General features: G+C 39.8%; 1 protein-coding gene across 3 annotated transcripts; it reads left to right on the forward strand.

The window, feature by feature from the left end:
* Positions 1-17,853: 17,853 nt before the first annotated feature.
* Positions 17,854-53,817, forward strand: BOD1L1 (biorientation of chromosomes in cell division 1 like 1). Of its 3 annotated transcripts, none has more exons than XM_069014423.1 (25): positions 17,854-18,048; positions 18,467-18,591; positions 19,859-20,049; positions 21,206-21,817; positions 22,287-22,436; positions 23,753-23,922; positions 24,828-24,951; positions 25,303-25,447; positions 26,105-26,180; positions 27,073-33,187; positions 35,278-35,339; positions 36,740-36,809; positions 39,346-39,389; positions 40,266-40,353; positions 41,425-41,504; positions 42,135-42,219; positions 43,229-43,302; positions 44,592-44,667; positions 44,748-44,782; positions 46,697-46,742; positions 49,613-49,647; positions 49,753-49,837; positions 50,277-50,430; positions 52,091-52,234; positions 53,400-53,817. In XM_069014423.1, exons 1-25 carry the CDS (start codon positions 17,854-17,856, stop codon positions 53,506-53,508), a joined length of 9,090 nt encoding a protein of 3,029 aa, XP_068870524.1. In that variant the 3' UTR covers positions 53,509-53,817. The 3 variants fall into 3 exon arrangements, with proteins under 3 accessions (XP_068870524.1, XP_068870525.1, XP_068870526.1); XM_069014424.1 differs by having other exon boundaries at positions 22,287-22,433; XM_069014425.1 differs by lacking the exons at positions 44,748-44,782; positions 50,277-50,430; positions 52,091-52,234; positions 53,400-53,817 and having other exon boundaries at positions 22,287-22,433.
* Positions 53,818-67,425: the final 13,608 nt, after the last annotated feature.

Consider the following 67,425-nt stretch of genomic DNA (forward strand, 5'->3'; position numbering starts at 1 on the left):
ATGATAATTCTGGGGTATATAGAGAGAAAGATCCATTCCCCAAGGACCTGTGTATTTCTTCACCAAGTGTTAGAGTTCTGTTAGGCCTCTGAACTCTAAAACTTGAAACACACCAAGTCTTCATGTGTACTTATGATGCCTTTAATGGAATTTCACTGGTGGAGGATAGCTCTTCAAAACTTCTTATTATAGGACCAGAAGATGACAAATGTATTTTTTTGCTTGAACTCCTGAGAAGCTGTATACAAAAATGTTCATGAGTCAGTCTGGAATTTCTCAGCCTTTCCAGACCCACCACAAACAAAAACATGGGCTGGAGGTCTCACTTCTTCAATTTGTAATAACCTTTCTAGTTGAAAATAGTTGCATTTAAAAAAATACAATTTGCAGCAGATTTGGTGTATTTTAAGGACTTCTGGTTTGTTTATGCTCATTTTCTGATCATACAAACCAAGAGACATTCCTTTGGATTTTTAAGTTTTTGACAAAACTAATCCTTGGGGTGTATTGATAGATACATATAACTGGTAAGCCCTACCAGAAAATGAAACCTGGGCACCTTTTCCCAAGGAGGACATAATCAGATGTGCCATAGCAGAGAATGCTCTGTTCCTATGGTCCTGTAATCCCTGTGACTCAATATGCGACCTCCTATTTACAAGCAAGTGCTCCCACTAAAAGAAAATATATATATACATCCACAGTTACCCTACCCTTCTGCAGGCACCTGACTTTTTTTTTCTACTTGCAGTTACAGGCATTATCTGGAGGGAGAAGAAAGGGTTAAAAGAAAAATAGCCTAATCTCCACTCACACATTTGTCAACTTCCCCAAAATAGCTGCAGAATTTAAGCATAGTATGCCATTTTCCTCCCTGACAGGTTAATCCATTTATTATTCATCCATTTAATGAAAATACCATGTCTCCATGCTAAGAACAAAATAAAACCTCCAACAACACTGGTTCTCTTTAAATCATATTCATAATCTTGCACAATTTGATTTGTCTTTGAATTCAGCTTCATTTTTAACTCCAAGTTAGAAGCAGGAAACCTATTTCTTCAGATTTCATATTGATGCCTCTAGCCACATTTATGGAATGTTTTCTGCAAAATTATCAGCATTTCATTACCTGCTTCTGCAACAGCCATGTATCTACTGTGAAAAGGTCACCCAAAAGTTAATGAACCTCATGCTTAGCCAAGCTGCTCTTCTCCAGTGGGACAGAAATTTTCATGAAACTCTGCAGGGCTCATTTTGCAAAGTTTCCTGAATATACTCTAAAAAAGAATAGTTAGTAAGCCATGGAGCAAATCTGTCTCCTTTTCACAGGCAACTGTCTCCATTAAGCTTTCTGCAAAAACTTGGGTCTTGAGTTCTCAATGGCATTACTTTTAAAGGGAAACTACAGGAGTGTTTTGAACCAGTCATAGAACTATTATGACCATGTAGCTATACAGAACAGTCATACTCCTTTTCAGGATTTAACTTTTCTGGAGGATTCCCTGTCTTCCCTGGAAGCACCTCTTTTAATACACAACATGTGGTTTCTTTACAGATTAATCATCTTAGAAAACTGGATTCATGATCTATTTAGGTAGTATGCCTAGACCTTTCTCTCCCTCAAGCATTTCCTCATGACAACTACTTCAGGTACAGTAGAATTGAATAGTATTTTATTTTGAACTCATCAATGTCATCTCTTTTACTCCAGTCCTCATTTCCATCCTATATCCGAGCCTTTTCCTGTGTGAACCTGTGTTACCCAACCAGTATGGTTCCCTATTTTTCAAAGAAAGTATTAATGAAGGAAAGAAATAGGAATGGCCCCATGAACAATATTTAATATGATCTCTCTAGTACTTCTTTCTCCAGCACTGATGACTGTTACCATGATGTCTGCCTTCTAGTTCCTTCAGGTAGTCTCTACTCCAGCAGCTTTCACTTCAAGACCATACCAGAAGTTTGCTTTTATCAAGGGGTGACATGCAAGAAGTCCAGCACAATCTATTCTTTGTGAGCCTCTTTTATTACACCTCACTGGTCTTTCTTAGGTCCCAATACCAGAGAAAAACCTTTGGCCATTTATTGCACATTTAGTTGGAGCTCACAACATTCTGAAACATCTCTGTGGAGCCTGACACTCTCAAAAGGGAAACACTGCTGTGACTTAGATTTTGAATCTGATCTACTGCTTAGACAGAATTTGTGCCTGAACATGATGATAAGGATATGATGATGATGACTATTATTATTATTTTATTTAATTTTTTGAAGAAAATTTCTTGTACCAAAATGACATTTGAAAGGAAAATACAAAATTAAGGAAAAAAAAAAAAAGTGTAAAATTCAAGAGCAGTTGTTTTAGGGTAGTTCTGCTTTGCATTACAGGCAAATTGTTCCAATAAGAGGGATGTTTTGTCTTTTTACCCTCAGAGGAAATGATTACAGCATAAAATGTCTGTAAGCAACTACAAAGAGAACAAGACTGAGTTTAACGATTGTTAATTCAACTGAATGCAAATTCTGCTAGACTCCGTGGAGTCTGGATTTCATTCACTGTTCCTAGCTCAAGTGAACTGTGATTTCTACCTGCATCAGCCACTCAGTTCAAACAATGTCATTTGCAAAAGAGACTATGTTGTCTAATGCTTTCAGCTCATGATTAGGAGCTGGTGTTTCCCAACTAGATGAGGTTATGGAATTGAACAAAAGGTATGTTCTGATAAAAAGCCAGGTCAGCAACAACAGAAAAATGTAATAGGACTACATAGATAGATAATTTTTTTTTAAGCATGGAGGAGGGAGAAAGCCAAATAAGTTTGTAAAAGCTGTAAAAGCTTCTGGTAATCACTATACAAAAACTAGGCAAACCCAGAATATCTGAAGGTCAAAAATTCCATGGTGTGTCTCATTGGCCCAGAGATGATAACCTTGTCTCATATATGTCCTGTCAATGCACCTCCCAGTTATTGGTTATTCTTAGATCTGATTTTGAAAAAAAAAAAAAAGCCTTTCTTTATCTTTTCTTTGAAATGTCCAGATTTCAGCCTGGTACAAAACAGGAAAGGAATTTGGAGTGGAAAAATGGTTCCTTCTCCAGCTGCATTACCAAACCCTGATCTCAGGCTTCATGGAGGCCTCCCTGGGGCTTCAGCCAGGGTCACCTATTTCATGGTTTTCCCAACAGTAATATGGGAACAGCTCACAGAACGACTGAAGATTAAGTGCTGTCTGAAGTACAACTTGGAAATGACTAGCACTTGCAGACAGATGTCTTAGGGCCAGGACTTGTAGAGGCACAGCAAGGCTTGGCTGAGTTCAAGACTGGAGGCACTGCAGAGGTCTGTGTGCATGACCACAACAACTCAGGCTGAAAGGGACCTCCAGCAGGCTCCAGGCCAACCTCCTTATCAAAGCTGGGTCAGCTGTGAGATCAGACCAGGTTGCTTAGGAATTTAGCTACTTGGGCCTTGAAAACCTCTGAGGATGGAGACTGTAGAACCTCTCTAGCCAAAATCTGTATTTAAAACATCTGTTGTTCAAGTGCTGCCTCAGAACAGCAGTTATGCCAGGGCTGAATATCCCACTGGTTTTAAGTCAGCAACCCTTCCTACTTATCTGTCTTGACAGGAGTCGTCACCATGGCATCCAAGCACCTGAAACAACTACCTAAGGAACAATATGGAAATTGCAAGGCAGCTCCCAGCACAGCTATGAGAACTCAAGGACAACACAATACCTGGTGCATTTTCAGGCTGCCAAGGGCTAACAGGATGCTCTTATTTCTCTCTAAACATGGGTGACCCTGTTCCTGCATGAAACTTCCAGCTGCCTGCCTGCGGTGAAAGCCAGCAGCGCTTCCCAGGCTGCCAGCAGATGCTCGGTCATCGTCACAAGCAGCACAGAGATACACCCAAGTGTTGGTGGAGCACTGAGGCAGGTCATAAACAAAGCAGGTGAGGTTCTTATAAAAGCAACTCTCTTTGAGAAGTTACACTAGAAAATGTAATGACCTGCACTTTTTTCTTTATCTGCTGCTGTAACTACAAACTCCATAAAGCTCTCACCATATGTCTTTAACTGAACAAAAAAAAGGTTTCATATTCTGCTTCTGATCACCAGACAGAACAAATCTGTGCAGGCTCATTTGTTCGGGTGGACTGCCTGCATGCCCTCAGTATAATTTTTTAACTTAACTGTAACTTAATTTCCTAATAATCCTCATCAAATTTTCTCAAGCTGCCAGAATACAGACTGTATTTAAATGGCAAATTCTAGGTATTAATAATCCAGAGCAAATGGCAGTTAAACAATGAAAACCCTATTTTTTCTTGACACTGCCAGTAGACAAGCAATCATGGTATTTTAGCTTGCTTGTGTATCTCAGACAGAAAGGCTAAGATCAAAATACCTGTTGTGAAAAGACTTATACATATGTCTCTCCCAATTTCAAAGAGAAATTCAAATATCCCACAAAGATTAGGCAAAAAAAACCAAACAAACAACAGTATTCATTCATTTTTATACGAAACTATGACTACTGTACATTTTGGTATGCAAAGGAGGTCTCAGAATGGGGCAGGGAGAGGGAATGTCAGTAATGAAAGAACCTTAGATCTGCTTTGCAACACTCCACTTACACAGCAGAGAGCTCAAGGACTTGCTGACCTTGGGTACAGTTACTGGCCAATTGTTCCACAAGGAAAGGACATTAGATTGCTTGGACCTAATAAGTGAGGCAAACACTTAACAACAGACATGGAAAATACCTGAGTTTTTTTCTTATTCCATTACCTGTTTACAAGATTAATTTAAAATATTGATAAGTAACATTAAGTCTGGGTGTTTGAACATGAAGTTTATGAGGTCTGAGACCTGGAATATTAATTAATGTCTGTGGTTCACAGTAAAAGATATGATACACACAACTCGATTTATATGGCTGAGTTTTGAGTTGTGAGAGTTTCTGTCTGTAATTGAGAGCTGGGAATGGGAAAGGAACAACTATGACTTATAAAGCAATAGGCTTTATAAGTTCTGCTTTTAGAAATACTGTGATGACTAAGTAAGCGTTCAAATGTTAAGAGAGATTTGGAATGAGATCTCGACACGCTGCCAGTCAGAATACGCGACGCAGAGCAGACGCAGCTCTTTAAACACAGAATTGGTGCTATGGGGGCACAACTTTCCCAAAGTTCGGACAGAAAGTAGAGATTGCCACCTCCTGGCCGAACCCAGGGCAGCGCCGAGGACGCGTAGACATCCAGGCTCGGTCGAAGTTATGTATGGGGACCTTATAAATGCCTCAACCACAGAAGCAGGCTTCAAACAAGAGCTCTTAAATACCAAAAATAATCACTGCTGGATAATCTGGAGGAAATCAAACTACATCAGAGTAGGGCCTCATACTTTACCAGGGAGACCAGGCATCATTATTTTATGCTGCTAATTCCTTTCCATACTGGCAAGAGAGAATAAATACTCAAGGAAACACTTGCTTTGTTTTCTTTCTGAAACACAACAGTCTATTCCAACAAGGCATGCATTGTACACACTACTAGAAACATGTGAAAATATAAAACCTGAAATATAAATTTTGGTATTCTCTTTTCTTTCCCCCCCCCCCCCCCCCCCCCCCCGATTTTGGATTTTTTCATTCAGAGTTAAATTGAAAGCAAAATGTCACATTTTTCCAGCCTGGAGACGCGGCCTGATGTGCTCAGCGGCAATTGCAAGAGGCCACCGGACACTAGAGCTGGGCCATATCAGTCTGCCTGGCTCCAAGAACACAGTCAAACCACACAAAGAAAGTCAGAGCACATCTAGAGAGAGATTCCTTACGTATGGCCCCAAAAGACCTTGTGTGGACTATTACCATGTCATCAGCACTCAACCTCTGCATTAAACCACACTGTAGGAACTGTGATGAACTCCCAACCCTCCTAAGGAATCCCTCCCTTTCTCCCACAACTCAGGAGCAGCTGGAGAGCAGCCCTGCAGGAAGGGTCTGGGGGTGCTGGCCAACAGCATCTCAGTGTGAGCCAGCAGTGGCCATGGCAGCCCCAAGGACAAACCCTGTCCTGGGGTGCACCAAACACAGCACAACCAGCCAGTCAAAACAGGCGACTGTCCTGCTGTGCTCAGTGCTGGGGTGGCCTCACCTGGAGTGCTGCGTGCTGTGCTGGGCACCACTATTCAAGAGGGGTGTTCGGGTCTCTGAATGCATCCAGAGGAGGGTAACAAAGCTGGTGAAAGGGCTGGAAGGAATGTCCTGGGAGAAGTGGCTGAGGACTCTGGGCTTGTCTAGTTTGGAGAAAAGGAGGCTGAGGGGTGACCTCATTGCTCTCTGCAGCTTTCTGAGTATGATACCTTGAAGTGGCTACCTGAAAACAGAGGCTAGACAAGATTAAGAGAATAAAAGTAGGTATTTATTTGAAGGACCTTCAAAGGTACAGCTCGGGAGCCAAAAGCCTCCACCCAAGATGAACAACGGGTCACAGGTTTTTCACACTTTTATAAGTTTGGTCCATTTGCATATCCTCCAGTTATAATCCTCCAGTTATAATTTCAGTTAATGATGTAATTACCCCAAGCTTGCCCCTCCTCTCAAAAGCTTCAGTTTACATATATTGGGGCCTGGGACAACAAGGTGTCCTTGAAGTGCAAACCTAGAGAGGGTTTGTTATGTCTAACTAGCATGAGAGAACAGTAGCTAACAGGCCATATGAAATTTCAGAGTTACATGCTAGACAGTACAGGATTTGAAAAATATAAAAGTTAAAACCTAAAGCATCAAGGAGGGGAGGTGGAGAGGGAGATGTTGATCTCTTCTCCCAGATATCCAGTGACAGGACACGTGGGAATGGCTCAAAGCTGTGCCAGGGGAGGTTCAGACCAGACATCAGCAAGCATTTCTTTACCAAGAGGGTGGCCAAACACTGGAACAGGCTTCCCAGAGTGGTGGTCAATGCCAGAAGCCTGTCAGGGTTTAAATGGCCTTTGGACAGTGCCCTAAACAACATGCCTTAACTTTTGTTCAACCCTGAACTAGTAAGAGAGTGGGATTTTTGTTGGTCCCTTCCAACAGTGATATTCTATTCTATTCTATTCTATTCTATTCTATTCTATTCTATTCTATTCTATTCTATTCTATTCTATTCAAAGCTGTACGTTAAGCAAAACCAGGAGTTTGCAAATTATCAGAAAGTAATTTATTACTGTGAAAAAATTGTTGCTGCAATAATGCTTAAAGTGAAAAGAACTTTTCTGTGCTGCAGGCACAAGCATATATACTGAACCTGCTGGTCTCTTACTGCTAACTTGTATTCACGACTTTTAAGCAAGTAACTTATTTTGTACAGGTACGTATTGGCCATTCACCCAACTACTCTCTTGTTTCCTCCTGCCTTCCCTCCTAGCCAACAGATTTATCACCCACTAAAGAAGCTGTTGATGTTTGTCTCAGAGCTGCCATTTTGCAGGAAGTCACACAAAAATCCCAAATTGGCTATTGTATGTGTTGTTGATGAGGGCCTAAGAATTCTGCCTGCTTCAGACTCTTGCCAAAATGTGTAAGTCACACACCACTGCACAAACAGAGTGATTTGTTGTGAAGGTGAATTTGGGACTGAGGAAGGTTGGATGAGCTCAGTGGATTACTGCCTATCTCTTCTTACACAGAATGTGGGAACACTTCCCTCAACAACAAATTGAAGTTTTCTGGATATTGGAGGGAAAGTGCCCCTTTGTATAAACACTGGAGAGCTTCTTTCACTAAAGACAAGGTTCAAATATACGTAGCTATTGAGTTCCAGAGGTGTCCTCAATGGAAGACTTCGATACAGCATCTTAAAGACACAAGGAGAAAAACCATAAGAGAACTGTCATCCTGGAAAAAAATGTAGAAACCATTGTTAAGGACTTGAAGAAATGAAATTAAATGGTCCTTGTTTGGGAAATTAAGACACTAGACTGAAAAAAAAAAAAAAAATCAACAGAACTAAGCCTATACATCGGCAGAAGAAATAAATATTGGGAATAAACAGACCTGCAAATACTTTGGTTACTGACAGTAGTATGCCTGAACTGTTTAAAGTTTGTTACTTTATGTCAAACTGCAGGAACTGTGAAAAGAGGGTTAAATGAGAAAGCACACGGAAATAAACAATTGGAAAGTTTTAATGAGTTTTGCAGTCCTTTAAGAAACATGAAAGACCTCTGGAGATTTACAAACGAACAAAGGCAAGATAGAAAAGGAAATCAGGTGCATGGTAGCAGAGATAAGAGCAGCATGCAGCCAAATAGCAAATACTTAACAAAAATTTTCACCTCATTATGGTTAAACCTCGAAGAGAAACTTTGCTCTTTTACACAATCACAATATGAAGGCTAAAAGTAAAATTGTGCTTTGAGAATTTAAACAGATCATGACTCCCTGGCAATTTTAATTAGCATGCTTCTGTTTATACAAATGTGTCTTTGGGGAGCTGGTATGAAAAATAGAATAAGCCTAGATGAATATATGGAATAATTTTGGTATCCATAACTTAAGTTTCCTTTGTCTGCCCGAGAGCAAAAGGACACAAAAATGCATAAAATTAATATTTTTAAATTACCAAAATCCCTGTTCATTTAATACACTATTTGAATTTTCCTAGCTTGCTCATATGCTAGTGCAAATAGCCATCTTAAATAGCGTCACAAGTACACAGAGCAGTATCTCAACAGAATGTAATTGTGAGAAGCAAATTCTAACTGCAGTTAAACTTGAGTTTAAAAAGGTATGGAGAGGGGGGAGAGAGAGAAAAAGGAGATGAGTGAGGGGAGGAAGGGAGGAAGGGAGAGAGGGAGGAAGGAAGGAAGGAATTCGGAAGGAAGGAAGGAAGGAAGGAAGGAATTCGGAAGGAATTCGGAAGGAAGGAATTCGGAAGGAAGGAAGGAATTCGGAAGGAATTCGGAAGGAAGGAATTCGGAAGGAATTCGGAAGGAAGGAAGGAAGGAAGGAAGGAAGGAAGGAAGGAAGGAAGGAAGGAAGGAAGGAAGGAAGGAAGGAAGGAAGGAAGGAAGGAAGGAAGGAAGGAAGGTTGGTTCATTGAAATTCTTAGCAGGCTCTCTTTGCTATTTTGTGACAGGATGAGAATCTGAGAATAGCTTTATACAGGAAAGAGACATTAGAGGCCCCCCTTCCCTATTCACTCTGCCTGGCTTAAAAGCAGAGGAGTAATCTATATTATACAATCCTAGGAGAATCTAGAAATACTTTCACCTGTCCCACAGTTTTGGATTATTTGTCTAATAAGTTATTTTAATCCTTCCCTCAGGCAAAGAGAGAAATTTGGCATATGGTAACTCTGTCCTTCCCTCCTCTGCTATATAAGGGTAAAATCCCAGTCTGATTTACATGCAGTACTCTACCACCGCAAGCAATGGAACTGTGTCAGGAAAAGACAAGGTATTATCTAGTGCTATACATGTTTTTCAGGAATGGTAGACTTCACAAAATTTCACTATTACCAGTCTTTATTGAGTTCTGAAAGTTCATGTATCTTTCTCCTGACTCCCTTTCTCTCTCAAGATACTTTATTGCAGGCTTGTAAAGAAAGTTCTGTTATGCTGCATAGGATTTTAGTTTATGGCCAGTGTGTGTACATCATATTTTTTATAAGCTTGTCTCTTCAGACTCTTTTCAACAAGCAGTAAATCACAAATTTGGCTGAAACAAGCAAGTACAGAAGGACAGTTTAAATAGAAAAAAAAAAAAAATCCAAATCTTGCCAGGGAGACCTTTGTATTAGTTCTTTAATAAAACTGATATTAACAATCACTCAGAAATCAAAGTTGAAAAAAATACCTTCCAAGCTCATGCCAGGAGAGGCACAAACCAGGATATGGAGTTGTTCTATTCATATGAATAGGTAAACTGTGGGACAATCTAACAGACTGATTTGGAGGTAGCAGTCCTGAGAAGCTCCTTTCCTCTTTAGCATTCTCAATAGCTACACAGCTTCATTTTCTCACTCCTTTTTACTTTAGAAATCAAGAAAGGAAGACTAAAGTGTCCTTGTCTAATGTGGGCAATTGCTCATTCTGTCTCAGTGCAGGAAGAGTTGGAAGCTAGTGCTTTTTTCCTTAACAGACAGAAGTAAATACAATCAAAACTCTGGAAAATTTCAGACTCTGTTTTCTCACAAGAGAAATCAAACAGTCCTGGGAAAGGAATTCAGACTTATGGAGAGTCAAAGAAACAAACTTTCATCTATTCTCAACACCCAGAATGAGAAAACTGTCACCACTTTACATCATTTCCTTTGATGCCAGCAGCCTTGGCAGGACTAGACTATTTTGTTATCAGTGATAAACATTGCAAAGCATCCCACTGCATGTATCACCTGAGGGTAGCAGAGCAGTCTGAGGTCCAAGAAGAACTGTCCTCATTTCTCAGGTTAGACATCTCAGCTACCAACCTCCGAACCTGACACACATTTTCAGCAAGCCAAAAACCACCTTGTCCCCCTGCAGCATGCAGAAGCATTCCCTTCCCTCTACCAAAGCATCTGCATTTCTAACTACAAAATAAATCCACTGAAGTGCAATGCTGCTCTCTTAAGAATTTCTTTTATTAAACAAGCTGTATGACATTAACAAAGTCAGTCAGGTGATGATCACTAACACACAGCAACAAAGACGAAGAGATAAAAAACCCACATTTGTGATACCTGAGGTGCAGAAGAGGCTGCACACAGTGCAGTCCTGCCCTCTCCTCTTAGAAGGGGTTGCACCCAAGCCGGCTGGATCCAGCAGCTCTGCACAGCAGTTCTGTGCTTCAGCTACCCATCCTCCTTCCAGCCAGCATACCCTTAAAACAGGAAAAAAAAACCTCTTGCAAAGTTGTCTTCCTCCTTTACAGCCTCACTAGCTCCTTTTTACTGAGCACAAATGTTTTTTTACTAATCCCATTGCTGATGCAAACATGACACTTCTCCATTTCAGGAAGGTTTCAAACTTTGCTAAAAGCAAATGAAAGCTAAAACCCCAAGACATTCATGAGAATAAATTTTTTAAATGCTGTCTTCCTACTGTAGGATCAAAATTGGGATGCTTGGATGTTGGGGCTTAGCACTGGTACTACTGTTAATTGTGGTGGTGCAAGTGGCTACAGCCACCTCGACCCCAGATGAAACATCAGAACCCAATCTTCGGTGGTCATGCACCAGTGTCTAAAGACTGTCCGGTGGTTAGGGTGAGATCCCATCACCCCTTGGTGCAGTTATTTACATGTTCTATGTTGGTTGGTTCTTGTTCTCCCCGCCCTGTTTTATGTATAAGTTTGTAAATATTCATTCCCTTAGTTAAATATGTATTAGCTCTAGAAGTTTCTGTCCTACTCGACACCCCATTGGCTATCCTCTGTAATCGCTCCTCTGAGTTATTCCCATTGGTCATCTCATTGTAAATCCCCCCTCCTTCACCTTATCCCATTGGCTGGATCCCTTATCCCTGTCTTTCCTGCCCCGAGTATAAAATCCCTGGACCCTCTTCGAAAGTCGGCCTTTGTTCCTAGTTCTTTCACCTGCAAATAAACCTGCTTGTGGAACCTGTATGGAGCGTCCCTTCCTTCGTTCTTTGCCTCCGCCAGCACACCCCGACAGTCTAGCCCAGGACAAGCTCCTTCTGGTGAGGAGCTCACTCTCTTCCTTGGAGCTGCGGACCCAGAGGGTGCAGCCAGACCTCTGGGCTTCTTGTTACCTGGCTAGTGCGCCCTCAGTTAATGCATCTTCTTGACTTTCCATTCTCTTCTGGTTAAACAAATAAAATAGAAAACCTTGCATTTCTCACACTCCCCAGCGTGAGTCTGGGATTGTTTCCCCTTGTGTGATTCCTATATCAGTTCCTATTCAGAAGGCAGCTGGCCTCTGAATAGCTTCAGAGCTGGTTATCTCCACCTACAATATATCATGGTCAATCCAGGCTTCAATTATTTTTTTTCCCCAGGAAACAATTATTTCACTATTTGTCAGCCCTTCTCCAACCCCTGCCCCATAACTTTTGAAATGGTTGGCCAATTTTAATGAAATCTGGCAAAAAAGCACAAATCTTAAAGACATTAAATTCGTATCATCTTTGTGCAAATCAATAGGTGAGGGGGAAAGATTTTGAGCAAGCATTATTATTTCTCCTGTTTCGCTAAAGACTTTTTTTCCCTCATATTTTCCACATTCTTCAGAACAAGTTCCAAGGGCAGCCCTTGAAGTGCAATAGTCTGGGGGAACTCCTCTGGGTAGGCAGTAAATCTCAACTCCCATTCAGACACTCCATCTGAATTTACAGTGGGGCCAGCCTCCTGTGGGCAACACTCTCCTCTCTGCCCCCTCGATGGAAAGACAGGCGAGGATGCCAGGTATGCTGCTGGGGTGTCCAGTGGGATCTGCAGTAGACTGGGAATGGGTGCACCCTTGATTGCACCTGAGCTACTGCCTCAATTTGCAGCCAGACCCAGCAGGGTGGTTTCACCTACAGCACCTTCACACCAGCTCCTTCCACACACCCCTACCTTACCAATGACTTTGGATAGCGTTCTCTTAATTGCTCAGCAGTACTAGGAACCAAGCACAGAAGGTCAACGGCAACAAAATGACCCATCTCCTTTCCTCCCTCCACCCCACCTCTCCTAAATGAATGCTGTTGAAATGTGACTCAACATTCCTATTCCTCCAGACCTTTGGCACCCCCAACACAAGAGAACAACACAAAACCCCACATTATTTTTTTTTTGTTATTTTCCTAAATAACACCTTAAAAATTTTCCACAGAAAATACTATATTTGCACTATATACAATAACTCTAATTTTTACTTGAGGATTACAACCAAGGTTGCAGAAATGATGGCATGAGCAATTTTGAGCACCCTATTATTTAGCAGCAAAGTCCTGCTTTGATCCATCTCCCTGCTGACTTCAATGGAACTACACTAGGTATAAATTAAAGCAAAATTCAGTCCATCAGCTCTACTTTAAGCTTCATGCATTCCATTTAAGCAATGCCTCCACCTTGATTTCACCTTGCTGTAGTCAGCAAAGAATGCTGATATAAAAGGTGTCATGCTTTTGTGTATCCACTCAGTCTGCTTTCATGTTTAAGCTGTACCATTTTACCTTACCATTAAAATTACATTTAGGCAAAACTGAAAGAGTGTAGAAAGAGAGTATAATCTCTTGTGCTCTCTCTGGAGAACAAGCTTCCATTAAGTTTTTCTCTGTCTCCCTGTACACAAATAGCAAAAACATGTATTTTCCACTCAAAAACAAACACCGAAGTAAAAACTCTATTAAAGGGAGCACAGTAACTCATTCTAACATTTTTCACCAGAATGGAGAAATAAAGTGGTATTTCTTCAGCATGAAAGAACCTACATTTCCAAAAAGAAAAAAAAAGGAAAAAAAAAGATATGCTGAGATCATCAATCACATTAGCAGGAATTAGATGTCCAACTCCTTAGGTGCCAATAACAATCCCAACAGTATTACATCCATTAGTCATTGATTGTTTGTGAAGAGCTAAGGAAGCTGTAGTGTGCCTGTCCCTTCTCTCATTGCTATGAAAGGGAGCAGCACAAGCATTGACCACCAGGCACAGCCGTGGCCACACGGATGGGCTTTCCTCTCACAGGCAGGTCTAGGCTCCATCTGCCCTTGAAGATTCCTTTCTTGGTTACAACAACAACAACAAAAAAAAAAAACCCAACAAATCAAGTAACTCTGTGTATTAAAGTTATTTGTGACAGTAATTTTTTTTGCTCTCAAATGTCACCCTCTAAACAGGCTCTGTTCATCTCAAAAACTTGAGACATCCAGAAACTCAATTTCTTGGCCTTGAGAGAGACATCAAATAAACAAAGGGAGAAGAGGCATAGCTGTACCTTCAAAATAATGCACTTTAAAAAGCATTATGTGCAAATTTGGTGCCACATTGAAGTTCTGACATTGGAAAAAATAATCCTAATGTTTCAGATGAAGTTATACTCCAATCTGTAACTTCAAATGCTTCTACCATGTTAAGCTACATAAACAAAGATGAGTTAATTTCTCTGCACATCAATAAAAAAGTATTTTAAAAATGCAGGTTGATGAAAAGTGACTCATAAGACATCAAAAGTTTTTCTCAAACTTGAATCATACAATCTTCCCAGCAAATACAATCACTAGCATTAGCTACTGAGCATGAAAACTTTAGTATTTTTACAAGTATTTTTCAGTCTATCTATTTGACTGGCCAATTTGAGGAGCCACCACGTCTGTCTCTACTGAACTTAAGCATCACTGACAACAATCATCCTGCTCAGTTCCAGCGGGAGAATCAGGGTCTCATGGTAGTCTTAGTTCTGCTCAAGGAATCTCTTTAGAAGTGACCAAAAAGTTCTAGAGGTGTCAGTGCAAGGTCATGACAGCCTACTCCAAATAAAAGCTTTCCTTTCATCACTTTAAAACGTGTTGTCTAAGTCACTGTTTTCATTTCTGCACTTGCCAAAGGCTTGCCTGTGGAAAACACTTAGGACAGGCAGCTTGCCATTGAAGCAAAATACATTTTGCTGTTCTACAGATAACTTAAACCAACAAGCTTCACATTTTACACAGGGCCTATTTGCCAGCCAAATAAAAAATATAAATACATGTATATACTTGTTTGAACAAATAAAAACGTGACTGACACCTGGAAAGAAACATGGTTGTGAAGCCATGGGGGCATAGGGCAGCGATATGGGATACACATCATAAAGTCACCCCGAGACATTGCCAGAAAGAGCACTTCAAGCACATGCTACTAAACAAGTTTATCCAAATGTTCTTATTTACATACAAAAAAAAAAAAAAAAAGGGTGACAGAAGCATATCCTCCATTCATGGCAGTACAAAAACATTTTATCTACTGCAACTATTCCCATGTAAGGATATGGATATGGATATTGCTCCGATCACATCACAACTGAAGGTACAGTCTGTGCCTTGGCTACATTTCAGTCTTGCAACTACAGCATTTCATGCTGCAACTTAGCTGAAGCCACATATGCTGTTATTGATGAAGCATAAAACCTCAGCAGTGCTGGCACCATTTCTCTGCTGCTCCAAAACAGAATGGACTAGGTTGTGATTACTAGTGCTGCTCCTAGGCATAATAATTTTGCCCTTTTTAGAAAAATCACCCAACAGTAAGCATCAGAAAATCTGAGGCTTTCTCTGACTAGAGACAACCATAAAAGTATATTGTTTATGCACAGGGAGAAGCAAAAATGAAATATGCATCAGGCAATGCACATTTATACAACAAATCAATTTAGCACCCACAGTTCTGGGGTTTATTGTGCCATAACAAACAACATACCAATAAGCTACATACTAAAATAAAATAAACTTCAGAGAATGGAGCCACAGTGGTAACACAGATGGTGCAAGGCACAGACATATTACCACATATGTAGAGGAAGAAGTGAGCAATTCATCCAGGACAGATCTCTTGTTGGTGTTGAGCAGCTTTAGAGCTTTTACTATCCAAGAATATGCTCAGGCATTTCAGTTATTCCTGGTGAAAAGTCTTTATTTTTATTAGAAAACTCAAAATGTTACTAAGAACTCCCCTTTCTGTGTACCCTTGTCTGTAAAAGACTACAGTGGTCAAAGAGGAACATCACCCTTGTAAGCTCAATACTGACAGCAATACTTTTATCTTTGGAGAGCACAGAATTTTGCAACAGCGTTCATCACAGAGGAAGGGCATCTCCTATCACTACCAAACTTGTTCAGATTAATCCTTGACTACCACGCAAAGTGAAGGACTTTTACCTTCTTTTTTATTTTCTTAATCCAGCTGTCACCTGGATTTCAGATACTTCATAAATTCAGATTCATTATCAGCATACATAGCATGAACAAAGAAAGTGTTTCACTGAAACACAAAAACCAGAAAACATCAACTAACCCATCAAGTTCAGTTACCGCTTTTATCAATTGTGGTATGAACTGACTTCAAGAGAGTTTAATCTATGAACACTCATAGAATCAGCTGGGCATGTTGGCCACTCCAAATTTGATGCCTGTGGTAGGCATCCATATAGAATAAGATTTCTGCAGCATTGTCTAGAAAGGGAAGAGTGAGCTGTTGCCAGTGACTTTACTTACGCTACTAGCAGTAACAACATTTCCAAATTCATCATAGTGTTTTATTCCTATTAAGGAACAGAATTTCTGCTTCAGATGAGGCATAATCATGCCATTTATGTCCCCAGTTAATCAACTATAACCTGAGACAAAAATACATTAATCTGAAATCACAAGCTGTGTGCTGACCTGACAGCAATGGCTGAAGTGGGTCTGCCCAGCCTTAGAGTCGTCTCATATTCAGGGACAAAAAGCAAGCCTACAGCTAGAAAAGAAAACCTTCCCAGTCCCCAGTAGCCCACAGAGCAGGCACATTCTGGGCCACAAGCACCTTCGCTGAATTTTGTGACTTGTACTTTCATCTACTTGTCCAGCCTCCTCCTGCAGCCATGTAAACTTTTTGTTCCCACAATATCATATACATCTCCTTTCTGTTTGTCTCATTTCTTAGTATTTCTTCAGACATTTAAATGTTGCCTGAAGTTTAGGAACTGCATCTGGAACTAAAAAATATGTGTTATCTACTTTATTTAGAAGATATTAAGAAACTTGCTGAGAGTTCTTATATTAAATACATGTGAAAAATATTGTAAAATTAGACTGTCCTAAAAAAGAATGCAAAAGCAACTGTAGTCATAACCAGTTTGTAAACACATATAGCAGAGCCTACAGGTTACATTGTATCACACAGCGCCAGACCCAGACGCCTCAAATAATTCCAGGGACGGTGACTCCACCACCTCCTGGGATAACCCACCCCAATGCCTGCCCACCCGAATAGTGAAAAATATGTTTTCTAGTATCTGATCTCAATCTTCCTTGCCTCAGCACATTGGACAGTTGTGACCGTAACACTGAGGCACAGGAAAAAAAAAAAACCGCCTAACAAGGTAACCAGGAAACAAGAGGTGGGCTGAAAGCATTTCTATTACAAGAACACGTGAGAATGCGCTGATCTGTAAAGGTGGCAAGCTTAAATTCAAGTATTTTAAGTATCATCTTCCAGCCGCCTCCTCCAGCGGCGCGGCGACGGCGGCCCCGGAGGCAGGACCGGGGGGTAGGGGAGGTCCCGTTATCAGCCAGGAACAGCCCCCGGGCGGCCCCAGCAGCGCCCGCACGGCCCCGCCGCCCGTGACCCCGCGCGGCCCCGCCCCGCGCCCGAGGGAGGAAGCGCGCGGCACCGCCCGCACCGCCATGGCGGCCGGCGCAGGAAGGGGCGGGCCGCGGGGCGGGGCCGCCGGTCGCCGCCGGTCGCGCTGCAGCGGCGCCGGGCGGTCGGGGCGGCTAGGGAGAGGGGCACACCCGCGGTGCCCGCAGCGCCCGCAGCGCCCAGCGGCGGCCGCGCCGCGCGGGGGGCCGTGGGTTCGGCGGGCGGGGGCCGAGCGCCGCCGCGGCCTCTTCTCTCCCCCCTCGGCCCGGCGGATCGGGGCCGCACCGGCCCGGGGGCCGCGAGCGGCTCCGCCCCCCCCCCCCCCCCGCCCCTGCGGGGCCCGCGGCGGCTGCGCGCGGCCCCGCCAGTGCTCGTCCCGCGCCGATGGCGCCGCTCTCGGCGGCGGCGCCTCCGCCTCCCCCCGCGCCGCGCGCCGCTTCCTCCCGCCGTCCCCTTCCGCTTCCGGGGTCAGCGCCGCCGCTGCTCGCTGAGCAGCCCCGTCCCGGGGCCCGGCCGGCACCGCCGGCAGCAGCCGCCGCCCCGCCGCCCCCATGGCCACCAACCCCCAGCCCCCGCCGCCCCCGCCGCCGCCCCCTCAGCAGCCGCCGCCGCTGCCGGGGGCCGGGGCCGGCGCGGGGGGCGGCGCGGCCGAGCCCGAGCTGGTCTCCATGATCGTTAACCACCTCAAGAGCCAGGGGCTCTTCGACCAGTTCCGCCGCGACTGCTTGGCCGACGTGGACACCAAGGTGCGGGCGGACGGGTGGGAGCGGCGGCTCGGGGGGGGTCTCGGCGCCCCGGGCTCCGGCAGGTCGGGGACGGGCCCGGCCCGGGGCTCCGCGCTCGGAGGTGCGGAGCGGCCGCTGGGCCCGCGCGGGGCTCCCTCCGGCTGCGCTCGCGGCCGCGGGGGCGAAGCCGGAGCCCCGTGTTGGGCGGGGAGCGCGGGCCGGCCGGCCGTGCACGCACGGGCACACACACCTGGTTCGCGCAGGGTCTGCCAGGGCAGCGTTCAACGCGCTGCCATCGCCGCAAGGCTGCGGGAGCGGTTGCGCCTGCAGGGCACCGAGGGGGTTCGACGGGGCTCCCAGCTCTCCTAGCCTGGCCTCCGGAAGGATAACCAACCACTTAGACAATCCTTCCAGTCCAATCTCTGCTGTTGCTTTCTAGCCTGCCTACCAGAATTTGAGACAGCGCGTTGACAACTTTGTTTCCAATCATTTGGCAACTCATACCTGGAGTCCTCATCTCAACAAAAACCAGCTGAGAAATAACATTAGACAGCAGGTTCTCAAGTAAGTGACAGTTCTGAGGTTTCTCTGAGCATGCGTGTGTGCTGTGATAGGTGACAAAGGCTCTGGTTTAATGTAAAGTGGGCTGCTTTTTTCGAAGAAACATCTGAAAAAGCTTTTTTTTTTTTTCCCTCTCAGTGTTTAAAATGCAGTATTACTTGAGGTAGTAACTCACCATCAGTATTAGTCAGAATTAGACGAGATGTTCTTTGATCTGGTCCAAGTTTATGCAGGGCTGGAAACCTTGATTTTGTCTTGGAATGTAACCTTCTAGCTAAAGGGTACCTTTACTTTTTGTTTTAAAGGAGGTATTAATAAAATTGCAATTATTGTGTTTAGAGCTAAGGAGAAGTATGTGACAAACTAAACTCTGCAGAGTACAAAGCTAAAGTCACAAAACAGAAAAATTGTTTTAAATCTAGCTGGGCAGAGAAGAGGTTTTAAGAATTGCTTTTTTTGTTAAAATTATGTCAGACACTTTAGCCCGATATTACATTATTTCATGGAGCTTACTCCAGTCTCTCTTTTGAAATGTTAGACTCATAACAAACATTAGGAAATTTCATCAGAGTACTATGAGTTTGGTCATTAAATTGGATTAAACCAAGGATTTGGGAACAAACTTACTCCGTCATGCTGTGGTGGTACTGTTGATAACTTGTACTGAGGACTGTTTGGTTTGTAGGGAGGGGAGCAGTTTTTCCTTGTTAAAGAAGCAATGAGGACAAGAGGTAGCATATATCCCACATAAGACTACAGGGGTCTAAACAGATAAGCTTTACAGCTGTGGGTTTTCTGTTTTATTTTACTGAAGATTAAGTGTGTTCCATAAAGCTGCGGAACTTGCCACCTTATACTGGGCAGAAAGTAACTTAGGGTAGTGATGAGTAGTTTAGTAGTTAATTTATACCTCATGCCTTCTATAAATCATCTCTTTATGCTGCGGGAATTGATACTATAGGGTTTCTTCTAAATTTCTTCCACGAATGGTTTTTGCAGTTAGATTACACTTGTAGGTGTAACCAGTAATGATGTAACAACAGGCTGCTTATTGTGTTCATTCTGTGTGCTTGGACTGTTTTGTTTCCCTAGCACATTTTTTCTTATGGATAAGGTAGAGGCTAAATACATAGCTGTAGGGATGCTTAGAAAACATTGGTGCTTCATTGGAGGTTCTCATGAGTGTTTATGTCACATCTAAATGATCATATTTCATTACTACATGTTTGGAAGCTAATTTTTCATACTAATTTATGTAACTTTGTTCCAGGTCTGGAATGTTGGAATCGGGAATTGACAGAATTATTTCTCAGGTTGTGGACCCAAAGATCAACCACACATTCAGACCTCAGGTGGAAAAAGCTGTCCATGAATTTTTAGCCACATTGAATCACAAAGAGGAGTCAGGCCCCAGTACATCTCCGAGTGAGGAGAAAGCAGATGCTTCTGTTGCAGTACAAGGTATTCTACCATTTCTCTGAGCAGTCTATTAACAAAAAAATGGGGTTTGAGAGAGCAGAATCATTGACTAGGTTTGCTACCACCATAACACTATTAGTATCAATATTAGCAAGGTGAGCTCTAGGCACTGTGCCATAGCATTTGTCTCTTACTCTATGTATAAAGTAGAAGCAAGAGAGATGTCACCCTGTTATGACCACATCACTCTGTCATGAGATTATTTGGGATCAATTTACTGTGGGGAGAAAACTTGGTCTCAGTATTATAGGATCAGATAAGACATAGCTGTAAGAGAAGAATGATGTAACTTTCTTGTTCATTGGTAGACAGGGAAAAAATTACTTAATAGACAGTTACGTGTGCAGTTGCTGTGTGCCATAAAATTTGGATTGCTAAAGTCCTGATATTATCTGTATTGACTTCTAAACACTCCTGCAGGTAATTGTCCATTCTTTCCTATTCCAAGAGACTCCACAGCCATCCATCTATTTGTAACCTTTATTTAAATCCCAGCCTTTTTCCTGTGAGGCCCACTTCCTGTAAAATGGGTTACTAAGCCAGCTGCAACTCTTAGTGCTAGTCCAGTTAGCTCTTAGTCATCCATCTTCAGAACTGGTTCTGAGATGACAGAAAAGTGATAACATAGTTCTGGTAGTCCTGTTGTTATATAGTCAGTATGCTGAGTCGCTCTTTTTCCATAAATGGAGATACTAGAGGTGTGAGCTACTGACTTCCTCCTGCATTGTGTGTATATATGTAGAGTATTATTATATATGTACATATATTATCCAGAGCCATCATCCTACTTAGGATGTTGGTAAAGTTGAACAAGGACTGTGTTCAGAATGTCCTTGCCACTGACAATCCCCATGTTCTTTAGCAGACCTCAGGAACAGTGGTGTGTCACAGAGCAAAATGAATCTCTAGTAATCGTACAGTGTTTGCCACAGGAATGCAACTTCTTGGGAGTTTTTTGTTTGGTTGTTTTTTTTTAACCAAAATCTCTCAAGACAAAATTAGTCAAATATTTTAGTTAATTATAAATAATTTTATAGAGAGTGCTTATTCTGTTTCTTTTCACTTGTTTAACGTTCTATCTCAACAGAATTACAGAAACTAGGGTGAGGTAAAACTCTGTTCTTTTTTACTATTCAAGGTGTCTCTGCTACAGCTCCAAGTGCTAATGTAGCTAGTGATGCAATGTCCATTTTGGAAACAATAACTTCTCTTAACCAAGAAGCAAGTGCTGCCAGGGCTTCAACAGAGACCTCAAATCCCAAGAACAATGACAAATTTGCAAAAAAACTCTCATCTCAGCAGAGTGTGGATGGTAGCACTGATAAAGAGAGAAATACGGAGGACTTGCCAGACAGAGAGAAAGCAATTTGTGACCTTTCTGGAGAAGGGGCTGAAACACTTGCAAAGTGTGAAGATTTAAATGAGCTTCCCTGCCAAAGTGAAGAAATAAAAATTTCAGCAAAGGATACTAATATTTTGACTTTTACAAGTAAGGATATTCAACAGGAAAGTGAAGAGGTAAAGAGTAAATTATTGGATAAATCTGACAAGAAACCAGACAGCAGTGAAAAAAGTGAAAGAAGAAAAGAAAAGAAGGAAAAGCTTGACAAGAAGTCTGATCATTCAAAGAAAAGTGATGATACTACAAAGTCAAAAGAAGAAAAGCAAGCAAAAGAGTCGGAACCAGTGAAACAGTTAGTTCCAGAAAAAAACAGCAATAAACATAAAACATCTGAAAGCACTAAAGAAGGTATGGTATGGGCAATGTTCTTCCTCAAAATGTAGATAAAGGAGTAAGGTTTTTAAGATATTCAGGAGCCGAATTAGAATATTTGGAATCAGTATGTTTGGAATGTAAGTTTTCTGCTAGTTGTGGCAAACTTGTCTGCTAGTGACAATTGGACTCTCTTAGCTGAGGTACCTGAATTAGGAATCGGATGACCTTTTGATTCCTCAGGTGTGTGATTGGTCATCTTAATCTGGCAAGTTCTCTCAACAATTTCAGTCCTCATTTAAAGTTCATAGTTCTACCTCAGTGATTTTTGAGTAAACCAGAGTTAGCCTGGTTATTTTATTAAGGTGTTACAATTTTGTTTTCTTATTTCTAATTCTTAACGTAGTTTTGTTCTTAGTGACAAAATTGATGTTTTGGTAAGAAAAGTTTCACAAACTAAGTGTGTTGCCTTAGAGCTCTTTGTTTTTGCTTTTTCCTTTGCAAGAAAATATGTTAATAGATTCAGATACGGATGTACTCAGTGACATCACGGTCAGCTCTGTCCATACCAGTGACCTTTCTTCCTTTGAAGAGGAGAGCGAAGAGGAGCCTGTAATTTCTGACAGTACTGAAGAGGGGGAGATCACATCAGGTGGTAAAATAATTACATTGTTAACTAGCAATAAGGAGTATGTAATACTTTTGTTGAGTGTACCATATCTTAAATTTGAGGGTTTGCAATGTTGTACTTATCTGAGAGAGAATTTGAATGTGAACTGGATAGTGTTTGTGCAGTTGGAAAAGATTAGTAGTGGATTTGCTTTTTGAATATTTTTATTCATATAATATCGTTTGGTATATTCTAAACATTCTAAATCTTTTTTATGCTACAGTATTACATAGATGAGAAAAGCACGTAATGGTGAATGTCACTGTTCTGTGGGGTTTCTTCTCTCCGTTCCACCATGAGCTTGGTATAACACTGGAGTGCTTTGTGACCCCGAGGTAGTGGCTGTAGCTGACTCTGTACACCAGGTTGGGTTTAGAGCTTTAATATTCAGGAAGTTGGCCACAGTAGAAAGAACAGGAATGGATCTAGCTTTAAAAGTTCAGAAATACCAAGTTGCTTCACTGAGTGCGTTGCCTTTTTGTGTTCTCCCTATCTAGGACAGACTTCTGACTCTGATTTATGAGGTTAATAAAACTTTCCACTTTATAATGCAGAATGCCTTAGTACCTGAATGAGTTCTCTCTAGTATGCTCACAGGTTACCTTTTCTGCTCTCAAAATATAGTTTAGAAGCACTGAATTACTTGTTCCTCTGGCTTTGGTCTTACTTTGAAACTTGACAGATTATGTTCAGTTATGACTAAATATTTATGAAACAAAAACAAACCTCAAGTATGTTTCAGGAATACAAATAATTAGTACAGTATTGCACTATTTCTAGTAATCTTGATAGAACTGAAATAGATTTATTTATATTTACTTGATTAATACTTACATCTGTGTAAGCAACAGCGTGTTTCGTGTATGTATTTCAGTAGGCCAACTAGTTTTTACGTACTCAAATACTGTAGCGGTATTTTTGGTGTGGGGAGAATTATAATTTAATACATAGCAGAAATTGTATTGACTTCTCATGCATAGCTAGCTACTAAATACTATATGTAAACGGGCAGTGGGATTACAGGCAAGAGGGTAAACCCAGTTGTTGTGTCCTGGTTTATTACCAGGTTTGTGTCATGCAATTTTTTGGCTGAATGATGCGCACAAACACATGAATGTACCTTTGATTTTCATAATCTAATGATATTTGGATGCTAAAAGGGTTTAATTTTTTTAACTGTTTATGGTTTTAGAGTAAATAATTGTTAATACGTTCTGAGTAGCTTTGCCTCCTCAAAAGTTATGTTGGAAGCACTGCCCTAATTTATCAATATATCTCTACACTCACTAATCTTTCTTTAGATGAAGAGGAGATAAACAGTCAAAGCAAGACAAAGCCCCATGCTAACGAGCTGAGTGATGGGAAAGCCAAGCCTGTTCGCCATGCTTATGTTCGCAAGCCTTTCCTGTACTCCAAATACTTCAGTGATTCTGATGATGAACGAACTGTAGAACAGCGCCGTCAGTCCATTGTAAGTCTGGGCTTTTCTACTGCTCACATTCTGGTCCTAAAACTTATAAGGGCAGAAATTCCACTTCTGGTTTGGTGGTGGTTTGTGTGAGGGGATAGTCTTCTGTTTCTTCTCCTTTCAGGGATTTTTTTTTCCTCTTGTATTATAGCTGCCCTTTCTTCAGGTTTCCATCAGTATGGCACAGTCTGCTCTCCAGCACAGCGCTCTGCTCTGCTGATTATAGTTTGAAGGCTTCTGGCAGTGAAAGCAATGACAGTGTGTTCTCTCTCTTTCCCCTCCCCCCAAAATAAAATATGGATGTAAAAAGTAACCCATATGTACCTGCAGCCTGCCTTCAGTGGGGTTTTTAGTAGATCAGGCTTGTGTTGAGTACTGGAGGCTACTTCATTACACCAACTCTTTACAAAAAGCGTAGTCCTTGCTGACCGTGAAATCAGCAGTTTGTAGCAAGTCTGCAGCCATTGAGAATGGAAACAGAGATTTAAGCACATGTGCTCTGTTCTGTGGCAGAAGGGCCAGCACAGAGAAGAGGGAGCAGCAGTTCTTTTAGATTTTCTCCTTTGGCCAGGTACATATACTTATGTTACATGTGTAATACATGTGTATAAAATATGTTGTGTGTATATTGTATATACATACAAATAAAGCATACATTCTTTGAGAAAGTCTCATAGCTTCAGTCTGCAGTCTTGATTGGCAGTGAAATTCTGGAACTCAGCTAATTTCACTTCACAAAAATATTAGAGTGTTCCATTAACTTTTGTATGATTTCTAAGGCGTATTAATGTTTTTGCTTGCCTTAAGCTACAGTGTTTTGTTTTCTATGGGGTTTAGACTTATATTTGTAGTCAAAGAATGTTCTTTGACCTAATGATAAATTGTTCTCCATGGTTTTGTATCTCTAGGCCAAAGAAAAAGAAGAAAGACTCCTTAGAAGACGAATTAACAGAGAGAGACTCGAAGAAAAACGTAAACAGAAGGCTGCAGAAAAGACAAAATCCCTAAAAACTGGAAATCAGAATGCTAAAGGTATGAGAAGAAAAACTGAGTAGCGCACACAACCCTGCTCTCACTTATTCTCCATAGAATAAAACGTTCCGCTTTGAATAATGGTCATACAAGTCTGTAGTCATTTCCTTCCCTTAGTAACCCAACATCTCAACAGTGATGTAACAGAAAAAATTATAATGCAAAATATTAATACGGAATTTCTTCTTCACTTTTTCATATATCCATTACGCTGCTTAAGCTCAATTAATACCTGTATAACTGCTATTCTCTGCTACATTTTAGTATTCTCTGTACTGTTTTCTGTCATGTTTATAGCTGAAACACTAATAAATTATGTGCACGTATTTCACCATTTGTGTATTATTTTAGGAAAAAGTGGCTTGCACTTAGAAGAACCTTCATCAAAAAGTGTAGAGTCAAAAACTACTGGTACCAGCATTAAGGATGTGCTTAAAGAACAGAAATTTTTGGAAAAAAAAGTGGCCCTGAGCAGAAAAAGAAAAAGGGATTCAAGGTACTTAGTATTTACTCAATAGGAGTTAAGGTTTTGAATATTCGTTTTTGCAGATTGGAAAGGTTCTTTTCAACTTTGTACTTAGCCTTATCCATTTTAACAGTTTTCTCTTAAAATATTTGCATAATTTTGTTACTAATAAGCATGGAATTCAGGCAGAAAAATTATAGCTGCTTAAAGACATGGTATCTCAGACTGCAGTAGTAGTCTTTATGTGGCTTTTCACAGAATGGTATTAAAGGCATGAGAATGGAGACCTTTTACATGTTTGTGCATCTAGTAGGCAAGTCAAGTTGGCTTCATCTTTAGATTGATGTTTATGTAGATACATACCTGTGTACATAACTGTCCTCATACAGGTAAATATGGGGCAAGGAGAACTCTGACCCATTTTACAGGGACAACAGCAGTACAAATGTCATACTAATACTGCTTTAAAGCACTTGTATTCCAAGTACTTTTGAAGTTGATATATAATTTTACAACCAAAAAAAGCCTGGGCAAATTGGTTAGAAATTTGGTGATCATGTTCTATTTCTGTATTTTTAGTGAGCATTTCTCTCTTGTGCTCAGCTCTTGTGAAAGCAGAAATTTTACGAAGTAATGTTAGACTGGTACTGATTGTTCTTTATTAAGTTGTCCAAATACCTATTTCAGGCATGCTGAAGATAGCTGCAGAAAGAAAAATGAGCCATCTGAAGAAGATTCTAAAGAAATGCAAAAGACAAATGAGGTAGGTGTCTCTTAAAAATAAACCTTACGATCCTCGTTTTAATTCTAATAGTACTCTTTCATATGTCCACACCAAACTGCATATAATTGCATTTGTTCTCACTAGTAAGTTTTTCCCTGCCTGTTCCTTCAGTTGTATTAGTGATCTGACATCACTGTAGTAATGTTTTCTGAATTCCAATAGCCACTGAAATATGGTCTGTATATTCAGTGCTGATGCATGTCTAGTAGAACCTGAGATGCAGTTTGAGCCCTAATCTCTGAAGCATGCTGGGTTTTAAAAAAGAGCAGTGTTTTTTATATGCAAAGACTTCAGCTTGATCTGTTTAAACTTCTCACTGGAAAGTTAAACTGACTGTGCTCCAAACACAAAAGGAAATAAAATTTTTATGGCAAGAATTTTATGAATAACATTGTTTAAATTAAAAAAGGTGGGAGTGGAAGTTCAAATAGAAGTCTAGATTTATTTTTTTTAGGTTTTGCTGTGGTGTTTTGTTTTGAATTTTTAGTTACGGTTTTGTTCTACTAGACAGCATAATGGCTATTTAAAGGAACTTACAGAATGCCTGAAATTGTGATTGTCTATTCAAAAATCAGTTTAAGTCATTTTAGAAAAATTACCTTACAAAGAAAAGATAATAAAGTTCAGACAGGCTGCTTAAGGATAACTTCTTTTGCTTTGGGTTTTTCCACAATAGTAGATAGTTGAAATGAAACTGGCAAATTTTGTTTTCTGACTGACTATATTTTAGGTGAATTTTTATTACAATGTTAAGTGTATTCCCTAGCGTATTGTTTTTTTCGGGAGTTTGTGCTTGCCAGTTCTGTTCAGTCACATAAGTGAAGGAACTGTGTAATATGTACTTACATATATAAAAAAATCTCTTTTGTAGACTTGTGAAAAAAATTCTTCCAAAGAATTGAAGCACAATCATGGGAAAAACGAATTCTCTAAACAGCTTAGAAGACTTTCAGAATGGGGGCATTCAACTGAGGAAGGCAAAAGTGATTCTAAGACAGAAAAAGAACATAAAAGAAGAACCTCCACTTCTCTTCAGGCTGAAGGAACTCAGCAGGACAATGAAACAAGGGATCCAAAAAAACAACTGGATAAAGCAGAAGTCAATAGTGAAGAACCACAGAAGCAGAAATCCATATTTAAGAATGAAAAACACCCCAAAAAAGATACTGACACAGAAATTCAACATATGAGAAATTCTGCCAAAAAAGAAGCCAAGTCTTACAGAGATAAAACTGAGAAGGAAAGAACTTCTTTAGAAGATAAACTTTCTTTAAAGCACAAATATAAAGGAGATGGTATTCACAAGTCAGGTGAAGATGCTGAACTTCATTCATCTGAGAGAAGTTTGAAAGGAGAGGATGGTGGCCAGAAACATAATCAACAAATAAAGGTTTCCTCAGATGACAAATGTGAAAGAAAAAGTAAACACCGAAGTGAGCGGAAAGTATCAGTAACAGGAAAGGATGGAAAAAACCCTTCTGAATCAACCTTAAAAGCTGAAGAATTACTGAGGAAGGAAAACAAAAAAGACAGACATCTCTCAAGGGCAGAATGCAAGACCAAAAGGTCCTTGAGTGATTCTAAGCCACAGAAGGATTCCCTAAGTGCCTCAAAGCAACCTGCTTCAGCATCGCATAGAAGAAGCGAAAGCTACTCAGAAGATAAACATGAAATAGAATCAACTAACTCTGATAGTAATGTAAAACATGAAGATGGTGTTCATAAAGATAGACGAAGATCTAAGAGCCTTGCAGAAGACAAGATTTTGTTAAAGTCCAAGTCAAAGAGTCATAATAAACAGTTCAAAGCATCTGAAACAGAATTACAGGAATTAACAAAACATGACACTGGACAGAAACTGGACAAAGATAAGAGCCTGGAAGACAATGATTCAGATAAACAACACAAATCCAGAAATGAAGATAAAGGTTTGGAGGATAGTGGTGCTGAGTTTGAGCTTGGAAGTGGCCCACAGTCAACTCAGGGATCACAAAAAGACTTTAGTCACAGAGTTAAGTTACATTCTGGAGAAAAAGGGTCTCTAAAAGAGAAGTACAGAGGTGATAAAGATTTAAGTAATTCTAAACTAGAAAGAAGGTTCTCTGCTGAAGGTCATAAAAGCAGAAACTTAAAGCACAGCAACAAGGAAGCAAAGAAGAAGGAAGAGAGCATCAAATTGGAAGATAAAGATACTAAAGAAATGGATAGTGGGCATGAAAGATTGTCAAATGTCACAGTGGCAGTGGATAAGAAACAAAGCAAGAAAGTATCCTGTGAAAACAGAAAAGGCAGTTTATCAAACCAAGATTTACTTAAGGAGGAAAAGCAATCAGCCAGCACAACTGAAAGCAGCCAGGCTCCAGCCCCTCAAAAGGCAGCTATGAATAATGATGGCTTGCATTCTGGTCATGCGGAAGAGCTGATGGAACTTGATTTGAAAAAAACAAAAGCACAGGAAGCATCTAACATTGAAGGAAAAAACATTCAAAACTCTTTGCAAGCCAGAGATGCCAAGTGTGCAGTAAAACAAAAAGTATCTCGTTCTGTTTCAAATAAGGAGTTAAAACATAGCTTGGCAGATCCTGAAGCCTGTGAATCACAGTTTCTGCCTGCAGCTGAAAAAACTGTTGAACAAGAAGATACTTCTAATAAACAAGTTGGTGCCTTAGACACTTTGTCCAAAAAAGCTTCTATGGCTCAAGGACCCAGTAAACAAGGGGCTTCTAAAATGAGCATTGTGGATGAAACAAGTGGTAGAACCTTAAAGAATGTGGCCAGTAAAGATCAGGCTTCAAAAGATAGCAGAAGACCAAAGAATTTAAAAACTGTGATAAATTCTAATTCAGATGATGTTCCTTTAGCAATTAATTCTTCAAGGGAAGATGCTGCTGATGCAAAGTCCATGGATATGGATATCTCAGATTTTACAGATTCTTTAGGTAGTATGTCTAAAGAATGCCATAATTCAGATGGGACTTCCTTATTGGAAGATGCTTTCCTTTTGAAGAAAGATACAGCACAGGTTGTATACATGGAACAAGATAGTGCAGGGCCAAGTTCTATCATGAAAGATGATGGTGACACCACCATCATGGCAAACAGTATAGAAAAAGATAATGAGGTGTCCCGGTCTGGTGAACAGGCAACGGAAGACGGTACAGCTGGGTTATGTAGTCAAGATTACAGTGGAGCAGCAAAGTCGGAAAGCTCTCAAGATAGGGAGTTAAAAAGAAAAGAGGAAAACTTGTTGTCTGACATAACTGAAGATCGTGGAGATGTAACAACAAAAGAACTTACCCTAAGAATAAAAGAAGGAGAGTGCTTGAATACAGATCCCTCCACAAAGGGAGAAAGAAGCACAATGGATAGTGTGGAAAAAAACAAGGTGCATGACACTGATTATATGATCCAGTCTTCCTCTGTTTTAGTGCCTGAAGGAGTTCCTGAGGAAACTTTCAAAGGCTCTGTTATTGCCAGTGGGCAGGAAGGGACCAATGTGGTTGGCATGGAAGACAAAAATGAAAGTAATGCTGTAGGTACCAGTGCAGGAAGTAATAAACCTAGTTCATTGTACAGCAGCCTACAAAAAACTCCAGCCACTGTGATAGGAACTAGCACAGAAAAGATCACTGAGAGCACTGCAATGGCAACTAGTACAGGAGGAGGAAGAGCTGAGGGTACACCACATTCTGAAAAGGACAGTGATGCTACAACCACTTGCTCAGAACAAGAAAGTGAGGTGACAGTAATCTGCACAAGCATAGAAGCTGATGAAGGTTTCACAACAGGTGTATGGGTAAAAAGTAGTGAGGGTTGCAGTTTCATCACAGGAGCAGATATTGGTGACTGTACTGTTGCAGCAGCTGAAGAAGGTGGTGGCAGTGTTGTCACTGAAGGATTAGCAGAAAGTGAAAGTTTCCTAACAAGTACAGAAGGAGAAGAAAATGGTGACTGTACCATGGTTGATGCAGAAGAGGGTGGTAAGGACTCAGTGAACCCAAGCAGAGTAGAAATTGAAGACAGTGTGAATAGTGCTGGGACAGAAGAAAAAGATGATGCTGTGACTAGTGCAGGCTCTGAAGAAAAGCGAAATACCTCAACTTGTGTAGATACAGGCAAATTTGAAAGTTCTGTGTCGTGCTTAGGTGAAATGGAGAGCGATGGAGCTGTAACTAGTGCAGGGACAGAAACAGGTGAAGGGTCCACCAGTGGTGATAATTCAGGTGAATTTAGGGGCAGTGTGATAGCTGGCCAAGTAAAAGAACATGAAGGTACTGTGACTTGCACAGGTGCAGAAGAAAGAGGTCATAACTTCATCATCTGCTCTGTGACTGGTACAGATACCCAAGGAGAAAGCACCATAACTGGTGAATGTATTGCAGTGGTCACAAACAACAGTGCTACAGCTGGAACTAGTGGTGACAAATCTGAAGATACTGTAAATGGTGAAAGCACAGTGACCAGCACAGGCATAACCCCAGAAGATGATGCTGAAATTTCAGCAGTCTGCACAGGGCTAGAAGACAGCAATGAGGGATTTGTAGTTTGTTTAGAAGCTGAAAAATGTGAAAGTCTAATGGACAGTACAAGGGCAAAGGAAGAAGCCAGTATCACTACAGTCAGTGTTGGTCTGTGTGATGATGAAGGTTTTGTGACTAGTACAGGCTCAAAAGAAGAGGATGAAGAAGGTGAGGACATTGTAACCAGTACAGGAAGAGGAAATGAAGAAAATGAGCATGCTTCTACTTGTACTGGAATGGAAAGTGAAAATGCACTAATTTGTATAGGTGCAGAAGAAGGTGAAAGTTCCATTATCTGCATAGTTGCTGAACAAATGGAAGCTGAGTCAGGAGTGGCTGGCACAGATATAAATAAGCTTACTGTCGACAGCATGACAAGTGTAGAGAAAGAAGCTAATTGTGGCACAGACTGCAAAAATTATAAAGGCATTGTTGAAAGCAGCGTAACCAGTGCAAGTGCTGCAGATGAGGGTGCCTTACCTGCACAGAAAGGAAAGCATGAAGGTACCTTGCTTCCCTCAGATGCTGAGGAGTGTGAGGGTCCCATGACTAGTGCTATGGCAGTGCAAGATAAGACTCAGTTTGGTGCTGAGGACAAACATGAGAATGCCATGACTTCCTTTCACAGCAGAGAACTTGATGCCTCTATAAGTAGTGCAGTTCCAAAGGAAGATGAAACTTCTCGTACTCCTTCTGACAGAGAAGTGAAAGTGAAAGGTGATGTCATCTCTACCAGCACAGTGGAAGATGCTCCCTTACATTCAGCCATGGATGCAGAAGAAGGTCCACTTGCTATTGCAAGGGTAAATGAAAGTGGGGAAAGCTCTATGATCTTAATAGACACTGAAGACACAATGCCTATGCCCAGCACAGCTACAGAGTTTAAAGAGTGTGTGAATACTTCTACCAGTAAGCAGGAGAAAGATGAGTGCACTATGATTTCCACCAGTATTGTGGAGGAATTTGAGGCTCCTATGTCAAGTGCAGCTATTGAATATGATGGTCAGCTCCCCTCTGTGAAAACAGAAGAAATAAATGAGAATGCTATGGTTTCCATAGATATGGAAGTATATGAGGTTCCCATGCCTAGTGAATCCAGTACAGGAGGAGATGATAACAGTGATGATGGGAGTCACCCAACTGCTAGTGGTAAGGAAGAAAAGGATGAGTGTGCTATGATTTCCACAAGTGTTGTGGAAGAACAAGTAATCCTAATGTCAGGTGAAGTCACAGAAGAGGCGATTCAACATACCTCAGACACGGAGTCAAAAAATGAAACATTAATGATCTCTACAAGTACAGCAGAATGTTTTGAAGCTCCTATGTCTAGTGTAGCTATGCAAGATGAAAACAAACTCACTGCTTCTGAAACAGAAGGAAGATACGAGGCTGCTATGATCACTACAAGCATGACAGAAGAATGTGAAATAGTCCTGATCAGTGCAGCACCACAAGCTGAAAGTCAGCTCATTGTAGCAGGAGATGAAGATGCTGTTCTCTCTCCAAATGCATCAGAGGAATGTAAAGGTGTGGAGACCACTGCAACTGTAGATGAGCAATTTGGACTAGCTGCTTTTAATGCAGATGGGAAAAGCAAAGGTTCTGTGATTTTTGTGGGAGAATGTGGAGCTCCTGTGCTAAGGGTTGCAACTGACAGTGAAGATCAACAAACTGCTTCAAATATAGGAGATAAGGATGAGGGGGCAGTGATCACTCTGAGCACAATGGAAGAATGTGATAGTCTCTTTACCTTTACAGTCATAGAAGAAAGTCAACTTGCTGCTGAGAGTACAGAAGTAAAAGACAACAGTGAAGAAATTTTTAATACTGCTAACCAGATTGAATGCATCCTATCAACTACAGGCTCCGAAAAAAGTGAGAATTCTTTGCTTGTTATTGGGAGAGAGAATGAGACACGTGAGAGTGGGGCGAGGACAGAATCGGCAGCATCTCAGGCCACAGCAGACAGTGAAATCACAGAAACGGGTGAAAATGCAGTGAACCTCATGAGTGTAGATGAGGCCCTCTGCGTGGAGGTTAGTACAGAGGCTGCTGAGAGTCCTTCCCCAGACGCAGGTGAGGACAATGAGCAAGCTGAAGATGTTTTGCATGAAGATGTTACATCGGAACTCTCTTGTACGATTTCAGAAGCAGTGATAGAGAATGAAGCTGTTAAGAATGTAAACTATAAATTAAACTCAAACGTGGTTTTAGAAAGTGACTTTTCTGAAATAAGGACTCACCTGCCTAAGACACAGGCTCTTTCCTTAGTTTCTGCAAATGAAGTGACTGTAAGCACCAACCATGGTGAAGTAACAATAGAAGCAGAATTAGGGAAAAAAGGGGACCTCCCTTTGTTGCATGTAGAAGAGCCATATGACAGTGATGACAAAACCAGCTTGGTCAAAACAGATGATACTGGCGTTGAAGTTACTTTTCAGAAAAGTAATGCAACCTTTAATTCAGGTGAGGATTTCTTTTTGGTTTTTTTAATTTTTCAGTTTATAAATTGTCATAAATTGATGCATTTTACCACCATTTTAGTTAGAAATAACTTGTACTATTCAAATATACCTCACTTCTTTGTTAGTTGCAAAATGGCTATTAATACATTTAAGAGTTGGTGACAAATAAGCGTGTGATTTTGGGTGAATAGGACCACCTGAGTTGTGTTGGAAAACAAATATTAGAATGCAAAAAATTACTAAAATACATTGACATAAAGTTGTGAGGTAATATATAAAGTGATTTGCAAGGAGTAATTATTGTGGAGCTACACATAGGTTTCATTTTTAACATGTTACAAGATTCAAAAAAGTGTTTTAGGAAAGAGGATGCATTTCATTTTGTTGTATGTTCATCATTTTAGAGAGGTAACTTCATAGTAATTTTGAAGGATAAGAGTGGACATCCGTACTCATAACTGCAGATCTTCTCTGGATGATTATTTAGTAGTCATGTTCAGATTCACTGTCTTATGCTTAATTTTGTCCTGTGAATACATTTGAAATTGTTCTGCTTTGTGTTACAAAGGAATCAGACTGTCATCCTAAATAAGTATTTTAAGCGAGCAGTAGATGTCTATTTTAAATAGAAAATAATAGTATATGACATTAAGTATATCCCAGTCTATATCAGATCCATTCTTCTAAGCTAACGTTTGAAATGAACTTGCATGGTTGCTGGTTCCTAAAAGACAGTGTAATGAACATCCTACTATTTTTGACCTTGCACCTCTTTGACCCTCCAAAGTAGCTGAAGCACCAATTTTTTTGAAAATTAATTAATTCTGTAGACGCTATAATGAAGTCAAGATTATGACTTCATTATAAATTTTGGAGAAATTAAACTGTAGAAACATTTGTTTATACCACAGGAAGTGGAATGATGCTAATCAAGTATTATTTTTAAAATCTTTTCCTTCTCATGTCTGTCTTTGGCATTATTTCAAAAAACATTTTATAATGTGGGTTTAGGTCCAGTTTCTCAAAGATTGGCTTTATTCTCTAGTTCTTTTGATATCTGAGTTGAGAAAGCACTCTCAGCAGATTCTGGGATTTTAGGAATTTGTCTAGGAAGGATTCCGATTTAGTAAACTTGAAAAATGTTATTTGTTGTTTATACAAGAGACAGACATGAGCTGTGAAAGTGTAAAATGCTACACAGTCAAGTATTCCTATCTCGGTGCTTGCCTTAATCCTTGTTGTCCATTGATGTAGCTTTTTTAAGTACCAGTGGTAATGGTACTTATTCTGTGAACAGCAACTGTAATTTAATCACTTCACATGCATCACTGGTGAATTATCATGTTATAACTATTTGTTTAGGAAAAGCTGTCTAAACAGGTTTCTGAAATAGGTTTCCAAAAATGCTGTAGAAGTCATGTGACAATGCTGTTGCCATGGCCTGTTTTTAAGATGTTGTAAGCATACAGTTTTTCCCCTGGGGAATGAAATGGGAAGGGGTTTTTAGGTTTTCTGAAATCTTACTGATGCTAACAGGAGCTACTGAGTTTTCAGTTTCTGTAGAAATTGGACATTTTCAGTGATTGTGGTTCTAGAGCTGACAGATTTAGACCTAATTGTCACTTAAAACAAAATATATCCTTAGTATTAACTCTTAGCTCTGCATTCATTAATACAGAGGTAGTTTGCTGTTTGGAAATGGTCCAAATGGTCTAAAAAAATCTGTTGGTGGTTTCTTTTTGGAAGAAAAGCAGGAAGAAAACGCCAAAGTTAGAATTCATATGCAAGCAAGAAGAAAAGCCAAAGTCAGAATTCATAAGTAAGCTGTGGTAAATCCTGATACCCCATATTTTCCAAGCCTTCTGTATTTAAGGAAAACACAGAAGTACTTGTGTTCCTGCAGATGCCAAGTTGGGGTTTTATTGAGCTGGTTTGCTGTAAACAGACTGGCAGTTGTTTCTGTTGTCCACAGGAAGGGTTTAAATTCCTGTGCTGTGTTCATGAGGTAGTACGGAGAAATAGCATTCTGCTATAGCATGAGATAAATGCATAATGTAATCTGATAATTTTAACATATTTGTATTCCATTAGGCAATGATGCAGCCTTACCAAAGTTGGCAGAAGAACTAGAAAGTACCTTGAAAACTGGCAAGGTATTTATGTTATTTTGAAAATTTTTACTGTGCTGTTTCTTGCTTATTCATACATCTTGCTAGGGTTTCTTACTATACCTTTTGATTTTTGTGTAGCAAAAGTAGCATTTAAACTGGAGAACTTTGAAAGATTTTTCAGATTATTCAGCTGTAGTTTTCTAAGCAGCTGGCATTTAAATTGTGGTTATCCATGTTATTCTGTGTTAGGAATAATTCCCTCCTTCAGCCAAACTTCTTCTGTGACCGTGACATCCAAGTTTGGTTTTTTAAAAATTGGTTATACTGTGTGCATGTTGCTTGTGATAGTGCTTGTAAAATAGCCATCCACACCCCAGCTCTTAGAGCTGGCAGATGTTGGTTTAGTTCTTTGAACCAGTAAACAAACCTGCACTGCTGTTCATTGCATTGCATCACTTCCTGGCCACTCTTCAGACTTTCACATCTGCAGTGTGTTTGAGCCACACTTGCTGCTGTTCTGTTCTGATAACTACAGCCCATTATCTGCTGTCGCAGAACAGTGAGGCACCCTGGATAATGCAGGGTGTTTAGGCTCATGGTCACCTATAGCTTGTGTAAGACCAAAGCTGAATCTGTCTGTGTGTTTGGGCTGTGATCCATAGTAGGCAGGATTCCACATGGGTTAATTCCTTTTTCAGATGCAGGAGTGCATCCACATTTTGCCAAGCTCTGAGAATAAGTTTTCGAGGGATAACGTGGTTCAGAATCTCCCAAGCATCTGTGAAAGGGTGGACTTCAGGAAAGCTTAAATCAGCTTCAGTCTGGTGGGATTTATTGATAGGAGTTGAATTCCACTTGCAAACAGCTGTACTGTTTACCACCATAACATAGTTGTAGAGTCAGTATAGCCATAATGTGGAACTGTATCTGCGTTTACATTGTTTGGATCAGACTTAGGCACACTTAGCTCCATGTAGCATTATTTATGCAATAGTAACTTTGAGCTGATCTGCAACTTCTTTTTTTTATTTTTAAATAGCAAGCAAACCTAAACAAATCTACCCAAAACACAAGTTGAAGGGAGGTCATTGTGCTTCATTATACATTGCAGACCCCTTTTTTTCCTGTATAGGTGAACATTTCTACCCTATTGCTTGTATTTGGAACTCAGAATAGGTGTTGCACCTTGAATGCCTGGAATCTGCTTTTTTAAGCTAACCTCTGGTACTAATACTAACTCCAAGGTCAAATCTAAGTTCTGCACTATTGAACTTAGCTCTGACTGTTCCTTCTTAATATATGTACTAATATCTGAATAAGAAAGCTTTTGAAGACTTCTCTAGTTTGTGATAAGACAATGTTCATCATGATGCGAAGGAGCAGAGTGAGACATACTTGTTCTGAATATCTGCAATATTTGTTTCTTTTGATTTTGTATTTAGTCACAACAGCCTGAAAGTGCAAGAAGTGAAGAGGGATGTGTGGATCTTCAAACTAAAGAATTGCAAAAAGGTGATTTTTTGTACTGATAGCAACTTAATTTCCTGCTTAAGGGACTATTACTTATGACGAGATGGTTGCAAATTTGTTATATGTGACATATAAAGGAATTGAAGAAAGCCTTCAGAAATCTTTTTCTAGTACTTCGGGAGGGCTTGAATTTGGTTTGTGGGAAAGGAGGGTCAGAATTTTCTTCCAACATGATATGCTGAAAGTAGGAAAGGATTTTATAATTTAGGATTTTTTAAAAAGTAGACTGCTAATATTCTATTTAAAATCAGTAAATACAGAAGAACGTTTGTCCAGGAAAGATACAGAAACTTCCCCAAGGAATGGCTTTCTTTCTTACAGATTTAGAACATCCTGGTTTTAGGGTGTTGTGACAGGCCTTGTGAGGATATAAAAATAGTAAGTACTGTATGACAAGTCACAGAGACTTTACAGAAAATTTCTGTTGGTTTTTTTTTCTTTCTTGCTCTCCAAAAGATTAAAATATTTGTGGCCATCCACTCAAATGTGAAGAGCAGTTATAAGTAGGTAATCATCTACTTAGGAACCTCAATTAGTCAGCTTGGATCTGTGCTCAGTAATTCCTTTTCCATGTACTTTAACTAATCTTCAGTGGGACCAAAACTAAAAAAGAATCCATTCTTCCCAAAACCAAATTATGCGTTGCAATTGTTTGGCTTTCCTGTTAAAACAGAAACAAACGCCTGCTTTGTGCCCATCAAATGGGATGGATTTTGTGCTCCAGATGCATTACAAAGATGTTTACAACACTACCAGATGAGAGCTAATCCTCAGTTATTGAAATAACAAGCAGAACTAAAATGAATCCTGAGAGGTACCAGCGTTACTGCTGCTTATATTGTCTGGGGAGGTTAAAGATGCATTTCCTCTTACAGAAAGTTGCAGCTGAAAGCCTACATGCTATGAAAGGACACACTGTTAAGCTCACTTCTAAATTTTTAGACATACCAAATAGGCATACCAAAATAATAATTTACCAAATGAAAAACAAAAAGAGCAGTTAGGTGAAATATGAGCATTGGTATAAAACTTTGTAATTCTTATTTTTACTCTCAGGGTAGCTCAGATTCATATTCTCGTTTATAGGGTGGTGTGTATTCAGCTGAGTGGTAAGAGGCATGCTCTGCTCACAAGAAAGCAAATGTAAACCCTGAGAACTGGTTAGAAGAATGTAGACTTCAGGACAGCAGATCTAAAATTCAGAAAGGATTTTCTGTATTGTGAGGTTTCTTTGAAGTGCCTTTAAAACTCTGCCACTTCCCATCACTCCGTCACCCAGATAGACAGTACTTAAAATGTGCAGATTGAACTAGCTGAGATTAATCTTGTTTCTTGTAAAATGTTTAACAAAAATCCATTTGTTGCATAAATTATGTTGGGTATGACACATTGTGAAGACTAATGCTTTGTAGGTCTTAGTAGAGAGGTTTTTTTCTCCTCTGCAATAATCTCTCATATATGTATATATGCATGCATATATACATACAGCTCAACATACGTAAAAGGAAGTTGTTTAAAAGACAAATGTGTGTCCTGTCATGAATATGAACAGCAGACACAGTAGTTTAGTAGTCCAAGATTCTTTGGAATGTAAACAAATCATTGCTGTTTGAGTGGGTAGGAACTAGCTCTTCATTTGACACTACTTTAAAAATTGAAAGATGTGCAACTCAGCGGTATAGCTGTGGAAGAATTGTTGCTAAAACATGTAGATTTAAGAAATGAGCTACAAAATATATAAAACTTTGTAAAAAAGAGTGGGTTTATTGGATTTTAGGTTTATGTTCTTACTGTAGCTAAAAGGAAAGTTGCTTGGAATATTCACCAGCTTTTAAAAATTAAGATACTAATTCATCGCTTTTATGAATCAGATATTAAGAACACTTGATAGAGCAGCTTCTTTATAATTCTCTTTACGTACTGGAAGTTATGGAATTCTTTCAAAACTCCAGACCGCTCATCAACTCTCATAATTATTTTCCCTATGTTTGTAATATGGAAGACTGAGGCTCTAGTTCATCAGAGTTATAGTAGAGTGTAGCAATTGGACAATTTCCTTATATGCATTCTATCAGATACAGATCTCACTAGTACAATTATGCAAACTTCAGTTCTCTGAAAGCATAATGTTGCAGCATAGCTCAATCACATTTTACTTCATCCCATGATCCAGTATCTAAGATTGTGATGGATGAAATTCTGATTCAAATGGTAGAACTGTATTTGAAATGTCAAAAGTCACCATAAATTTCAAAGATGACAGCCCCTTCATTGCCTGTATTTTAACCATAAAGTGATTCTTAGTTATCCTATGCTCAGAAATTCATATTCTTGTTTTGTTTTGTTTTGTGAGTATATTGTTAAAGAGAAGATTGGATGTCTCTTATTTCCAACATTGAAAGTAAGTTTTACATAGTTTCAGGTTCTCTGGAATCCTTTCAGGGAGGTGAAGTAGAGGATACTGTGATACTTTGCTCTTGTTTAGCTTTTCTGATTGTGTTGTAATTATTTTTAATAGATATGCTGCAGAGAAATACTCCTTTAGAAAGAGAAACTTCTCATGTAAGTTCTTCGTTTTTAAATTTATTCTCTAAATCTGTGCTGCTTTTCTCATACTTGAATTTACTTCTATTTACATTAAATATTCTCTAAAGGAAAATTTTATTTTTGTATATGCAGAGCCTATGTATACTGAGACTCTGCAGCTGTGTAGGTTGATGTCTAATTATTCTTTATAATCTGCCAGTAAATAAATCTTGTATTGTTGTTCCATAGTCTGTGACTATTTCAAGACTTAACTGGCAGAAAAGAGAAGCTTGATTGATCTCCATGACAGTAGAGGAAAAAAAATAGGGATTATTCTTGGAGGTTTTGATCACAATTAGAAACCTATTTTAATGCAGTCTGCTGTCTTTCAGAAGAACTTATACTTAAGAGGGATAACTGGGAAACTTGCAAATGTAAAATATATCTTATGGAGCAGAAACGACATTAAATACAGGTAGCAAGCTGACATTGTTTGTTGTTGCTTAAACTTGGGTAGTAAATTTATTTATTACTATATTGAAATGCTGGTTGGCTACATTTCTGTTGTTCTTGCATGTAGGAAAATGTCCTTTAAGTCCAGAAATATTTTGTGTGATTTACTGCAATGAACTACTTTTAAAATGTGTAGTAGGGTGCGTAATTCTGAGACCTTTTCAGTAAAAATATCAGTCAGAAATTCTGAAAATACCACAATACTGAAAATATGATACTTTGATCGTGCTGTTCTGTAATAGTAATGTTACTTGAGTTCTAGGAATAAATTCCTTTTGTAAACTGCTGCTTTCCATTTTAATGTATGTTGTACTTGAAAGTAGCAAGTAGAGAAAAGTTTCTCCCTTCTGTATTTATAAACTTCATGCAAAAAAAGAAGTTATCTTTCTTTATGTTTAGGTGGAAAACTTGGCTACCCAGATAACTGAAGAACATAGATCTAGCGGAATACAATATGAATCTTCAGAAACAATGGAGAAAGAAAAATGTAAGTGATACAGAAGTACACAAATTTGTGCAAAGCTTTTCTGTGGCAAAACCGAGTTCTACTGTGGTTAGGCCATAAAATGGTATTTTTGAGAAGAGAATGGTATATGGGAAATTCCGAACTCCAAAGCAATTTGTATTCCCAAAACAACTTCTAATATTACAGTTAATATATTTGATAAAAATGTTATAACAAATTTAATTACTGCACAGAATAGCATTGTAGTAGTTTTTTCAATCTTAAGTGAAGAAACATTTTTGTTTAGTCTTTAGAAAAATTACTAATTTTATCCTTTTAAAATAAAAGATACGGAGCTGATCATTAGAGGAAAATCTAAACATTCAAGAGACTTTGTGGGGCTGGATGCTTCCTTTTCTTACGTTGGAAAGAACTAAATTTTAGTGTAGCCTTTTATTTGTCTGGAAGCAAAAGGTGAGAAGAAATTCAGTCCGTTGAATGGCATAACATTTTAAAATTAAATTTAGACGAAGTTAACATAGAAATAAGTTGGACATTTTGTTGATATAGTAATTACAAGACTGACAATGTAAAATATCTTCAAGCTCTGGATTCAACTTCTTTTGTCTTTTCAGCATCAGAACAATTTAGGAAAAGGGGTTAGTATAATTAATAAAAGCATTTTTTTAGCAGCTTTTATTCTTCTTCTAAGAATTTTTATTTGATGAAGTGAGTAATTAGAAGTTATGTATTCATTAGTGTCCCACAAAGCATTAACTGCTTTCCTTGTCTCTGGGTGAGTTGAAGTTAAGGTTGATGTTCTATTTCTTGATGTGGTCCCACCAAATTTCAATTTTGGCCTTGTCTTTAAAAACAAACAAACGAAACAAACCACACCTATAACATACAAGAAACATGTGATTATCTTTTGTTATTGTGTTGTTTTCCCTTTTCAAAGAGTGGTTAGAATAACTATCTGTTCATCTGTAAGTAAGATGCTGCTTTTCAGACTTTTGAATCTCAGTAATAGTGAGCTGATATAAAAGTGGCATGAAAAGATGACAAATGCAGAAGACACTTTTTTAACATTTCAGTTGGCACTTGGTTTTACAGGCAACCAGCCGATGGCTCAGGATGTGCTAAAAGATGATGAACAAAGTCAGTGTTCCAAAATGAAACCTGATAACATCAAGGTATTTTTCAAGAACTACTTTATGTTCTGCAACTGTAAATAAGATGAAAATCTAAGTCATTATTTCTTCAGCAGTTTATTTTGGGAGGTGTTTCCATAAACAAGCTGCTTTTGCATTGTCTTGAATATAAAAGAACTGACTAGAGAATATGTTTCAGTGGGGGAGACAATATAAAAACAAAAAGCGGGGGTCTGTGTTGAATCTCTTTGAGGTATGGAGGACTGAGAGGACTGAGTTGAACAACAGTTAGGAGCTTGGGATCTCATGGAGCATTTTTGGATCCCAGCTGTCCAGTCAGTTCAGCATCAACATGGACATACTGATCTGAGATCTTCAAGAGGGTATTGCGCTTCACTCAAGTTCTGACTTTGTACTGATTCCTGCTAGATCAAAACAGGAATTAAGACAAAATAGATGTTCTTTTTAGGAGTACATGCAGTATATTTGGGACTGTCTCACCCATTGATTTGTGATGAAGCTTCTCAGCATCAAAGTTTTTAAGATGCAGTACAAAATCTTGATGAGTAAAATAACTACTTGTATCAGGGTGGGGTGTTTTTTTAGTGTAACTGGTAGTGATCTTCAATGTGTGGTAAGATATCTTTTCTCTCTTGTTTCAAAATAATGTAGGAAGTTATTTCAGGTGATGCAGCAGAAGTGTCCAAAGAAACTGATGTAACACAAACACCTCCTAGGAGTACTGTGGAAGAAAAAGGTAATTAAACTGCCCATTATGGCAGATTTTCTGAACCCATACTGAATGCTCATTTCATTTGAATGATTTTTGAGAGAAATTGGGAACTTGATCCCAGCAAATATACTTGCATGTATTCTCTAGTCGATTTCTGCTCTACTACTGCTATCAAATAATGCATTAGTCTTAGTTTCTTTAGTGGTGAGAGAAGTTTTGATGTTTCTGCTGTATTCCCACCCATTTGCTCCATTACTGCTTCAGTATGTATCTTGGGTAGGAAAGCTAATGGGAAATAAACAGGTAGGCAGGGAAACAGCACAATCAGCATTATGTGATAAGAACATCTCCTAACTCTGACCACAAGCAAGAGCTGTCCTGTGTAAAAATCCATGACATAACCATCAAATGAGTTTTGTTTGTTTCTGTAGAGAAACCAACCAGAAAACAGTGCAAGTTGCACTGTTGTAATTGACTTCATTCCACTAAAATAAATAATAAAAGATGGCATGTCCACATTATTAATATCTGCTTTAATGTTCCTTCAGTCTGTCTTTCCGGGGACAGTGTGAGAATCTTCCCTGATGTTAGTTTAACCTATTAATAGCTTTGTTTCTCATGTGAGCAAGATGACAAAGCTCAAAGTATGACAAGATGACAAAGTATGAGTCTGTTCTTCAATGTGCTTGTATCCTCAGCTTCCTGTTTCATGGAACATGTGAGAAAATGGAATAGGGGCTTGTATTTGTTGTACCGTTTTACAGTGTGTCACAATAGTGAGCTTTTGTTTTTACCTTAAAATAGAAGACCTTCTTAACTCATCTGGTGTTAGGGAAGCATTTTGGCAGACCAATACACTGTTGCTACAAGGCAAACAATGTTGATTTCTGATGGGTGTTTTTAGGGAATTTTGGCCTAAGGAATGAAATAATGTTTTCAGTGTGGAGGTTGTGGCTTGTACTATTTCCTTTGCCTAATAAAACAAAGGTATACAATTTCCTTTCTTTCTTTCTTTTATTTTGTATGTGTGAAGATGAATTTAAGATTGAACAGGAAATGTCTGAAAAGAAAAAGCGCAGTCTAGAATCAAATGAAAATTCTCCAGAGGTGAGTGGTCTTACTCATGATAACTCACTGAGATAGTGCAGATTCACAGTACTCTATCTTTGCAGTACATAAGTACCTCGTATTTTGTTGACAGCAATATTAAAACTTGGCCTTCACCTACCAAGAAATAGTTGTGAAAATTTGTTTGGTACTGTAAAGTACCAAGGACTTATGTAGCTCTGTCACAAAGTATAAACTCACAGACCGTAAGACATCAATGTCTGATTACCAAAGTAGGACTAACTCCCTTGCTATGCTTAATAGTGCTTACAAAATGTCTAGGAAGAAATTACATAGAGTTGTATTATATAGAAATCATGTTTTCTGAAAACTTTATAATTGATGTGGACAATTTAGTCATTAACAAATATGACTTGGCTTTAAAAAATACTATCTTTGAACAATTTTTAAAGTCTTTATATTATCTCCTAGGCACATACTTGTGATACTCTACAGTATGGGTTGTAAACAAATGTCTGAACCCTAGAGGTTAAAATTGGTGCTGGCCTCTAGAAATAGACACTGATGTCAGAAAGGTGTTGGCTTTCATCATTTTCTTTTTTTGGAAGTGAAAGAAAATTTAAAGAGTACATTTTTGTTTGTTCACTCAAGGTTTGAGCCTCTTAGAACCATTCTGGGGGAGATACTGCTAAACGTCGGTAAATGCTGAATGAAGCATTTAATCTTCCCTTGTATATAAGAGAAAATCTATTATTGGGGATTTCACAGTCTGAGCATCTGACTGCATTTATTACTTAAAAGTTGTCTTTCAAAGCTTAAAACTTCAAAGGAAGGGGCCTTTTTTTGCTAAAGATCCTGTTTATATAGAGAATATCAGCAATCTGTGTATCACAGTAATTAGGGTATTAGCTGTTTGAAGCACTTGCTCAACTTACAGGATGTATACTGAGCTATATGGCACTAGGAAAATGTGCTCATGGGATGTAAAGTCTGGAGTTCTTTGATGGGGTAAGCCAGCAGCATTGGTGAGACCAAGTGGTAGAGATTTTGGGGCTAAGGGAGCAGGAGGCACTGCATTCTCAGACATGCTTTGTGCCTGAGTCAAGCCACAGAGAGTTGTGTAATTGGGAGTTGTCTTGTTTCTTTTCACCTATATTAGTTGATTTCCTAACAGGCAGTGTCTCTTCCTATGAAACTTGCCTCATCTATTTTTTAACTGAAAATCACTACTTCTGCCACTGTCACATTATGAATTCAATTAGCAGTCTTTGTATTGTATTGCTCAAATGCCAGTTACAGTAGCTAAAATATTTTTGTCTTTTTAATAGGAAAATCAGCCTGTAGTAGTGAAACGCAAAAGGGGACGGCCTCGTAAATACCCTCTTGAAGCAGTACAACCTGGTGGTAAGTAGTTCATAATACCTGTGTGAAAAAACAAGGATAATAGTGATATTCAAGTTCTGAACTCATATTTCTTCCCTCAGGTGGGGAGTCAAAAGCTGATATGAGCACTGGGAATGTAAGTGCCTTTATTTTGTTTGGGTGCATTTAAACACAGTATTTCAAGAGCCATTTACCTGTTTAACAGTTTACAGCATTTCAGAAACATCTTGTGGGAAACTTGATAATTGAGTTCAGTCTAAGCAAACAAAAATGGTTAATAGTCTCTCTTTATATTTTGATTAAAAAGTTCATCTATATTGTGTTAAGTCAGAACATAGCAAGTTACCTATCAGCTTCACACTTAGTTCACTTAATACAAATTTAAGTGTTATGCTGGCTAGCAATATATACTTGTGTGCAGGGTGAAATTTTGGTGGTGTGCATATGTGTCTTTTAGTTCGTGCTGAGAGTAATTTTGGCCTGAAGAGCAAGGGTGACTTTATTTCAAAAACGATTTTTTTTTCCCCTCTACTGAATGTGTCATAATAGTAGCACATAGTATCTCTTCATAGCTGTAAAATAAAATAGTATGTAAAGCAGTTGTATTGCATATATATTGCAACATTACAGTTCATGCAAGAGGTAGACACATAGTGGTGTGTAACCTAGGAGCTCATGAAACATGCCTCTGTCTTTTAAAGCTCAGTGGTAGTTTTATTTCCTAACTCCTGTGAAGGACATTCACAGCTAAGAAAGTGTTCTGTTGGTATTGTTTCTGCAATCCAATTGGATTACAGCACAGGGCAGTAATGGGTCAGGCATGGTTGTGGAGTACAACCAGGTGGATTTATTCCAGTTGAAGGCTTCACTCCAGGGAATTCCTCTATTTCAAAATCAATGTTATTGCATAGAAAAGGGGTTATTTTAAAGTTATGTTGAAACACATGTTTTCTTCCTGCTTGCCTGGTGAGGCATCAGCTGGCATGGCTGTTGGAGATCTTGGGAATTTACCTAGTTTATGGATAACAGGAATTATTGTCTCTGCTTGTTCTGTCCTTGTATTTCAGGCAGCCCTTTGAGTCCTGTCCCTTCTTACAGGTTGGCTGGAATTCTGTTTCAGAATTCCTAGTCTTTCCTAATTGATTTTTTTTTCAATATTAATTTAATGAAATGTAGTTTGATCTGGTGTGTGTTTTGGTATTTGGTTTTGGTGTTGTGGGTTGGTTTTTGTTTGGTTGTTATGGGGGGAAGGGTTTGTCCAGTTAAGGTTTAAAACAAATTTTAAAATCACCCTCAAAAATAGGTGTACCTTGGCACCCTCAGTACTGGAACAGAATCATCTTGTTCTGGTTCAAGTATTTAAAGGTCTTGTACCTCTTAGTGATGAGTGAGTGATTGGTGTCAGCTGCAGGCTGGCTCAGGGAGGAGTGATACCTGCCCTCCATCTGAGACAGGGGTTCTCTCAGGTGAGATACCTTTACATGACAGCTTCCCCAGGGATGCTTTGGGAGCATGTTGCTACATCAGAGGAATCATAGGCATCCTACTGCAGTCATTCGGTGGTGAAAGCACTGAAGTTTTTGGACAGTCATCACAGGACATTGTGTAGTTATACATAGCTTTTTCTGCGTTCTGAGTAAATAAAAAATTTCTGGTGGTTTGTAGTTCTGTAAATCTGTATGTGGGATTACATAAAGTGACTGTACTAAACTTCTTTGTTGATAACTAAATACGCAGAAATGTGTTTGACTGAAACTGCTTTTATCTTTTGTGTCTTTTATTGCAATTATTTTATTGTCAGGTTACTGAAAGTGCTATGATTTGTTTATGGGCTGATTTGACTTGTTTCAGTTCTTTATCAAAATGGAAAAATGGATCCTATTGTTAAACTCAGTACAAACTTTCTGTGTGTTCATTAGAATGTTCACATGTTCTAGATTTACAGATTCATTCTGCAATGAATGTGAGCAAGTTTCTGTGATTATGTAATACAATGCTGAATTTTTCTGATTTTCTTTAAATTAAGTAACCCACTTTTTTTTCATTTCAGCTGCAGTCTCCTACCTTTGCAAGCAGAGGGAAAACACCTCCAACAGGTAAGCAAATGATATCTGCCTCAACATATAAAACAAAAAATGGAAGAAATAGAAGAGGGTTTTCACAAAAATCACACGTGAATCACTTTCTTCATCCTGATGTCATCTCTGGCAGTCAGTGTTATTCATGAATGAAAATGTCTGAAGTAAGAGATGAAGTGAAGACTTGTCCCAAATTGATACCAAGTTTTTCTTTTCAAAAAAGAGCAGCTTGATAAGAACTTAGTTGAAAGATGCAGCAGCACTACTCAGTGCTGAGTAATGCATCGCAGAATATACCAAATGATTGAGTGGGCTAAGTACATGGCAAAGCTTCAGAGGAAGGTAGGTACCCCCATCAGACTGGCTCTTAGTGACTGCTTTTCATTTCTGCGTGTTTTCTTTCATACAGTGACTATCAATCACTCTTGCTACATTAAATTTCAAATTTTGTTCGGTTAATTGGTTTATCTGTTGATATCTATCTAAAGAGCTTAGAGGTATCTTGAGGGGATGTTTCTTCTTCCCTTTTCACAACTGCTGTAAGATCTGTGGAAGATGGTTGCTTAGCTTGACTCAAAAATGTTCTCTTAGTGCTTCAAACTAAAATACAATTAAGTGAAATACCTGTCCGTTTCTCTTTCCTAATTTTTCTTGTGTATAGAGTCTGAGCTGCATTGGTGGTTTAAATGTGTCTTTTTAATTATGGCCATTCATAAAACGAACTTTAAAAACCCATTTCAGGAAGCAGGTGAACCTGAAAAGTAGATTCAAAATTGTTTGTAAACAAATGCAAACAAACATGTAACAAATCTGAGAAAAAAAAATTTCTGGAGTGTCCAAAAGCTTAGGTTTCTACAGAGATACTAATTAGGCTGCACTGCACATACGGACTGTTTCCTATTTTCTCCACATTTGTTAAAATGTCAGCTTTAATGCCTATGCTTCAGAATTGTCTCTGAGGGGTTAGCTCATTGTGTGGTACTTCTGTGAACTGCAAAGAGAACAGACAAGAATGTGAGAATGAAATAAAAGTGCATTCTTCTTTGTTTTTTATTCAAGAGGACAGACACCTCACCATGTATTTAGTTTGAGTGTGTTATGTAACATTCGGTTTTCTAGGTACAAGGCTGTTGATACCACAGCAATGATAAGAGAAGTGTATAAAGTGGAATGCACTGTTAAACTTTTCATCCTGTATTAGTATTCACATGCATAAAGGGCTTGAAAACCCCTGGCAGTGAGAAGGAAACCAAGTTGAATCGCTCTGTGCAGTTCACTTATTCTCATAATTTCTGGGTGTTCTGCATAAGGATTTGAAATAGGGACACACCCACATGTGGAGTGGGATGCAGAGATTTATTTTTGGTCACTACAGCACATGCAGTTAAGAGACGTATGTTTTATGAAGGCATCATCCTCCCATAACGCTGACACTGAACTTGAAACTAATTACTTAGCACTAATCAGCAGTTGCTGCTCTAAAATTAGTAAGATTTTTAGATACTGTGTCTTACTATTTCTATACTTACCTTTAGGCAAAAGTATTACATTTTCATATCTTACAGAGGGTTGTCTGTTAAAGGCATGTCATGGATCTAGATGGGATTATTCTTGAGTCAAAAACCCCTTTGCTACAAAGTTGCCGAAATGTACCAGAATTGTGAAGTATGTCTTTTGAACAAAACAGAACTAATACATGCTGCTTGTATTATGTATGTACTTACGTTGTGTGAAGAACTTAATACAGTGGACAGTCCTATGTTTTATTTCACTTATTTTTTTAATACTTAAATATATTTGTGTTTTACTTCGTTTTTGTATAAAGTTTTTCCCTATAACCTTACAAAGGAGTTCCAAGAAGCTTGCGTGTGAGTTTTAGAATATGTTTCTGCTCTTTGAGATATATTTTAGATCCATTGCATTGATGTTCTTTTGTTTGTTCTGTCAGTCTAATTGGTGAGGGTTTTAGAGTTTGTGTCCTCTTTTATATAGCTTTCAGAAATTAGACAGGAATTTTATGGCAGGGGAAAAAAAGATACAAAAACTTGCTTTTATTTAGGTTGCTTCTCTTTTCTATTGCTAAGGATTTTTATCCTTGCGGTGTTAAGAGATAATTCTGCTCGACAGAGTTCAAAAGCTTTGTAAAATAATCTCTCTCATCACAGAGTTAGGGTAGAAGTGGTAACCATGGAGAGAAGCCAAGTTGAGACATGGGATGTAAAGTTAAAAATCTGTTTTAACATGTATAGGTTAGCCTGTAAAAACTACTGAATTGCAAGTAAGAAGTATTTCAGCAGAGGAAGTCAAGTAATTTGCATACCAGCTACAAGAAAGGTTTTAAATAGTGTCTTCTTGAGCTTCATCTCGGTCATCTTGGTGCTTCAGCATGGGCACAGTTAAGCACTAGAACAGATTGCCTGGAGGGACCATGTTCTTGGAGACTTTGAAAATTGGACTGAACAAGGTCTTGCCCAGTATGATCAGATCAGTTAATTTAGCCAAGCTTTGAACAGGAGATTGGACTAGGTGACCTCTAGAGGCTCCTTCTAAGCAAATTTTTCTGTGATTCTGTAATTGGTTGACAGTAGTTGAAAGGGGTAAGTAACTTTGCTTTTCCATTAAAACAAAACAGCATATGCAACAAAGCAATAAATACTGTCAGTCATATAAAGCCATATAAAGTACTTAAAAAAAAAAAAAATTGTTATCCCAGTTTCTGTATATAACAAAGTATAACAAAGCTATTTTCTAAATTAGAAAAAGACTTCAAATGCTTTCTGAGCTACTGTGATGTTTATGCAAAGTTGAGAGAGTATGAAAGAACTCCCTTTTAAATTGACTGGTGAAAGATTGGAAGTTCAGGATTAAGTTTTGTTCTTTCTTTTTAGGTACAGACATATCTAATAAGAAAGAAACAACAAACGTAAGTGCAATTTGTAAATTTACAAGCAGTATGTAATGAAAAATGTCTGTCTTCTATGTAAAGTAGATAGTTCTTGACTTACTTGGTTCCATTTTGTTTTTTCAGGAAGATGAAACTGAGAAAGCAGAAATGGTTGTGCGTAAAAGGGGAAGAAAGCCCAGGCGTTCTCTGGTTCAATCAGAGGAAACTGGTAAAAGCTGTGCTACTCCTAACAGAATAAGAAAACACTGCTGTGCCTTTCTGTTTACTAATAGCAACAAGATAAGCTTTATTCAATTTTCCTTTCTTGAGGAAAAATCATTGAATTACAGCTAGTGTAAATATTATGTAAATATGTGTAAATTGCTGTAATCTCATGTCAGAATTGCTACATCCCAGATGCTTCTGTAAAGCCTCATGAATTTTCTATGAATTCTGGCTATGAGCTGTGTAAGTAAACTGTGGTGAATGTGTTAGCAAGATTTAGTCAAACAAGTGTGAATTAAAAATGTTGAAATATGAAGGAAATGGAAAATTACTTACTGAAAATGGGATTTGTGACTAGAATACCTTTTCTAAATTAAGTGTTCATGTCCTTTTGGAGGGCTTTTGGAAAATTATAGCATATGTGTAAAATTTTACATGGACAGAAACACTGGAGCCGGAGAAGAAACGTCGGAAATTAACATCTTCTGAAGATGAACTAAAAGAGCAAGAGGAAGGTGATGAAGAGGATGGTGAGGAAGATGATGATGCACATTCTGGGGCCACAACTAGATCAGCCACAAGATTAGAGGCTCAGAGGTAACTGTAGAGACTCCAATAACAAGCTTTTTTCTACATTGTTCTCGGTTGTGTTGCGCAGAAGAGGTTGTTACTTCCTTTTTTTGCCTTTTTCTGTTTGTTTGCTTTAAATTGATAAGAGCTTCCCAAGCAATTTTGATTTTAATTCTAGTACCACTTTTCTAGGGATGAAGAGACAAAAGTGAGGTGGGGGGAACTGTTAGGGTCTCAAAAAGCATACTTGAATATGTAACAAGGTAAGAATTGATCCTGTTGGCGCTCTTCATCCTAGTGATGACTCACTAGAATTTGAGTCTAAGGATGCTTGGTTCTGATGGGTAAAATGGCACATCTGTGTTGACTGTACAATTCACTATTGGATATTTGGTGTTGGAGCAAGGTGAAAGTATAATTACTCCTGTAAGGTGTCTTTAAGTACTGTCCCAGTTAAATTGGTGAATCTGCAGTAGTGGATGATTGAATTTCTAGTATGGTGATTTGCAAGCTTGGAGAGCAGTCTTGCTGCAAAAGATGTGTAGTAGCAAGAGTTCTGTTCTCAGGAAGCCATTCTTCATCTGCTTTAGCAAAGGTCTGCCTTTTTGTGGGCAAACTGAATTCTAGCAGAGCTCATCCTCTTGATCTTATTGTGGAAACAATGAAAGATAGCAGCTTTGGGAAGTTTTGATTTATGTTGCTGTCTTTCAGAAGAGAATTGGAGTCCAGGGGTTTTTTTATGTTGGTGGTGAGATTACTTTCAATTGACCATATTTACTTCACTCCTAAAGATATTATATGTTATATTGTGTATATTATATGTTTGCCTTTGGGCAGTACTCGAAGCACAGTTCACATAGTGCTCTTGAACTGATAATTTCAGAACTGAGTCTGAAAGTAGTTACATGGTTCTTGATTTACATAAAAACTGTGAAGGTTTACCACTGCCACTTAGTAAACAACAGTTTTGTTTTGGTGAAGGCAAAGGGACTTCCTTTAGTCTCACATAATTGTTAACTCTAAAGTTGTAATAAAGATTTAGATATTTGTGGGTTTATTCTGTTTGCTTGTGGAAACATCTGTTTTTTATAGATTTGGGTTGTGTCTCAGATTTCCAGTGCTACCTTTCTAGCTCTGATTGCAACAAAGCATCTTTACCTTAAGGTGCTGCTTACGGTCTGCATTTTATAAGTAGCATTTGGAAATAATTTTGTGGAAGGGGATGCTTCTTCATTTTCAGCATTGCTGGATTTCTCGGACTTAAGTCACCTGTTTTCTAAACTATTAAATTAATTGCCAATAACCAGTTTTTCATGTTTTTGAACTTGTGGGTACCGAAGTTTATATGAGTGAGTTCATACTACAAGATATTCTTTTAAACATGGACACTTATGTACAAAATTTATTGCAGATTTGGAATGGGTATTTTGGGGTTTTTTGTTAAATACCAAATATTGTCAATAAAGTAGCCTTTTGATTCTACATTTGATACGAAAATGCACAGCTTGGCATTGCAGTGTGTCTTTAAGCAGGCAAATACATTTTTTTCACTGTTTGTTTTGGCAACTTTGATTTACTTGTTGCAAATATTATGTAGCCTTAATTATCTTCACTTGGAATGCAATAAGAAAGTGACTTGGTAAAAGTATTTTCTTACATATAAATTCATCATTCTTTTGTATTACAGAAAACAGCCCAGCAAGCCAACCACACGTGCAACTTCTAAAGGCAGCAGTCCAAGTTCAGTTTCTCCTAGAAAACGACAGAAACTAGCAGCTAAAAAAAGATCTTCAAGCGATACAAAAATTAATAAATCTCCTCCATTGACACAGTAAGTGTTAAAGTTGAATCTGCTTTGAGTATTTGTTTTGGAAGCCACTACAGTGATCCTTTCCTTATATGTAACATACTGTTGCAAAATCTGAACAGCAGACTAGTTTTGTTCTGTTCTTTTGTGATATATAAAAGCTTTTAAAGGATTTTCTTCTGTTTACATTTTTTCTTTTTCTTCCTTTATTTGACATTTGGAAGGCTAGATTTTTTTCTTTATATCCTTGGAAACCTCTTGGGAGAATCTGAAAATGCTGTTTATGTAGTATTTTAACTTGAGCTGTGATTCTTTCCTGGGTGGGGGGTAAGAGCATCAGTAGTTCAGGTTAAAGCTAAATATGATTATGTGATTCTAATGCTTCAAAGATCATTGAAGCTGATGAAAAGAGGAGAAACTCTGAGAGCCCTTAAACCGAGTTTTGAACATATTTCCCTTTCCCTCCTTTCTGGTATAGTCTTTAATTTGTAAAGCTGAGATCACACTGCAGAATCCCAAGGGAATAAGTAACAAATGTGATGGACAGTTGCTCTGCATCTTGTAGGTTACCTGTAAAATGTGTTGCATGCCAAACACGTGTTGCTGTCATCCTCTCTGAAATGTGTCAGTGTCTTCAGGCTGCACCTGGGGAACGTGTGCATTGTGTGCTGAGGGCTGTCACAGTTCACCTCAGCTCCATTATTTTGTGTGGTTATGAATGACCAAGAGTTTAAGCCCACTTAACAATTAGTTGTAGCTGGAATATGGTGAGCATATAGGTGGGGTGTGTGAGTTCACAGGGTAAGGGTATGTGATGTCTGCCCTCTACTCCCCCTTGTGTATGCAGGGCTTGAGACACTATTGCTGCTATTCTGTCTTTGTGAGACAGGGTACAGGGTAATGAAGGCCATTATGTTCTGTTATAAATCCACAAACCTTTCCAGAGAAAGAGAAGGAAGAAGGAGAATTCTAGCCCCAGATTCTATGTATGGAGCACTCTCCAGCATGCTGAAATAATACCCCATAACCTGTAAGAAGTGTGTTTTAGTAGTAAGCTTTTATATAATACATCCTTGTAGTTCAGCAGAGATGGACAATTTAGCTATGGCCTCTGAACAGAATGGTGCCTGACTGCTCTTTGTTTTACAGGCTCTACCGTTGTGAAAATAATTATTAATATGCTTTTCAGGTTAAAGGTGCAGTCTGCCAAGCGTAAAAGGGAGGACAGCCCAACAGTGGTACGGAGAAAAGGCCAGCAGAAAACAGAGGAGACGCCAGTAAAGAAAGCAAAACGATAATCTTTACCAGCCAGTACTGTTCTTGGAAGAGGCAAAAGGAAAACAAACATCTGTGCTTCTATTTTTTTTAAAGCAAAGGGATTTGCACGTGCTTGTTTCAGAGCTCTAAGTTAAACAATGCAGTACTTTTAAGTTACATTTTAAACAGCTTTATAAACTATTGTTTATACAGAATATTATGTACATTTATTTCAGATGAAAAATAAGTTTACTTTGTATCTGAATGAAAAACAAAGTAGTTATATATTTTATCACTGACTTGGAAAGTTGGAGTTTCCCAATGTGACGTGCTAATGCAGATGCTTCCAACCCATAAGGCACCCATGTGCCTAGTAATACACTTTGTACATAAACTTGTAAAAATAGGTTGTATTTTACTCTGTGTATGAATCTAATCAATGATGGACATTTTATTTATTATATGGAAAGCATTGGTCTGTAAACTTTAGTATATACCTTAGGGTTTTTTAATTATATATTTTACATTCTATGCAGATGTCAGTAGGAAACTTCCCCTCCACTCCCCCAGGGCTGTCTAAAATCTGAAGTTCTCTAAAATATCCTCAGACAGTTGGTAAAGTATTTTTCTCGCATGCGTTAAAGTAGTTTAGCATAGTGAAAGGGACTTGGCTCCTTTCTGTTCACATTTGTGACAAAGTATGACATTTAAAATGTAATCTTACTAGATTATATTTTCTCTTGTAAATTTACTACCAACTTCAAGAAATAAATAGTAATAGGTTAGATTTATTCACAGTCAACCAATACCACCCTAAAATGAAACAGTTTTATTTTGCAACTAAGCACCTGTTCTTTCAGTATTTATCTTTTTCAACAAAGAGGGACCCATTGAAATCAAACGTCACTTCTCCTAACTATAGAGCTTCAGCATTTTATGTTACATTTTATACACAGGTATTAAAAATAGAAGCTGGTATTATTGCCAGAATCTTTTTTTAATGTATATTAACTCTGGTAAGAGCAAATGTTCAAGTGAAGTTGTATATAAAGTTAAACTTTTCTTATGATCAAATGTGTCTCTTGTTATGATGTGATGAATTGCCAAACAATCTGAGATTATTTTAAGTGTTTTGTTGATATTCTGGTTTATAATGAAAAACTATTTTGGGGGTTGGAATTTTACTTTTTTTTTCTTTATTTCTCTTTTTTTTGTGAGTTTTTTTTTGAACTTGTTGTAAGGCAGATGTTTCCGTCAGATATTCTGCTAGGTTTCTTACTGAGATTTTTATATAAAAAATATAAAATGTTTGCCAAAAATCTGAGTTGCCTTATTGTATTTTCCTTTAATTGTTTGACTGTGGAACTTGTCTTCACAAATGTGTCTGGTTGGAGTCATGTCTATAAGCTTTACCTGGTTAGTGCCTTTAAAAAATGTTCACAAGTGCTTATATTTTAGGTATGTAAACAGTAGGGAAAGTGTGTAACTGTTCACCTGCCTTAGTACACTATAAAAGCAAGTGCACACATAATGCTTTTCTAAGCAGATTAGTCTGAAAGAAGAAAATATCTTTGCTCTGAAAATTAACTCCTTTTACTTTCTACAGTAACTCTGCTGCTATGTTAGTACATACCTAGCTAACATACTGCTTGATATATTCCTATATATTGCTAATACTGATGTTTATACACAATTGTAGGATAAGTTGAACCTGTCCTGTTTTCTGGTTGTTTTTTCCCTTTGCCCCGTGCAGTATGCACAGACCAAAGTTGCAGATTTTGTCTCAGCCTTTGTTCTGTAAGGCTAAACAGGCTGAAATGCTTGTTTTTCCATGAGTGCTTTCCAGACTTTAGGTGGAGTCCTCCCCTGCACCTGTTTGTTTCCTTCACGTGAATTCAGTAGTGAGATTGCTCAGGAGGTTCCTAAGGAAGCCTCCCCACTGCGCTGTACATTATTATCATTTACTCTCTCTGCTGGTGGTGCCTGTCCTGCCCCAGGACAGTTCATATTTGCCTGTTTCACAGGCACAGCTCTTCTCGTGGATTATAGTGATTGACAAAGCTCCAGCTTGTGTCAGATCCTTTTGACTGGCTCTTGTCTGATGATCTCAGTAGAAAAACAGCTCTGAAGATCGGTGTCAGTCTCTCAAAGATAAGCTCCTAGGAGGTGGTCTACAGTCCTTCCCCCTAGTGATGGATAACATTTAGGAATAACATTTGGGAACATCTTCTTGTCTGTGCAATGTATCTTTGATCATTGATTAAATTATTCTGTGATATGAAGGCATTAAAGGAATTATCTTTCTGCAGGACAGCCACTAAAAGGGAGGGTAAAAACTGCCAGTTCCACAAACTTTCAGCTGATGGACATTTCACTTGCTGCCAGCTTCTTTCTTGTCAACAAAATAGACGTTTCTGCTGGGCCACATCACTGTCAATCCATACTGGGAATTTTCTTCATTTTTTTGCTTAGTTATTTCAAAGTGTCATCTAAATTACTTTTATGCTTTACAGGGACAGTACTGGTTTGCTGTAGTTAAGCAAAACTTGAGAGGTTCAAGCTGGACATAAGGAAGAGTTTCTTCATTGAAAGGGTGGTTAAGCATTGGAACAGGCTTCCCAGGGAGGTGGTGGAGTCACCATCCCTGGAACTGTTGCAGGAATGACTGGACATGGCACTAAGTGCTGTGGTTGAGTTCACATGGCGGTGTTTGGTCAAGGGTTAGACTCTATGATCTTGGAGATCTTTTCCAACCTTCACCATTCTACTGAATTGATTGAATGTTTACAGTTTCCAATTCTTTTGTACTTTCTGTCTCTCAGAGCCCTTCTGAGTACAAGACATGGAGGGGAAGAAGAATCATTTTTCCTTGGCTGCAGCAGGAGTCACAGTGTGGCAGAGTAGTAGAGAGAAGACTCAGGCACGAGAAGTCTGACACTGATTATGTGGATGATTATGACTGGATTTATTGCTGATACAGTGTCTAAATATTGCCAATGTAAGACAATCAGGTCTAAAGCGTTATATATGAGCAGGAAGAGCTAGAAGTGTTTACGCTCTTTGGCCTTGCAGAATGCACCGTTACAAAACCATAAAGCACCTCTGGAGCTACTTTAGGATTTTATCTCCTTATGTGACAGTTTGTCCTGCAATTCCCACCTGGTTTTCATCTTGGGTATTGTGGGGTATGTCCAGCCCCTGCCATGGAGAGAGGCCTGCTGAGATAAGGAGATTGCTTAACTGCCCAGCAGGACTCTCCCTGGAAAGGCAACCACTTTCAGTTACAGTGAGAAGACAGACCCAGAATCCTCTGGGACACCCTGTGCAGATCCTTTGTAACCCATTGGCTTTTACCCTCTGACACCCCCCCCTGTATCCCTATAAGATCTAGCCCTCTGCCCCTGTGAGCAAAGAGCTCATCACTGGCCTCCCCTTCGCTGGGTACAGACTAATAAAGCTACCCCGTGTGGAACAGCTACACGGGTCTCTCATCTCTCTCCTCCTGGTCTGGCCTGGAGGCTGCCCTGCAGAGCAAAGAGCTGGAATCAGGAGCTGAGACTCACTAAAGAGCTGTGAGCCTCTGCACGGGCACTCCGGCTACAGCTGAGGGAAGACACCGGGCCCCGGGAAGACAATCCTCCATGGGACCATCTCTACGGACCGGTCACAGCTTCATGGGTCAGAGCTACTGACCCCACACCTGCCACATTAGGGTATCATTGCCCATCAAAGACAGTTGTGAAGTGAGGGAGGGAGGACGTGAAGAAAACTATCTTTTGCCTCAGTCAGACACACCCATCTTGTTCAGAAGTTAGGCTTGTACTCCGCCTTGAACCTTGACATGTGTATAAAGCAATGATACTTTCCTAGTCCATGCAAATTTAGAGAGGTCAGGAGAAAAATACTGTCCTGCACTGTGATGAAACAGAATGTCCTGAAAGTGTTTTGTGGAGATATTTGCTCGGGGCCGTTTGGTGCAATAACATGGCTAGGCTGCAGTCCCAGTAAATTTCTAAACCGCTTGGCTGGTTTTTATGTTTTAGTGGCTGTTTTTACTTCCAGTTCCTTCTCTTGGAACAACTTCATTTCTCTGAATATTAAAATACCGAGTGAACCAGAGCTGTGCTGGTGGAAGATGGAGTTCAACTCCTCCTGCTGAGTTTTACAGAACAGGACCTTGAGTCCTGCTTGCCATACCTCGGCTGCCTGTGTTCCCAGCTGGCTGTTGGCTAGCTCTCAGGATCTCTTGGTAATTCTAGTGCATTCTACTTAAAGGCTATTTACACCTCTTAACTGTCTTCAACTTGAAATACTACGGAGTTATGTACAACACAGATTTTAAATCACACAAATGGATTTTATTCAGTTGTTTTACTTTGGGGTGGGTTTTTTTTTAAAACCAGCTAGAGAGTCCCCAGCTACAAGTTTGCAGTTTTCATTTTTAGATGGGGTCTGGCAAGCTTGTAAGTCTTACAACTGGTGAAATTTCCCTCTAGAGCCTGATCCGAATTCAGTAGGTGCACTCAGCAGCTGGGGCAAGGTTTTTGCTGATGCTGGCAGATCTCTGAGTGCCTCTGCTTTCTATTCCAACAGCTTCTCTAGTAACACATTACTTCTCTCTTGAGGAAGGCAGTGGTTAATCTGTGACATCCATCCCAAATACACATCTACTGTTTCTTCTCTCTCAACCTGTGTTCCAAGACCATCCTGTACAGAAACAACCTCTGGCCCCAATCCCTCAGAGCCTGCATAAGGTCCTGAGCTGCTTTAATCTCTCCAGAAACTCAGTAAAAATTTGTCCCATAAAACTTGGCAACCAAGAGCAGCAGGTGCTCCTGGTTGGAGTGACAATCAGCAGATGTCCACTGTGATGCAAGTCCAACACCAGGCTGGGTGTCTATACTAAAAGTGGCCAAAGTCTGATACCTGTATCAAGTTGTACATTAGGAAAAGATCATTTGCCACCACAGACTTTCGGTACTCCTTTGCTTTTGGAAGAGGTAGTGGCACCTCTGTGACACTGAGCGTCACTGGTCTGAAGAGAGAAAGTTGTTGGCCTGAATCTGGGATGCACTGAGTGATTTTACAGACCATTCCAAAGCAGTGTTTGCTTTCCTTGAAGCTGTACCTGTTTATATTGAAAAGAGTGAAAGCAACAGGCATACTTTCGTTCTCTTCCCATTAAAATTTTCTAAGATTTAATGTGGCCATCTTGACAAAGGTGACTGCACATTCGTAGAGTATACACCTACTCCAAATTTTTGGTAACCCCAGTATCCTCATAATTGCCTGCTCATTCATTTTGTATACAGCTCAGAAGACTCATACCTTCAATTTCAACAACGTTCCATCTATTTCATTTGCTTGTAGCTTCAGTTCAGGGGAAATTGCCCATGTCAGCCTTCTGCAGATCTTGGCAACTTCTTAAAAATACTGTGCTCGCTTCTTCCAGTATATTCCTTGTCCCAGCTGTGTATGTCACACCCCATTACTTCCATCAACTTCTCAAAAATCTGAGGTCTGTTTCAAACAGGGTGGGATTTTTTCTACTAAAACATGGAAGTTTAAATAGCAAGGAAATTCTATCTCCATTCTGGTCTCTGTTTCAAGATGTTTCACCAAAATTCCTTGAAAGGGTATTTCTCATTTAAACCCCTTTCCTCTTTCAAATCTCAGCTTTTTAGTTATCCTTGCTGGCTTTGTGAATATAGTCCAAAAGAAAAACATAATAAAAACAAATGTCTCGCTGGGAGTCCCTAGATAGCTGTATTTAAAGCTAGGAACATAACACTCCTGCCAAACAATCGGGGAAGAAAAATATGATTTGAGATGGCCGTAACTTAGTAGGGCAGGAATAGATTTTTGGCACTGATTGTGCAATTAATTAGCCAGGGGTGGGGTTGCATGGTCAGGCTGTGACTGCAAGGCACTTTTCACCTTCCCTTTTCTGCCCCTCAGCCAGTGCCTTCTTCCATGCCAGTGTTGTACAGTCACAGACTGCTGGGTCAGGGAGCTTGAAACTACCTCTACATAACAAAACTGCAGATGAGTTTTTAATGTTTACTACACCAGCTGCTGATGGAACTGGGCAAATACTGCTGCCTGCACAAAGGAGATGTCCATGTGGCAGAGAGGGACTGTGAAATCACCTTCCCATTGTACCATGGATTTGAGTGCCCTTATGTTGGTCATCCAGGTGCACCATTAGCTCTCCCACACATTTATGATCCCCTGTATCAATAATTGATGTTTAAGTGAACAGTGAGGTAATTTGTGGAGTTTATCTTCCCTAGTGACAAAACAAAGTGGCTTCTTGCAAGAAGGATGGATTATCCAACTGTTCAGGAATCCTTGCTGCCTACCATGTATCAGGAAGAGATCATGCAGTTTTTGAAAGCTGAAGCCAGACTAATTCAGACTAGCTGCAATATGCTGTGCCACTTCTCAGCAGTGCGGGTAGTTTAACAGAGAAATGGCCTGAAGGGGTGTGACAGGTTCTCCCCTAGAGAGGTGCTTTAAATCCTGCCACAGGACAAGATTTTCCAGGGTTCTTTAGCTACTGGAGCCCCATTTCTAAAACTGATGTAAATGTTGAGGCTGTGCTTAAAGGTTCAACTGTACTTACTGTTGAAACATCTGAATTTAGGCCAGCTGGCTCCCTGAAGAAGTTTGGAATCCAAATGAAGCATCAGAGACTCCTGTAGTGTTAGACTTAGCTCCTCAGATGCAATCCACAAAGCTGAAGAAGCTGTCCTGACAGCTGACAGCACTGGCCTGTAGCTCCTCAAGGACAAGTGTGTGGAACTTAAACCCACACGTCTCAGCCAGACAAGGCTGTAGGGTATCCAACAATGGGGGCTACTTTCTCTCCTGTTCAGATATTTCATATTCCATAGCATGCCCTCCTTGCTGAAGCAGCAGCTAAGGGAGCAGGGCTCACTGTCCACATTGCAGCTGACTGTTCTACTCCATGGAATATTGAGGAAAAGGATGTTAAGGGCATATGTGTACCACCATCTCATTCAATGCTTGTCAAAAATAAATGTTTAGGCCTTTAATTTCAAGGTAGACTTCCTTCCTGTGGCCCTTGAACAAGAGGAGGCATCCCCTTCCACTCAAGTTAGGTGTTAAACAGACTTTGGAGACTTGTTTGTCCAACATCTCACCAGACACCTGGTTGAGCTGGCTGCTTCCCCAAGCACCATGAAGGATTCCTGCTGAGGTGGTGTGACACACAATGCATATCTACTTCCAAGGAACATACCACAATAGTAATTATTATTAATATAAATCCTTTCATTATCACAGGCCTCTGGTTTTTCTGTGGCCTCTGCATTGTGGAAATTCTTCTTTTGCTGCTTTCTAGAAATACAGTGTAGGCCAGGCCAGATCAGTTTTCATAGAATCAAGGAACCACAGTTTGGGATGGAAGGGACATTTAGAGGTTACCTAGTTCAACCCCCTGCAATGAGCAGGGACAACTTCAACTAGATCAGGTGGGAAACAGCTGAAGTGAAGGTTATTAAAAATAAAACATTTCTAGAAAAGAAAATGCATCACCAAGAATGAGGTTTTATTTTTTATTTTGTGTATTTGTTTAGGGTTGACAACAAGTTACACTGGCAATTGAAAGGCATGCATCTCTGCCCTCACCATCAACATCTCATATCAGCAAGCTGAGGTCCCCTGAAATGCAGAAAAGCTGTCTCAGAGCCCTGGTCCCTAATGTCACCAAATACACTGAAAATAACTGTGCTTTCCACTGGGGAAACATAAGCCTTTCTGTCAGTTCAGTCTGGAGATCAAGTACCTGCTGCAGTCCTGGTGATCTCCATTTGGGGCTTTTCCTTGTGGAAGGACAATGCTTACGCGTGGCTCCAGCTAAGCCATACACAAAATGCAGCTCTTATCCAGCTTAACTAGCCGGTGGGAATATACCTAAAGTAGAAAAAGCTCGGTAACATATTTCAGAATAATTTGGACCCTTGCAAACCACATGAATAGCCAAAATTGAGCCATATTTTTAAACACAGCTCCTTTGCTGATCACACGGCCAGACAGCACAGGCACTGGCTGTACCTCTGTACATGTACTGAGGATGTAACTGAGAATGAACAACAGAGGAGTATCAAAGCTATCAGTCCTACTGTCAACAGGACAACTCAGCCCTCCAGTGATGTTCTTTTCTTTTCGAGATTTCATTGTAACATCACACATGCTGTGCAATGATTTATATAAGTCAACATATATTAAAATGAATGAATAAAGAGGAATACATGAAATAAAAGTGCTCTGTGATCACATTCATGATACTCCAGCATCAGTTCCAGTATATAAACTTGAAAATGTTAAAATTAAATAGTCATTCCCGCTTTGGTGCCCAAAGCAAGCAGAGATCTGGAATGTGACTTTCCTTTCAGACAATGATAGGTTCACTCTGCTCTTTTTATATAAACAAGAGCTAAGAATTGCTCAGTAATATAGTGCTTATTTAACTCTATTTATTCAGGATTTTTCAGGCTAAGTAAATAGGCAATATAAGGCCAAATTAAAAAAAAAAGTAAAACTTATGATAAAACTTCTTTCAACTAATTTTGAACTTAGAACTGTATGTGGCCCTCAATCACAGGAAATACCCTCTTGGGGAAGCTCTAATCAAAGTAAAATGGTACTCATTCACTCCTAGTGAGATGCCACCTCCTTTTCTGAATCAGAGGAGGGCCCGGAGACAGAGACTGGTGTGAAAGTGGAAAAGAGGAGCCAGCAGATATTAAGCATGAAGGGCCACTGAGCCCAGGGAGGCCCTGGAGGTTGGGCCCTTTCCACACCCTGCTGCCTGCAGTGCTGGGTGGAATGGGACCGCCAGAGAGGGGCTGGAGGCTGTGAGAAGCTGGTTCATTTCTTTATGCCGGTTTGGCACCAACACCTCTGGAAGTCAGCCACAGGATAGCCATTCTCATGGGGGGAGGAAAAGACTGATTGATCCACTGGGCAGGTTGCTCCAGATTGTTCCAAGCATGTGATGTCTAACCAGATCCTACAGATTCCCAGTGATGGCAAAACACACACACACCACTCCTGTGTCACCCAACTCTTGTTGCTGATTAGATTTAAAGAATTTTTTCTAACCTGAAATTCTCTGTTGCAATTTGTGTCTTTTATTCCCTGTATGACCATATCTTGTTATAGCAGGGTCCTTCTCCCTTAAGACTTGCATTTTGCTTGATCTAGTTTTGTTACTTTTCTGTTTTCAAAGATCAAAGCTGGTTTTGTTCTCAACTTTCAGTGACTCATATATTTTCCTTCCTTCTTTCCCACTGAAAAAAAAAAAAAAAAAAAAAAAAAAAAAAGAAAAGGCATGCCTTGGGTTGATTTTATGATAATACTGTGTTCCCCTGTTGTCTGCTTTATGCCCAGAAATGGGTCCCGCAGCTTTAAGCTGGGTCTGAGGAAAGGCGGGGGAAGCCAGGCGAGTTCTTCAGCACAGTTTGTGTTCCAGGACTCACACACTCCCCCGCATCCTCACCACTGCAGAGCCGAGGGAGCACCTTCCTGCTTTTAGCCAGCCTGGTAGCTGAGGCAAGAAATTTTCCCATACCAGCACACTGAAATCCTCCAGAACTTCTTCCTCTGCTTCTGGAACTGTTCGGCCTACTGTGATCCAAGAACCAGATCATCGGACCTCGTGGACCGGCAGGGAGGCTGTGGGGACGCCGCATCCCAGCCTTGCACCTCGGGAGGGCCCGAGCCAGCTGCAGAGGGAACTCCAAATCCACCAGCTTTCTCTGCAGAGAGGAGGTTTAATATATAACATTATTCATTTTTTCCTGTGCCTTGTGGGCACTTTGTTTGTTAAATAAATAGGTTTTTTTCACTTTCATCCAAGAAATTCCTTTTGCATTGGTGGGGAAGGGGAGTGCCAAAACCCTGACTTTGGGGGAGACATTCATTCCAGAGCATTTTCCTCCTAAACTTGTCTTAAACTGAGACAAGGCAGGACAGCATGAAGTTCTCAATTTAGGCAGAAGCATAAAGCAAAGTTTTCTTCTGTTTTCAAATAAACATATAAAGGACAGAGTTCTGCATTAAAAAAAAGAAAAAGAAAAAAAAAGTTGGGAGTTCTTTTCATTATAAAACATCTATGATGGGGAGATTTTTTTGGTACAACAGCTTCAGATTTTTGCCCTGCAGCCATGCTTTGCAGGTATATATTGGTTTGCCTTAGCCTGGAGACACAAGGATCCTCTTCAAGTGCATCCAAGAAAGAAGAAAGGCAGCTGTGCCATGTAACACATTGTTTTGGGATGACTTTATGATGTTGCATCCCCTATTGCCTGCTCTATGCCCAGACATGAATCCTGTGCCTTTCTGTACCTTTAAGAGAGGGTGGGGGAAGATGCTGGGATTCTTTTGGCAGCTTGCATTCAAAAACACAGATAACTCGCTGCAGCAGAGTGGAGAAAAGGACTTTCCTGCTTTTTCCCAACTTTCATCTCTGTTTCTCAGGAGAGAGACAGAGAGCTAAAATTCTTTGCTTTTTTAGCTAGCCTGCTAGCTAAGGCAAGAAAGTTTTTCCCTGGGACTTTGGCTTCTTCTTCTTTTCTTCTGGACTGTTCAGCAACACCAGAACATCACCAGGAAGCCTGACACCTCGGCCCAGGGCACCCCAACTCCAGAGAGAGCAAAGCTACCTCTACAGAAAGGACTCCGTTTTTCTCCACAGTGAGAGGTTTTATTATTTAGAATTATTCATTCTTTTTTTTTTTTTTTTTTGGTGCCTGCATGCACCCTGCTTGTTAAATAAATAGTTTTTTTCACTTCCCTCTGAGGAATCTCTTTCTGAACCTGGTAGGGGAGGGGCTGCTGAAATCTGCCTTCTATTAGAGGATACATTCATTTCGGATGTTTTCCTCTGAATTTGTCTCAAACCAGGACACACATGTACAACGCTTTGCTGGTACAGACATACTGTGAGCTCCATTTTTCTTGCATGAACAAAATACAGTCCAGTTACTTCTATGACCTCATGATGGATGTTCATACAGTTCTGTCGTATTTTCAGAACTGGGGAAGTTTTTCTTCTGAAAACAAAACTATGCTCAGTGTGTAAGTGATAAGTACTTAGAGTACAATTGGACATTATTTGCTGTGATGATTGTATACCACAGTGGCAATAACCCAAAATTGAACAATCCATCACGAATGAGCACAAAGACAAGGAGATGCTACCACAGTAAAGGATGTGGGGGTGTTCTGTATTGAGGCACTCTATGAGACAGGGAAGGAAAATTCTTCCATTCCTTCATGGTGGTCTCCCTTTCAAGAGAGTAATATAATGGGGACAGTAGGTACTCCACTTTTCCAAATTCTCCTAATTCTTAAGATTCTTCCACTTGATTTCTTGAGATAATGGGATTGTTCAAAGACACTAGTGAATAGTGGGAGTGCTTCACAGATCTCATTCCTTCATTCCTCTCCCTCTTTTCTCACCTTTCTCAAATTTTCTCAGCATTTATCATGTCTTTTCTTCAGGGAAAAAATGGATGGAAAGTGACTGGCAGCTCTCTGAAAGGAAAAGGAGTCAAATTACTTTTGTTTTCACTCAAGGGCATCAGTCTTAAACTGTCCATCTGCACCATGTCTTCAATTCTCAGGGACCAGGGAAGAGGAATGGTCTGGAGCCAATGCAACATACCCATTGGACCAATATTTGCTCTGTGCTTGCCCAACATCTAGAGTATTTTGTCTTGGTCTGGTTGGGATCTAGCAAGGGAGAAAATACTAAAATATAATGACAAAAAACTTCCAGCCTATTCCAATAATCTGGCCAGAATCAAAAGTGAGAAGTGAAGATCCCGCTGCTGTTGAGCTCCCATTTGCCAGTAAGGGAGCCAGCCCAGCAGGGCTGATGTCGCATTCGGCTGCTTTTGGGACTTTCCCAGCCTTCTCCTTCTGTGAAATGCACACCTAGAAGGCAGGTGAATAACCTGTCTAATTGCAAAGCAAGGCCAAACTCTGGGTGCTACAGAGAGGGGCGACCACTCTCCGCTCCAAGCGTCAGACCCTGTGCTTCTGAGCGAGTCACTCAGGAGCCTCTGGAGGCAAATCGTGCAAATCTTCTCTAGAAAAGCAGTTGCTGGGTTGCAATTTGGTTGGAAAAAACTGTTTTCCAGGCACAGAGAGTCCTACAATAGCCACTAGATGGCAACGGGTGCCTGCCAGGTAGCTCGGCAAGCACGATGCACACAGGCAGGCACAGGCAGGGTCCCTTTCCTGCGGCTGGAGCGCCCAGAGCCTGGGACAGGTTAGGCAAGACCCACATGTGCTCGAGAGAGGAACAAGGAGGGCTGGCGTGCGATGGTCCTGCGGCCACCACTCCTGGGTATCCTGAGCCACCCATCCACCAGCTCCTCCTGAGCTACCGCTCTGCACAGCACAGGCAGGATTCACCACTTTCAGCAGAAATACCTTTCTTCAACTCTGTATCCATGAGAATGCTGTGTAGCATACCATGCATAAGTCCAAATCCACCCAGAGTTTTGTTTCCAGATGCAATATTAAATTCCATATAACATGGGTCTATCTTTATAGGCACATCAAACTTATTCAGGAACAGTGCATTTAACATTTTTTTTCTCAAGTGTAATGAGTTGGATTTGATGGTTTAATACAAGCCATCCATTGCATTCCATTCCATTCTGCTTCCTTGCTTAGGTCCTTCTCATTTCTCTCATTTTTCAGCCCCCTCTTCCTAACACTTTTCCAGTCTAATTCCCACCATCCTCACTTCTCATCCAACCTATCTTTCACTGCTCAATGTCCATTTGTTCCCATCCATGCACTTCAATTCTCTCACAGGATCCCTCAGACCTCAGTTTCCCCTTACCCTTGTCCTTATCCTTTCCCTTGTCCTTTCCCTTTCCCTCATCAGTTTGTTGCATACTCTTGAATCACATATATATGTGATCTCTTCCTTTGCCCTTATCCTCCTTTTAGTTCTTAAAAAGTCCTTTATTCAGCTCCATTCTTCTCTCCTCTCAGTCTTTTTGCCATGACCAAGAACTTTTGTGGATGAAAAAAGTACATGGATGTACTGACATTGAACCAGGTTAGACGTTACCTAGGGGGCCTTTACCTTATTTGTACTAACCTGTGAGAGTTAATATGATGAGAGAAGTTGTGAAAATATCAAGTAAAGCAATCATAATACCCTTTTCCTTAGCCATCCTTATTCCTCATTTCTTTCAGTCAACTCTGATGTGACTAGGGTCACCATTCAGGCTTCCAGGATGCAGCAAGAACTGGGACAGACTCAACATCAAAAAGCAGCTGAGCCAGCAGGTGGGAAAATAAAACCTGTTCTTCAAGGAAATTATTGAACACTCTCTGCCTCTTGGAGAAAATGCACAGGGGATTTTTCAGTGTCAGCTGGGGCCCAGATGCTTGGTCATATGACAAAGGATATGTATCTAAGTGAGCTACAGCCAGCAACAACCCAATATATTCATAAGCTGGTCTTATCATGAGTCTCAGAATCAACACATTTTGAAAAGTTTATTAAATACAAGAGTATGGTGCTGTGATGCTCAGAAGTACCACTACCACATGTCAAAGGGCTGGGGCTATTCGAACAAAACAATGCACAGATCCCTGTCATGACATTGACTTGTCTTTTCAGTTCCTCAGCTGCTAGACTTGCCTCCTTCCTCACTGAAAGGATATCACTGTTTCATTATCCAGGTGTTCTGACATTTAATATATTCTCTGTAAAAGCAGCTGTTACCTTATCCCAGAGCAGGTACCTGAGCTGCCCAGGCCTGCTTCTGAAGTCACCATGTATTAAAAAGTAGCCCCAGGAACTGTAGTGGTGCACCTGGCTGTATGCAGTCCAAAGAGCAAGGCATTTGGGGTTGGAAGGTGGAAGTTCTTCCCTATCCTCCACAGACAGCAGGATGTCC

The sequence above is a fragment of the Aphelocoma coerulescens genome, chromosome 4 (genome assembly GCF_041296385.1).
Source record: "Aphelocoma coerulescens isolate FSJ_1873_10779 chromosome 4, UR_Acoe_1.0, whole genome shotgun sequence".
Lineage (NCBI taxonomy): Eukaryota > Metazoa > Chordata > Aves > Passeriformes > Corvidae > Aphelocoma > Aphelocoma coerulescens.

What these genes read in the sequence shown, in the direction of transcription:
- BOD1L1 (XM_069014423.1), top strand. Translation starts at nt 17,854, where the DNA reads ATGGCCACCAACCCCCAGCCCCCGCCGCCCCCGCCGCCGCCCCCTCAG. An exon ending in TGGCCGACGTGGACACCAAG is followed by an intron (nt 18,049 to 18,466) that starts GTGCGGGCGGAC and finishes GTTGCTTTCTAG; the next exon opens with CCTGCCTACCAGAATTTGAG. An exon ending in AACAGCGCCGTCAGTCCATT is followed by an intron (nt 23,923 to 24,827) that starts GTAAGTCTGGGC and finishes TTGTATCTCTAG; the next exon opens with GCCAAAGAAAAAGAAGAAAG.